Source organism: Gossypium hirsutum, chromosome A02 (genome assembly GCF_007990345.1).
Source record: "Gossypium hirsutum isolate 1008001.06 chromosome A02, Gossypium_hirsutum_v2.1, whole genome shotgun sequence".
Classification (NCBI taxonomy): Eukaryota; Viridiplantae; Streptophyta; class Magnoliopsida; order Malvales; family Malvaceae; genus Gossypium; species Gossypium hirsutum.
In genome coordinates, this window is record NC_053425.1 from 13,323,314 (window position 1) to 13,395,402 (window position 72,089).

General features: G+C 33.5%; 2 protein-coding genes across 6 annotated transcripts; one reads left to right on the plus strand and one right to left on the minus strand.

Moving 5' to 3' along the window:
• The first annotated feature begins 15,317 nt into the window (after positions 1–15,317).
• LOC107951496 (uncharacterized) lies at positions 15,318–18,356 on the plus strand. Of its 3 annotated transcripts, none has more exons than XM_041091330.1 (5): positions 15,318–15,552; positions 15,901–16,858; positions 17,063–17,288; positions 17,574–17,656; positions 18,014–18,356. In XM_041091330.1, exons 2-5 carry the CDS (start codon positions 16,028–16,030, stop codon positions 18,092–18,094), a joined length of 1,221 nt encoding a protein of 406 aa, XP_040947264.1. In that variant the 5' UTR covers positions 15,318–15,552; positions 15,901–16,027; the 3' UTR covers positions 18,095–18,356. The 3 variants fall into 3 exon arrangements, with proteins under 3 accessions (XP_040947264.1, XP_040947260.1, XP_040947267.1); XM_041091326.1 differs by having other exon boundaries at positions 15,934–16,858; XM_041091333.1 differs by having other exon boundaries at positions 15,940–16,858.
• Positions 18,357–20,477: 2,121 nt separating this feature from the next.
• LOC107951494 (histone-lysine N-methyltransferase ASHH2) lies at positions 20,478–34,869 on the minus strand. 3 transcript variants are annotated; one of them, XM_041091341.1, is made up of 19 exons: positions 34,700–34,869; positions 34,496–34,550; positions 30,562–34,315; positions 30,164–30,368; positions 28,927–29,096; positions 28,726–28,805; positions 27,626–27,757; positions 27,379–27,495; positions 26,526–26,618; positions 25,950–26,027; positions 25,460–25,516; positions 23,859–24,636; positions 23,725–23,780; positions 23,431–23,510; positions 23,249–23,331; positions 23,066–23,145; positions 22,117–22,196; positions 21,979–22,024; positions 20,478–21,862 (listed from the first exon to the last, which is right to left on the minus strand). In XM_041091341.1, exons 3-19 carry the CDS (start codon positions 34,259–34,261, stop codon positions 20,705–20,707), a joined length of 6,993 nt encoding a protein of 2,330 aa, XP_040947275.1. In that variant the 5' UTR covers positions 34,262–34,315; positions 34,496–34,550; positions 34,700–34,869; the 3' UTR covers positions 20,478–20,704. The 3 variants fall into 3 exon arrangements, 2 of the variants coding, with proteins under 2 accessions (XP_040947275.1, XP_040947274.1); XM_041091340.1 differs by having other exon boundaries at positions 30,164–30,380; positions 34,700–34,853; XR_005912147.1 differs by having other exon boundaries at positions 21,690–21,862; positions 22,117–22,216; positions 30,164–30,380; positions 34,700–34,855.
• Positions 34,870–72,089: the final 37,220 nt, after the last annotated feature.

Genomic DNA, 72,089 nt, shown 5'->3' on the forward strand with positions numbered 1-72,089 from the left:
TGCTAATTCACTTAACCAAAGTCTAAATAACCACACTACTAGCTTCGTAAATATTTCTAATAAATATTTATGAATTTATTTTGTGAAAATAATGACCCTAAAATTTAATTTTTTGATACCCTTAAACTTTGGATCGTTACATTTTATATTTTTGGAATCTCGGTACTTTGAACTACACGACCCATGTTGTAATTTTTAGTATTATTCAAGATTTTAAATGTTGACATTGTTGAATAGTTTAAGTATTAGGGATTAAATAGATAGATTTTAATATTGTTGAATTGACTGTATATGATACTGTGTATATATGTGAAATTAAGACATTAGTTGTATTGAAAAGTGAAATGAAACCCTATTAACTATTCGGGCTGAGTCGGATATAGATGGCATGCCATAGGATAGGAAAAGTTCAATGATTACTTCGACCTTGAGTCGACGAGACACTGGGTGCCAATTTACTTCGGTTTAATCGATGAGACACTGAGTGTCAATTTATATAGCACTGGGTGCAGTTATTACTTCGGATTTATCCGATGAGGCACTGGGTGCCAAACTGGTGTGTTGGCTGGATAGGGGAAAATTAAATAATAATTTATGTGATTGATATTGAAATGGCAAAGATGAGAATTGAATATGAGATGAGAAATGAAATATGAAATGAGATGTGAAACTTGAAATGAATTCAAGTATTGATCAAAGAGATGAATCATGCCATTACATGAGTTGTAATATGCAAATGCTATATGAAATGCCATTAATATGTGCATGAACATGTGGAAATTTTAGTAGATGTGAATAAGGAATAAGCAAAATTATATTATTGATTTGAAACACATGTACATAGCTTCACTTGTTGCATTTTGCATTTTAATTACTTATATCAAGTTTATATTATTTGGATTATAGAAATACCACTGAGTTATACTCAGCGTGCGGTTTTGTTTTCCTTGCGCAGGCTAGGTACTGTTCGACTTATCGTCGACTCAACATCAAATAACAAATCCCAAGTTCAAGTATGGCGATATCTTATTTTGTAATGGCATGCACCCAGGGAGTCTTTGTTGATATGTTTATGATGATGATATTTTGGTTTTTTAGTTAAATGATAGATAATTGTATATATATGTGGTTATAGTTGAGCCTAGTGCTTGGTATGTGTTTAGCTTCAAATTTGGTAACTTTAGGAGTTTAAAGTTAGTTCAATTATGGTAAATGTGATATGAACAAAAGTCTTGAATGGTTCATGTGTTATTGATGTGTTTGAAGATATAAAATGTGATACCAATAAGGGTACATTGGTTAGGCATATTGGATGATTGTTTTGACATATTTTGATGTTTAATTGTGTTTTGGATAGGTTAAGTGGTTGGTTAGTGCTCAAGCAAGTAGAAAATGGTAAACTTGAGTTTTAAGGTACTTTAGGTGCATACAGTCGTGTGTCACACACCGTCAACACACACGGGAATGTAACCCAAGTCAGTGAGTTAATGGGTAAAGACACAGCCGTGTGTCTCAAGTCAGTAAGTTTCACAGGTAAGGACACGGGTTGGGACATGACCGTGTGTCTTAACTCCGAGAGTCACACGGCCGTGTGTCCCCTATTTTTAAAATTTTTTGGAAATGACCCTAAACTTTCAAAACTGTTCCAAATTAGTCCTTGCCTGTATTTAAACTATTTTTAGGATCTCATAAACTTGAAATAGGGGTTGTAAGAGTAATTTTTACTCTGAATTGGAATGGATTAGTAAACCTAAATTAAGTGCATTCTACTTGTAACACCCCTAACCCGTATCTATCACTGGAACAGGGTTACAGAATATTACTGAGAATAACTAAGTATGTATAATCAATTCGAGTCAAATTTACTATTCACAAATGAAAACATTCAAACTGTCTCTTAAATGCACCCTCGAGGCCCAATATGAACATTAGAATCGAGTCAGGACTTATTCGGAGTCTCAGAGAAATTTTCACGAAACTACTAAATTTTTCGGACATACATAGCTCACACGCCCGTGTGGCTTAGGGACACACCTGTGTGGACAGGACGTGTGGTTACACATGCCCATGTCCTGACCCTGTGTAACTCTCTAACTTACATTCTATGAACAAATTGAAGTCACACGACCAAGTCACGTGCCCGTGTGCCAGGCTGTATGGTTATTTTAAATTATAATTTTAAGTGCAGGCTTCACACGGCCAAATCACATGGCCGTGTCTAAGAACATGTTACCCACATGGTTGAGACACACGCTCGTGTCTTAGCCTCTGTGCCTAATTTAGAACATTCTGCTTCTAAATTTTAAGATGCAGGGACACACGGCGACAACACATGCCCATGGGGCAAACCATGTATCACACACTGCCTAGACACACGTCTGTGTGTCTACTCGTGTAGACGAAAATAGTCCATTTTAAGACCACACTTCTCACCCTTTATATAACCTACCTGCACACAACCTTCAAATACACAAATATGTCCAAACCAATCAACCAAATCAACCAAAACACAAGTTTTTCATCTACCAACATACCATAATACTACTTTATCCTAATTTTTCAAAATGGTTTCATTCATTACCTTACCAAAATAACTTCAAAACATAGATATTCAAACATACAAATATCAATATTTCAAAACTAAATCTTTCAACCTTGTCCTATACATGCCATATAAATCAAAAGTTGTATTCAAAATCTACCGGTGTAACTCTGGATAATATTTCCTGATGTGTTGATCCGATCCACCAATATCACGCAAATCTATAGGAACCATTAACACACACAGTAACCTTTGGGAGCTTAGTAAGTTCATAGGTTCATAATAACAATCTTACCAAGCATTTAAAACTAATTCAATAAATAATATTAAACATTCAATTTCCTGCCAAATAAAATTTCAGACGATGAGTTCACTCAATTGAGCTCAACACCCAAATATCAATTCATAGTTCAATACTTAGCCTCAACTATCACTTACCCACACATGTCAAATTAAGGAATGACTTACAGATTTGAGTACGTCATTTGCTTAGTGCCATGATTCACAACTCAATATGGTTAATACCATACCTACGTTTCACAACTCAGTATGGGAAATACCATACCTATGTTTTATAGCTCAGTATGGATAATACCATACCTACGTATCATAACTCAGTATGGAAAATACCATACCTACGTATTATAGCTCAGTATGGATAATACCATACCTACGTATCATAAGTTTTCCATAGATTAACCTTGGTCTTATTCGTCAATTCATCATTTGACACAACACGAACGTACTCAATCCTACGTTTTCCCTAATTTGAACTTCCAATCCAATCTTTATATTGTTTCACATTATTAACAATTCAATAGTAACATGTAGATGACATCACATAATTTCTAATTTAACAAATAATTGCACAATTCAACCATATGAACTTACCGTGGCCAATTTGTAAAAGCTGTACTATTTTAGGGATAATCGATAATTTTTCTTTTCCTCGTTAATCTTCAGATTCTTGATCTAAAATATAAAATTATTTACTCATCAGCATCTACTTCATTTCCAATTCAATTCATGCTTTATGCCCTTTAATTTTTAAAATTACACATTTACCCCAAACTTTACAATTTTTACAATTTAGTCCCTACTTAATTAACCTCTCAATTGAACTGATTTTTCTCAATTAACACTTTATTCTATCACTTTAAACTACTTCATAACATTTGGAAATAAGAATTTCAACAACAAACCCTAATTTCAATATTTTTCACAATTAGGTCCTAAACATCAATTTCTATTGAAATTACTTAAATAAATCATCTCACAACCAAATTAAAGCTTCAATTTCATGCCAATTCATCGTAAAATTTTAGCACTCATCCATGGAAACTTCCAAAATCATCCATAGAATCAAAAACTAATGAATTAGATAGTAGTACCTAGTTGTAAAAGTCACAAAATATGAAAAATTACCAAGAAAAAGCAAGAATTGAACTTGCATGATGAAAAATATGAAAAAAAAACTTTTAGAGCTCTCTAATGGCTGTTTTTGGCTGGAGAAAGATGAATAATTGTCTAGATTTCTTTTTAGTCCATACTTTATTTAGTTAATTTTGTAAAATTTCCAATTTTACCCTTATTTCACATTGTTTTATTGCTGATTTCCTTGTCCATGCCGTCCAGCCACTCTACATTTAGGCTTATTTTCCTTTTAAATCCCTCCTATTTAGTCACTTGACCTATTTAATCACTATTTAGCAAATTTTGCACCTTTTACAATTTAGCCCTTTTCAATTAATGAATCATCAAAACGTTAAAATTTTCTAATGAGATTTTAATACCTTACTAACACTCCATAAATATTTATAAAAATATTTTTGACTTGATTTTATGAACTCGAGATCTCAGTACCCCGTTTTCAACTTAATTTATTTAATAATTTTTCCTTAAATTTTAATTTCACCTATTTAAAATTATTTCTAATATCTCACTCACTTCTAAATATTATTTTTATTTAATTTTATAATCTTATTTGTCAGATTTAGTGATCTCGAATCACTGTTCCGACACCACTAAAATTTTAGGCTATTACACTACTAACATCATCGAAGATAAAGAAAATAAATAGTCGGAGTATAGACCAATTCTCTGATGCTAATAATTGGAATAGTCTTGTATGTACCCAACTTCTAACATTCAAGAAGGGATAGATAGTGATACGAGTGTAGACAATGGAAGACCAAGTTTAGCATTGCATAGCACGATTCATCATTTGGTTTTATAAGATTCTAGTATGAAAGTATTAGATTGTCGTGACCACCCCTGTATATTATAATGTTAATGGTTAGTTTACATGTTGATTATGATTGATCATTTGTTTTGATTTGTTTGTAATGATCGTGACCCTAATCTGACGACGGAGAAAGCTTAGAAGTGTTACAAGATTTCATTTGGAAATCACACCAACAAGTTCTAATATGATTTCTATCCTTCCTCTATTCTTTTAATATTATTAGATAGTTCTATAAAGAATTATTGCAGAATTTCTTTGTAGAAATTTAGCTTCTTGTTATAAATTGCTCAGTGCTTAGTGGACTATTCTTTTTAGTGCAAAATGCAAATAGTCATTAGCTTCATTGTATCCTCAATGTTAATTTGCTTGAAACTCTTTTGCACACCAAAAATAGGTGGGGGCAAATATAACCTTAAAATAGTGGCTTGATGCACCCGTTGGAGCCTTGTCCCATTTCTTCTTTTTTTGTTTGAGTTTCATTTATATGTTCGAGATTTTCCTCACCAGAGATTTGTACTAAGAGTAATTTCCTAGTATGAATTGTAATTCCACAAGTATATAATTTTAAATTCTAAAAAAAAATTAATCATATAAATTTATCAATAATATTTGAGAAAAGATTATCTAAACAAATAACAAAACCTTAAATCAGAAAGTATTCAACAATACAATTACTAATAATATTAACAAGAAAAATAAATATCCTATAAATTTTTATCTAATTATTCTAACATTCCATATTTGTTATACTCTTTATAATCTTCTATTAGTCATTTGACCAAATATAAATAATTAATAATAAATATTATAATTTAGTTAGTATAGATAATTTACAGTATATGCTATGTAATTTAGTAGTCAAAACGAAATTATCTCTCATCAATAAATTTTTTAAATTATATAAATAAGATTAATAAAATAACATATAATTATATTTGAAAAATAAAATATATATAGTAAAAGGGAGAGTTTCACTTACATGGTGTAAAAATTTACACCATTACATATATTGTTATATGATTAATATTTTAATTATCTAATTGTTGAATATATCAAAATAATTATGCTTGTCATGCATGTAAATTTTCGAACTTATCAAATATATATATCATATCGATCTAAAATATTGTATATATTAATATTTATTGAATGATTAAATTTTTTTACATAAGTCAAATAGTTAGAAATTTTAAATTTACGTTAAATTTGACATGCATGATCTAAATGTAATATGAAATATAACTGTTGGATTGCTACAATATTAATCGTACAAAAATATATGGAAGGATAAGTGAATCCCTCCATACCTTAAAATTAAAAATACTATTATTTTTGTATAAAAATAATTTCAAAACTTAAATCATTTATATGCATGTTTGGAAAGCCATGAGGTAATCGGATTTGAGTGTAATTGTTTGTAATTACTCGTGTAATTACTTTAATTCTCACTCTCACACTCAATTTAGTGGGATCTCCTAATTACAATGGTTGCCTAAAAATGTCAGAGATATGTAATTACAAGCAATTTATACTCAAATCTAATTACTAAGTGGCTTTCCAAACAGGTCCTAAATGGAATGCTTGATTGAATTTGGTATCATGAGTAAATTGACACCAACTCAGTAATTAGGGGTGTAAATGAACTGAGCTCAAACGAACAAAACTTTAGTTTTATTTATGTTCGTTTGTTTATTTTTTAAGTTGTTCATATTTAGTTCGTGTTTGTTTCAATTTTCAACATCGCCAAAATTTGATAAGGGTTAAAACCACCAATATAAATTTCTACGACAAAATAATAGTAATAGCAGTATAGAGCAGTAAGGTTGAATCCACAGGGATTGGCTATCTGATTTCGCCTTTTTCCGTGACCAGAATCGTTGTCGCGGTCAAAGTCGTGCTCACGACCTGTGCGTAACAATATTGAAAAAATAAAAATAGGGGATTTAAATTACTAAAGCTAATAAAATAAGGAAATACGAAGTGTGATAAAATAAAATAAAAATAGATTCGAAATTTCAAAAATAAATTTAAGAAAATAAAATAAATGAGTAAATAAAATATTTTTAAGCTTAGTCTTAGCCTCGGTGTGCTCCAATCTTGAATCGATCCTTGAAATAGATTTTCCCTTCCAAGCGATAAGCTGGTTATAGTAATTGAAGATCCCTCAAATTGCCAACTCTTCCTCTAGTAGTCAATCCCGATATCACCTGCAAATCGACCATTGTCAAATTTCCAACCACGTGGTATGTACCTGTAATTTAAGACTTCGACAGCCAACTTGAATTAATGACCTCAACCGTGTGGGTCGTTTAAATCCAATCACTATCTCCCTTGACAGAATCAAACTAACTTTTACCAATTTAGCCCATTTTTGTAAGAGTTCGAATTCAGCACACAAACTTCATTCCTGATAAGAGAAATCCAAATTTAATAGTATTTTATCCGATAAATAGACTATCAAATTTCCCCTACTTAGTTGATGATTGTTCTCAAACATGATAGCCACTAAAAATAATTTGTCAATCCCTTCCAAAATCAAAACCCTCTTTCCTAGTCAAGCATACTACAAACAATGAGGTGTATCAAAAATAAACAATTGCTAAACTCAATCAATAAGCATTTTATAAAATCTCGAACAGTATGTCAAGTTCAACTATTTTACTAAATTTAGGCTTAATCAAACATGCGAAACGATCATACCTAATATATACTTTTATTTATATTTATTTATTTATTATTTATTTTTATATTTTATATTTTATTATTATTTTTCCAAATGTAGTCAAGTCTTTTAATGTGAAGTGAGATGACAACCCAAACACCTCATCTCGATTACTCAATTTCATATGTCCCTAATCTATTTATTTCTCCTTTCTCAAGGCAACTCGGTTAGCAGAGTGTTACAAGCTTCGGCTCATCACCAAACCGTTTGACGCGAAATGAGATGACAACCCTAACACCTTACCCCGGTTATTCAACTTGGTCACATTTTCGAATCTTCACTCTTAACGAAGCTATTAGCAAATTTATTTAAAACGAGTACTTTAATTAGGCAAAAAAAACCAACAATTTTTTTAAAATATTGACTAAAGCATAACATTTTTAATTCTACAAAATATTCAATGATCAAGCAAGCAATAGTTGTTCATGATTCACCCACTTATTTAAGTAAACTAAACATAAAAATTAGAGGTTAATCTCCAAAATGAATTAAAAAAATTATTCTTAGCAAAACACATGCAAAGAAGAAAGTATGGCATGATCCCTCTACTTAGCCCACATTGCCTTCAATGTACAAAAAGAATAATAAAAGTTGAAGCAAAGTGTACTTCCCGTGTATATTCAATGGGTTGAAGGATGGTGGGAGAGACCGCTTTGTAGTATGTAGATGCTTGAGATGTTGGCTTCCATTTTTTCCAAGCGAGCTTCAATACAATGAAGTCATTCATTTACAGTAGAAGGTGGTTGCGCCTCTTATTCTCTAGTAGTCAGATCGTGTCTTCGTCGAAAGACTTTATTGCTTCGAGCGGTTCGTGTACTTGAAATATAACGCTAAAAAATTAATTAAACAATATTTTATTTAATTCTAAAATTAAACTAGAATTCAAAATTAAATTAATTAAATACAAATAAAAAATAAATGTGGGTTGCCTTCCAAAAAGTGCTTTTGTTTAACGTCGTTAGCTCGACGACCTGAGTGTTATTCGTTTGGTTCCTTGAGAATTAATTCTTCTACTATGTGCACTTGAAAGTTCTCGTAGAAAGATCTCAACCTTTTCTTATTGTCCTTAAAGTATTTCCTAGATTCCTACATTATTGGTGGATTTAAGCGTTTTTTATCTTTTTCGTTTGTGCTTGCCTTTTCTTCTATCGGAATACTTAAATTTATCGATAAGTGTTTGAGTTCTAGTTCTAGAGCCTGTAAAATAGAAAGCAAGAGTTTAGTTTTAGAATACGACAGTTCAAAATATTTACCTTGACTTCTAGGAACTTATGGAGTCTCCAATAGAACAACAGTTTCATGAATTGGTTCTCTGAACATCATTATCTCCTCCAATTTACCCATCATATTGAGGTCTAAACTCTTGCAAAGTACAATTTGTAGCCCATCCTCTTCATTATTCTCTAAATGAAATTTCATTAGTGGTTCAATAATATCAACACTAGAAATATTCGACATTGTGTTGGGTTGGCCTATCGCCTCATAAGCATTAAATTTTACCACTTCACTGTCGAATTTCATAGTGAGGGTTTCACTTCGAATATCAATCTTTGTACGTGCGGTACTTAAGAATGGTCTCTCGAGTAGAATATCAGAAGCATTTTTTGAGTAGTCGTCATCCATATCGATGATGTAAAAGTCTGCAGGAAAAATTAGTTCATTTACCTTAACGAGGACATCTTCCAACACCCCTTCTAGATGTACGCATGACTTGTCTGCCAATTGAATAATCACCCCTGTTTCTTTCAAAGGACTTGTGTTTAGCAATTTAAAAATAGATAAAGGTATTACATTAATAGACGCTCCCAAATCACACATGACCTTATTTATGTCAATATTACCTATTTTACAGGATATAGAAAATATACTTTGGTCCTTACAGTTATACGAGATTTTCTTTTGTAGCACTGCAGAAACATTTTCTCCCACATTCACCTATTTGTTTCCTTAAAGCTTCTTTTTTTCGATGCACAATTCTTTCAAAAAATTTGCATAGTGTGGAACCTATTTAATTGCACCAAGTAAAGGAATATTAATTTCTAACTTCCGGAATGTCTCAAGGATTTTTTTTTCCTCTCGTTCCTTTTTAACTTGGGCGAGCCTTCTAGGGTATGGGGGAGGTATTATGAGGCGCCGGCTCAATGGGAGCTACTAGTTCGACTTCTTGTTTAACGTGATGGTCACGACTCGTGCCAGGTACTATTTCTGACTATGTTTCATCTTTTACAGTCACTGCACTTGCATTCTGACGTAAGTTCAGCTCGATTTGAGATGATAATTTTCCTTGATTCTCCAAACGACTAGCCGTAAGTGCTAACTTACTTATTTATTGATCAATTTCTTGGAAGTGCACCTCAGACTCTTGTTGGAGCTATTCGTTACTAATGGCCAACCTCTCTACTATGGCTTCAAGAGATAACTTTGGAGGTTGATACTGTTGAGGTGAAGGTGGTCTTGGTTGATATGGTTGATTATATCAAGGATTCGATCCGTAGATCAAGTTTGGGTGAACCCTTCACCCTGCATTGTACGTGTTTGAATATGGACCGTAACGCTTTTGAGGTGGCCCTAGGAAGTTCCCAATGGCATCTACTTGTGCAGTTGTATCCTCAAGTAAAATCGGGCACGAGTCGATAGGATGATTAGACTTAGCACAAATCTCGCACAACCGAGCTGGGTTCGTCTGTCCTGCAAGTATATTTCTAACCACATTAGTAAGTTCATCAATCTTATTTACTATGGAAGGAGTACTTAACTCATGAACCCTTTTCATAGGTTTCATATGTGGTCGATACTGTTGAGAATTTGCAACCATAGTCGAAATTCATTATCTAGCTCTTTGGGGAGTCATGTTTACAATAGCCCCTCCACTAGCGACATAAATCATCTTTATTTCCATTGGAAGTAACCCATCGTAGAAATACTGTAAGAGCGACTATTTAGGAAGACCATGTTGTAGGCAACTTGTGCACAATTCTTGTATTGCTCACAATATTCATAGAGTAATTCTACTTCTTTTTGTTGTATTTCGACTATACTCCTCCTCAATTCGGCTGCTCGAGCTGCTATGAAAAACTTATCAAGAAACAATCGAGACATATCGGTCCAAGTATTAACAGATCCCGGAGGTAAATAGAATAGCTATTCTCTAGCAGAGTCAACTAATGAAAAAGGAAAAGCTCGTAGTTTTATTTAATCCTCAGTTACTCCTTCTAGTTTCATGTTTAGACAAACCATGTGGAACTCTTTCAGATGAGTATAGGGGTTCTCATTTTTCAAATCGTGGAAAGTAGGTAATAAATTTATTAATCCTGACTTTAACTCGAACGATGTTTCGCTCGCTGGATAAGTTATGCATAGCAGTTGTTGTTCATTTGGTGCAGCTGCAATTTGGCGTATAGTTTGATCTGTCATTTCGTCTGAATCTTCGAAGTAAATATCTTCGTGTAAGATCCTTCTTCAAAGTTGGGTTGTGGTTGTTTACCACGCTGAATAGCTTCTCTTTGAAGTGTTCAAGCCAACTTTTCTATTTTCGATTCAAATGCTAAAGTCCCCGATCTTGACCTGGTCATAAAGAAAACAAATAAAAATTAGAAATTTTCACCAATCCAGGCAACAGTGCCAAAATTTAATGGCATCAAAACCACCAAATATAAATTCCTACAACAAAATAACAGTAATAGCAGTATAGAGCAGTACAGTTGAATCCACAGGGATTGGCTATCTATTTTTGCCTTTTTCCGTAACCAAAATCGCTGTCGCGGTCATAGTCGTGCCCACGACTTGTGTGTAGCAAAGTTGAAAAATAAAAATAAAAGCGGGGGGTTTAAATTAATAAATATAATAAAATAAGAAAATACAAAGTGTAGTAAAATAAAATAAAATAAAAGCATATTCGAAATTGCAAAAAAAAATTAAGTAAATAAAGTAAATTGGTAAATAGAATATTATTAAGCTTAGCCTTAGCCTCGGTGTACTCCAATCTTGAATCGATCCTTAAAACAGATTTTCCCTTCCAAGCGATAAGCTGGTTATAGCAATCGAGGATCCTTTAAACCGCCAACTCTTCCTCTCGTAGTTGATCCCAGTATCACTTGTAAATCGACCCTTGTCGAATTTCCAATCATGTGGCACGTGTCCGTAATTTAAGACTTTGACAACCTTGCGATCTAAAAAGCCCAGCTCCTGATCACTATCTCCCTTGACGAAATCCAACTAGCTTTTTCCAATTGAACACGCCAAAATACAGCATCGCCGACTCAACTTCCCAACTGTACGCCAAATGAGTCCAACCCAACGTTCATTTTTCGAATTGAAATCGAATCAACTTTAAGGGACAAATTTGCACTATCTCATATATCGGAGAGATAGCGAATACTGAATTGCAAAGTATTTAGTGTGGGTTTATATCTCATGATTACTTTGTCGAAATGTTTACCAGGCTAAGGCTAAAAAGGGTTTAGTTAATCATGGAAAGAATCATCCTTGAAAATAAATGATTCAAATGGAATTATGGAAAGTGGAAAAGGAAAGGGCCTTGGAATATAATTAAACCAAAAAGTTGAAAGTAAAAAAATAAAAAAGAATGAAATAGCATAATAAAAAAAGTGATGCAAGAAGGGAAAGAAAATAAGGAATTTTATTGATTCCAAAGCGAAGTGTGTGTTTAATTGGCTGTAGCCATTAGATATTTATACACTCTTCTATTGCTAAAATTTAGTTAGATTTTTCCTAAATATTATCACTAAATAATCCTAAATATTATCACTAAATAATTTAAAATTTAAAAATCAAATTTAAACTAATTACAGAGTTGTAACAATATAAAAAATCCTTCAATTTTTATCTAGCCACTTTTAAAAAAATCTTTAACCCTTCAATCTTTATCTAGTTATCTTTGTATCTTCAATCTTTCAATCAAGTCCTCCTCTTTGTTTTTTGTTCCAATTTAGCTCATTTTTGTAAGAGTTTGGATTCAGTACACCAACTTCATTCCTGATAAGAAAAATCCAAATTTAATAACATTTTATCCGATAATTAGTCAAGAATAAATATATTAAAAATACAAAATTAAAAATATAAATTTATATTGTTATCATTGATTTATTTATTATTTGATATTTTTAGATTCAATTCATTTAAGTTAACATTCACAAAATGTTCATCTATATGTTCGTGAACAATAAATAAACATATTCACAAAGAATAAACTAAACAAACAAAAAAAATTCAATAAACAAACCAACAAAATTAAACTAACATTAGTTGAGGGAAGCATTTGTAATACCATAAAAAATCTAGTAAAGCAAAGCATGTAGAGTGTAATGATTGCAAATATATTATTTATCTTGGATAAAGAATCTAATTTTAAATATGAAAATAGAAAGAAAGATATTATTAAACTATTTTTTATTAAAAAATATCATATTTAAATAAACAAACAAATAAATAAATAAATTTATTTTTAAACATAAACGAACAATCTTTATTTAAATTTATTTACTTAATAAATGAATTTGAATCTTTTGTTCGTACTTATTTAGTTTAATAAATAAACATTATACAAATAGTTTACTAGTATTTCATTAAATACTCTATTAATTTACAACACTGTCAATAATTAGATATACCAAAAATACTTCTCTTTAAAAAATAAATATCCATTTTCTAAAAAGAACTTCCACCCTTAAAAAATCTCTTAAAATAAAATATTATTTTCTTTAAAAAGAAGTTAATAATATATATCCATATTTTTAAAATATTTATTTAAGATTTTCTTTTTCACCTATATAATGAGTGTTGTTTATTTAGTTAATAATTTACAATTTATTTAGCAATGATTATAAGTAGAGTGATAAAAACGTAATAAATTTTATTAAACATATGTTCAATCCCTAAATATGTGATTTTTAATTATTTTATTTAAAGATTACATAAAAGTATGAAAAGATAAAAGCACTATCATAATAATATTAATTATCATGAAAGGGTATACTATTCTTTTTTTCCAACTGAATTGGTACCCTATTAGCTCGTGACACCAATTTGATTATGTATTTTATAATAAGTATAGATACATTTGTAATAGTTGAAAATTTAAATTCCACATATATTTTTCTTAAAAGAGTTTTTAGTACAATTATAGATACAAATCATGAATAATACATATTCGATCGATTAAACCTGAAATTAACTTCATGCAAAATTAGAACATGGGCACAGTCTACGAGGAGTGCTCACTGGGAGTGTCACTACAACAAAAGCAAAGAACACAAATAAGTTGTTTAGGTAGTTTGGTTTCCTTACATCATAAGGTATTGTCTAGATTGATAATCTACTATCTTAAACCTCGTACAAAGAGTGATTTAGGTCCTATCACATCGGTATAAAAAACTCACTTTTATATTTAAAATTTATATCTCTCTCCACTAAATTTCCCTGCAGACAATATGGTTCGTAAACTAAGTAACTCATTTGTTTACTTACAAATGCACTCACAATAATAAATTCCCAACAAACATATTAAGTACTCAACTCTCCTCCCTTTAACTCACACAAGCCTTCAATATATATATAAGAGTTTAAGGCTTGCAACGATAAAGATTAATTACAATCAAGATCCCACTAAAATAGCTTAATAAAAATGTTTTACAAATGTCTTCATAAAGTTCCGGATAAGTCAAAGATCTTTGAGATAAGTTTTTAAATCAACAAATTCAATCTCCATGAGACAAGAGATTCAATTTACTTTATCTTAATCGATTAAATCTTCAAAGATTTGTTACTCCACAAGACCGATCTTTAAATATGGGTCAACACACGTTCATAATATCACCTAAATCATGGCCCCAATTGGTTTGGTACAAAGAATTTTCAATTCTAAATAAGGTATGCTTAAATAATTCCCTCAATCAATTACCTCTTTCAAGGTTAAACAAGACTTTTATATTAAGACCACAAATACAACTTTACAAGTTAACTTTTAATTTATCATGATTTGCCACAAAACTCATTAAATCGGCCAAAATCATAAGGTAAGTAGATCACATTAGATGCTTGAAAATAATTGCACTTAATCCAATATTTTTCTCTAATTATAATCACAAGATCGTTTACATAAAATTTTCAAAAAATGCAAGTAAATAATCAAAATATTTTTATCAAATATCGTAATAAATAAAAAGAAGTTAAGAGCAGTCAATAGTGTCGGAGACTAGGGGTGAAAATATTAAATTTTGAGTTGATCGAATCGAGTTAATAATTTTTTCGAGTCAACTCAAATTAGTAATTCAAGTTTCGAGTTTGAGTCGAGTTAAACTTTAATTCAAATAACAGATTGGTGTAAATCTCTGTCAATTTTAAAAATAAACAAATTGGTCTCTCTAAAAAAAACTTTAAAAAAATTCAAACTAATTTTTAAAATTCAAAATATTAATAAAAATTCCAAAATTTATAATTTTAAAATTTTATAAAAAAATTTAATTTTTTTAAAGAATATATAAAGAAAGTTAAAATTTTAAAAATTTTCTAAAATAATAAGTTGGGGACTTTATTAAGGATCAAGTTTATCATACTAAAATTTTTTACTTCAAATTAGTTATAATGTAACAATATTTTAATTTGAGATGTTTATTTTTTTAATTTAATTTTAATAATTTCATATTCGACTTGAATATCCAACTAAATTAATATAATAAAATAAAAGTTATTAATTGAATAAAAATTTTCTCTCAATTCAATCCAACTCCCCGATACGCTACTACTATAGCTCGCCTTAATCAATTCACACCGAACGAAATTTACGTAAGCCAAGATACACAAATCGACGCCAACAGCAAATCCAAGTATTTTTCCCTTACTTAAATGGGCCAACTAAAATTGTTTCAAGCCTTTTCTAATTAGAAAAGAAAGACAAAGTGTCATTCAATTCCCTGTTTAAATTCCATGTTTTTGTGTCTCTCTTCCGCCGAGTTTTAAGCTGTTGGTTACTTCAACTCAACAAAAGCCACCAACAGTAAACTAAGCAACACTCCAGACTTTCCGGTATGCTCTGCTCTACTGCTTTACTCTTTTCTGTTTATTTCCTGAGAAAGCTTAACAAAACATAATCAAGCCACTGTGCGATTTCTGTTTTCGCATTATTTTTCCTTTTTCTTTTTGGTTCTTTTAACTAAAAGTAGCCTCGATTAACTCGTAGCAGTTTTATGAAGGGAGAAAGATGGTTTCTTTTTTATGTTTGGAAATAAAAATCTTCATTCTTTGGTTGCTATAGTATAAAGCACGGGCTTTTTATTTTTGTAATTGCATGCACAATGTGATCGACTGGTAGAGAACTGAGAGTAAAAATGAGAGGTTTTTTTTATTCTTTATGTATTTGTTTTATTATTATAGGGAAACTGAAGAATGTTACATGTTATGATGAAGTTGCAGAGATGTTGAAGGATTCAAGGCTTATAGTCTATTGAAGAAAAAACACCGGCATTTTTTTTAAACTCGTAAGGATTTTGAAAAGGAAATTATGGATCAGTATAACGAAATTGACATGGAAGATTCTGAGTATGGACAATTTTTTAACAATCTTGAGCAGTTTGGTTTTCATCCTGACGGCAATGATGATGGTGATGATGATGATGATGATGTTGCTGCTGCTGCTTCTGCTGATGTTGGTGGTGGTGGTGGTGGTGGTGGTGACGATGACAAAGATGACGATGATGAGGAAGAAGAGCTGGAGAAGAATCCTGAATATAATTGTTTTTTGGAGAATTTAAAACTAGATGAGAATGGGGAATCATACACGGTCCAAATTCCATTTAGTTCTGATGTCTCACTTGTACTTAAGTATGAGGGAAAGGAAGAAGAGTCCTTTGAGAATGTGGATAGGCAGACAAATTCCAAGAGTAATTTGAAAAGAGAAAAGGCTAAGGTTTCTGACATTTTGGGTGGTTTTTCAAGGAAAGCAAGGCCTGATACTGTGAATAGACCTTTGGAGATCAGAGATGAAAGGAGTAAGAAAAAATTAAGAAATTCTCCTGGCCAGGAAAGACAAAGTGGAGATAATGAAAACAAACTAGAAGAGGAAGTTGAGGCTGATCCAGTTGCTTGTAAATCAAGTGGAGAACCATCGAAGATGATGAATTATGCTATTAAAGATGAACACTGCACTCAGTTTCTGGTTTCACTTGATAAGTCTGGCACCAAAACTGAACCGAGCTATGAAAAAGGTCATCAAAGTACACATCAGAAATATGATGGCAGTTGTCCTGATGTAGAAGTATTTACATTGGATAATATGCCTTTATGCAAAGGAGATTATACACCATTTATGCCATCAAAATGCTATCAATCATTGGTATATATATATCTTTGCTTTGTAACTCTCTATATTGCTTTTGTTCTTATTTTCCTTTATCTTTGCTTTGTAACTCTCTAATCTCATCTGGATGTTCAAGAAAGGGATTTCTAGTATATTTGGTTCCTTAAGTTTTGTATGTTGTTGATTCATTTACCTTCTTTTTTTCCTGGTTCCATGGTGCTTGTTGCTGGAAAAAAAAAGCCTGGTGAAGAGTGTGGAGATGGCATCAGAAGTTCTAGTCCGTCTCAGTTCAGGGAGCAGCTTATGGATCTTCTTAAAACTCCCTATAACCGAGAGGAGTTTCAAAATCTTTGGCGAGATGTATCTCAAAGAAAACCAGTGCAGGGTGTTAAAGACTTGCGGCATGGAAGAATGAAATCATATTCAACCAAAACCGTTGGAAAATCATACCTTGATTGGTACAAAGGTACATTTGGTTTCTCCGAGTTTATTGATTGTTACTGAACAAGAAACGTTTCTTGAAAGCAAAAGACCGACGAACAAGATATTGTTTTTGCAAGTGATTTTAGTGGTCCTTCATTCTATTGCACTTCCAGATTTTGCGTTGATTCCATAGTTTTTGGTTAAGCAGAACATATTGAGCTTGATAATTGTTTCCTTCTTTAGTTTCAGTATTTATTCAGCCATTATACAAGTTAAGTGAAATTCTCAAACAATGTTAGCTTTAACAACCATTTTGTTCCTCTTGCAGATCTAAGAACGACAGTTGATGAATTCAGGCCTGATACACGTAAAGTTTTATGTCTCTTACGTGGATTTTTCTTTTGGTTGAAGGTGAGTGTTTTATCATTGGTACATCATCTCATGCTAATATATTTGAAACAGGGAAAAGCATCGGCTTTTGTGTTACCGATCAACCCGTTTTAAAGGTATAACCATTCAGTGAATGGGACAAACTGGCTTAGTAAACAACTTGAATGAGGTTAGCTAGTAGATTCAAATGTAATGATGCTGAAATAATAGAAGATATAATGCTTATATAAGGCAAAAAGCTGTTTTTATAGTTTGTATATGAATAATGAAACTCTAATGACGTAAACAATGAGAGGCATTTTTGTGCATTTCAATAGCTTGTAGTTTCCTAAGCAGCTTATTATGTACGAAGTTAAGCTTTTACGAGTATTTTGTCAGAATACGGCTCATGAAGGTGCATTTAAACCATGGACGGACCGGTCGTATTTGAAAGCTTTGACTGAGCAGAGAAATATCTGAACTGAATCAATATTATAAAGCAAAGGATGGAAGCAGCTGTAGCATTGGGCAGGCATGCATACTGGTGAGGATTTTGATAATTAATGAATGGTATGGCATTCAGGCTTATTAAAGTAAGTTTTTGTGTTTGGTGCAACTTTGTAAATCATGGTGCTTTTGAAACCGACGCTTATTACATGTGGCTAGTCTGTCTGTGCTACCACAACTGACCATTGTTGTTGCATACTAGTTTCCTTTAATGTCTGAATTAATTGAATTTCAATATTTTTATTATTATTATAATATATGATGTAGTACACAGTTGCCTAGTTTTGATAGCTGACTTGGTCAAAGAGGGAATTGAAAATTTGGACCTAACCACAGAGATGTGTAGTGATTTGACATTTGCCTGTCACAACCTCTACAGTGTGGTGCGATCCTGTGATCTAAAATCATCTCAGCCATTGCACTAATGAAAATAATTTAGGTCATTGAAATGTCAACTCAAGACTCAACTAGTTACCACATCTTAAACTTTCCTTTTTTACGTTGGAAAATGAGTTTTTGAATCATTAAATATACATCAAATGCTAAGTATGTCGGAATCTAAATTAAGTCAGAGTCCTATTTACCTCTTTTTAAACTCTTAAAAATTAAGTTAAATCTATTTCATTATTTTAAAAATATAACATGGTTAGCTTATTGAGTATTAGTTCGAATAATATTGATATTGTTATTATGGATTCGAGTGTATTGAAACGTGTTATTCTCTTATTTAAGAGTTGAGAAAAAGTTCTATACAATTTTAGTTATTATATAAAAAAAACATATATAATAACAATCTATAATGAAAAAAAACTAACATAATTAACTTGTAATACTTTTTATTTTAAAATAAAATTATTTAACACACTTGATTTTATATAATAAATTAATTCATTTATAATTTTTATGCTAACAAGTAACAATAACAAATGTTAATTTGAATAAAATTATTTCATTACAATAATAATTTACTTAATTATAATAAACTAATAATTTATATCGAAATTAATTTCTTTTAACAATTATTATGAATTATTAAAAATTATAAAAAAAACAAAATAATTATTTTTCAATTGATCTATACCAATTCACGATCAATCAATTTTTACCTTGTTTTGAATTGGTGTACCAGTTGATTGTCAGTCCAATTGATTTGATTGGTTGATCTAGTCTAATTTTGAAAACATCGACTGAGATATAAACATTTACATTGTATAGATATATTATTACATCAAATATAAAATAAACTTGGACTCGAGATCAAACTCAAAATAACCTGAACAAAAAAAGATCCAAACCTGAAATAACCCGGCTTGAATTCACCTAAACTTGACTGTTTGCCACTTCTACTAATAATCATACAATCATTAATTATTCGAACTTAAACTAATGAATCATAATTAGTCGTACATTCAATGATCTAATTGAATTATTTCTATACCAGTTTTATAACATTTCGTGCATTTACATTTATCTAATTATGTATGTAATCAAATAAAATATAATCATTGATCTAATGAAATTGGTGTATAAATGTAATTGAATGAATTTTACTATTAATCATACAATCATTAATTATATAAATATAATCAAATGAATTACATAACAACCACACATTCAATGATGTAATTGAATCGTTTTATGTACCAGAATATCCACATTATATGCATGCATATTTTCCTGAATCTAATTGAATGAATTATGCAATTGATTGTACAATTATTAATTCAACTGAATTAATCTATTTATGAATGTAATTTGTCTGCATTCTATCAACTCTCCAAATGTAAATAGATTTGAGTAGAATGCAAAATTGCAAATAGGGTTGGGTTTTTCTCTGCCCTGATTTCCACTCATAAATATTTGACTTCGCCATGTGCTGAATTTTATTTAGTATGTTTTCAATCACAATTTTTTTGAAAAAAGAGTTGATTTAATTTGAAATTTTACAAAATATTTTATATCATTTTTATAGATTAAATAAAAAAACATTTATAAAATTAAATATATTTAGAATTTAGACATTAGAAATAACTTCCAGCAGTACAATAACACTGTCCCCTAATCCAAATTGGGATCAAAGGCAAGATTTAAATTGTTACTAGGAATGGGTTTTTGGTTGCATTACATTTAAAACTATTATAAATTTAATATCAATTGAAACAGTAGGGGAGGAAAATGCGAAGCTTGATGAAATGATCCACCGATCATTCAAGCAATGCCATATAGAAACAGATTGTCCAATGCTGCTGATGGATAGTGAATGCAAAACTAAGCTGGCAAACACCATACCCTTTCTTGACAAGCCAAAACATAATAAGATGAACACAAAATGCCACCTCCAAGAAGGCAAACACCATTAATCACAAAGAACCTGAGATTAATTACCTTCACAAGTTGGTAATCGAATAATGTTACACATTTCCACTGGAACTTAAACCCAGGAAACAAAGAATTGAGGGAAAATACATCAAATGTATGAAATGAAAGAAAATCCAGTTCTCAGAAAATTTTTCTATAAATCAATAATGTTGATTTGGATGGGCACTGATTCCAGATAAAAAGATCTTTGGGACCTTTCCAGTTCTACTGGTTTATATCATCCGAGTAATATGAATTCCGGGGCTCATTGTTTATATTTCCTACATCTATGCAGCATATCTCGCCTGTATGGTTGTTTCCCAAGCTTTCAGATTTATCCCATGGCGATCCTTTTCGTTTCTGTTGTCTAAAGTACTTCCTACCCAAATCATATGAGGATTCTCTCGTTCTTTTCAATGTCTGTTGGATGTCAGTACCTGGAATGTCTGAATCTGGGTGGTTTCCACCAGCTGTGCTTGCAACGCTCTCATCAGGACAACTAGTGGAAGGTCGACGGCTCTCCTGTAGCCCTTCTTTTGAGTCAGTATTAATTCCGGTGGAGAGAGCAGCAGAAACTGGTTGAGTGTGTTTCTTATCGGGGGGACATGGAGGTAAGGGTGGAAACGGGTGGAAAGGAATGCCAGGGGCTATTGCCCAACTTTCTAGACTTTCACCTTCTGGTAATCCGGTCTGCTGCAAAATGGGCAGTGGGATTCCGTATGAAACAGGCAAACGTGAAATGAATCTCTTCTGTGGATGAGCAAGAACCACATCAGGGCACTTCAACTGGCCAACTTTAGGTGTAGGGAAACCTGTAGCAGTTGATGATAAAGTAGACGACACCAAAGATGCATTGAGAGGAGATGAGAACCCTGGTGGAGCATCCTGCTGAAAGCTTTGGTTTCCATTCTCAATGTTAATAGCTTCACCTTTGGAAAAACTGTCTTGGCATTTGTTATCCCCACTGTTCATCTTCTCTATCTGATCTGGTGTTGCTTGACCTAAAGCAGATAACGAGCTACATGCAAGTTTCTTTGGTGACTGAGAATCAATTTTATCTGTATCCGCTGGCTGATCCCAGCGGCTTTTCCGCTTGCGAATTCTGGTACCGTTGGTTTGGGAAACACAAACTGATGATGAGGAACCACCCTCTCGGGTGGAAGTATCTGCTGAAGTTGATCCAACCACAGATTGCATGATGCAATTAATTGCTTCAGTAGATCGTATGGCCTGGTCACGCCAATGATTGTGAGATGCTGAAACCCTGTTACAGTCCAAACCCCTAAAAAACTCCATCCTGCTCTCATCCTTGTCCCTGTAGCCAAGCTTTCTAACAGGTTTTCGAATCCACTTATCTCGAAAATTTCGGGCTATTTGATGGACCTGTAAGACAGGTATGAACAATTAGATCTGAAATACATCCAAGGAAAGAAGACTAGTCCATAGATTACAGAAGCTATACTAACAAACAATAAAAGAGAATGTTTGTCGGTCAATACCTGTTTGTCATCATGCTCTGTGAATGACAGAATCGACTCCCTAAAGCTGTGCATCAGAAAGCATGGCTTTCATGTAAAGATACAGAAAAGACAGAAAAGCATGTTCAATCAAAACAAAACTCAGTTATATTCTCTAACCTCTCCCTTCCAGCACAGTGAGGACCTCCATTAATATGCTCCTGTGTAAGAATTCCCCGGCCTGCCAAATACTCTAAAACCTGCAGAAGTAAGTTGCAAACTGTAGTCTTGTCATATTTTCCACAGAATTTTGTTATTTAATTTCAAGTTCGCATGACACTATTAGCTTGAAACTTCTGGGTTACCAGCTTAAGAATGACAATTCAGTGGACCTAACTGCAAGCTTTTTGTATTGTCCAAAAAAGTGAGATATTCAGATAAACCATCCTTACACGCACACAAATGCACAGATATACTAAATGAATCTTATGCGAAATTTTCTGCCACGGTAGTGGCAGACTAGGCAAAAGGCATCCATATTGCTCTTTTTTTTTCTTTTTTTTTTTATTTAAATTTTCCTCCTACATAAAGGAACCTTACCCTTGGGATGCACCATTTACTGTGTCCTAAAAGAGCTGCTTAAGTAAATATCCTTGTACTTCAAATGAAGGTGAAGATTATCAAAAAAAGACAATTATGCAAAAGAGGTGTGGAAAACTAAAAACATGATCTGTCTGCACTATCACAGACTTAACCAGGCACAGCAGCAGATCATCATTTAATTTAGAATTACAGGTGAATCGTATGCTGCCAAACTGTTTTTCCTTTCAAAGCAAACTACTTAAGCATTGAGGCCATTTCATTCAGCGGTAAAATGCAAATACTACTGTTGAAAATAACCATTAAAGGAAAGCACTTAACCCATGATAATGAATGCTTTCCTCGATATTTTTTTCCCTGAAATTAGGAAAGGGGAGTACATCCTTTTTACTACCATTCAATTCAAATACTATGATGCACCTTAAATTCCAAGAAGCAATACTAGAAATGGCATGCATAGCATATTCACAAATATCATTATATAATCACCACAAAATAATAATGCAACACCACAGTTTCCACACCGCACCTTTAGAAGCTTCCGAAGAATAGGTATCTTTTTAAAGTCCTTTCTGTATTTCTTCATTATGTTGTGTAGCATCTGCAAACCTGAAAACCAAAGCAACAGCCATTATTTGCAGGCCAACAGAGACACAACTGCAGCGAAGTACCCATAATTGGATGCCGTGCGGCAAAAGTTAGGAAAGAATACCATTCTTGTTAATTATATCAGTCAGCACATGTCCGGATTTTGTTTTTAAAAGTGCATCAAGAATCATTGAAAGCTCTCGATTGCTGCACAAGGAGAAAGCTAGAATCAGGCTGGAAACTTACATAGTGGTGCACAAAGTATGATGTTATTAAGGTATCTAAAATAAGAGAGACTAAATTGACCTTTGAATTGCTTCACCACTGCCACTATCACCGGAAGTAGCTGTGAGAAGCAGAAGCTTCAAGTAGCCTTTAGAAGCATCCTGTCAGAAATCAAAATGTCCAATGAAATTATCAGGTATAAAATTCAGAAATAAAGAAGCATGATGCAATACAAGAAAATCCACATAATTTCCTTATTAAAATAAGTATCATCTTAGAATGACTAGAAGAGATGCCAAAGCAGAGAGCAAGCTAGTAAAAATGATAAAAGAAAAGGAAAAGAAAAAATGCTAATTTAAAAACTTAACCACTAACCTTTCGTTTTGTTATTCCCCCCTCAGAATCCAGCAACTCATTAAGTTTCTCCTCCACTGCAAGAATCCAATTGTATGTATCAGTAAAATGAAAATTTACAAACATCTCATTCTAAAGATAAGAGGTTTCTTAACCTGCTTCAAAACGGCAAGTACTAGAATTTTCCGAGAATTTTCTGGGCTTGACAGTTGATACTTGAAACTTGTTGGATGTTGTCTGAACCTTATTTCCACTCAGAGAATTACTACTAATCTTCCCCTTCTTAATAGAACTGGATGAACGAGAAGTCTTCATCAGGGGGTGTGATTTTGCAGAAACCTGTTTGTCTTCTGCAGCATCAGACTTTGACTTCTTATTAGCATCAATAACATCAGAAGATAATCTATTATCTGACATATCTTGAGAAGCATCTAATTTCTGAATGGAACATGAGGTTTTGTTCATAGCCTTCTGTTCCTCAGTACCATCTGGCTGAACAGATTCACTGGCAATTGTCACAGGCAAAACTTCTTCTGGCTGAATGACTAATTGGAGATTTCCCTTCAAATCTTCAGTTTCAACTGTCTTCAATTCTGATGTGGCAGAAGCAGAACGGTTCACAGAGTCCTCAGCTTCTGGCATATTCTCAGGCTTCAGTACACCATCAGTTATTACACTCTCCACAGATTGCATTGCTGCACCATCAGAGGAACTTGATCTAGATATAACATATTTAAAACCAGTCCAGGTTTCACCATCTTCAAGCATCGTCGGTTCAGGAGATTCTTCATCTGAATCATCATGAACAATGACTTCAGCACTAAGTGGATCACCACCTATATAACCCCGACAATGAGGTGAACCACAGTGACATTTTTTTGCAGCAGCTCCAAATACCCTCACATAGTTGTAGTCAAATGTAACCTCTTCACCCTAACAAATATACCAAGCTCGTCACACATATATACGAAGATGACTTCTCATGCAACAGAAAGACAAGACACAGACATATACACACACGTGTATATATGCGTATGTATCTGTGAAATGCCATAACAATTTCTTCAAGTTCAGTCCATGTACCCTATACCCTCCAAATATTCTCTGCCTAAACATCAGATTCTGCTTGCTCCAGTTTAGCCTTAAGCTATTATCTTGACTATTGAGGTTTTCCCCTCTGTTTTTTGGTTTATTTAAATCTTCAGCAGAAAGGACAGCAACTGCATTAAATTTTCTGACACTGGGGATTCATGAATCATGCGTGGCTACTATGAAGTTACTGATCAACTTAATGTTTCTCAACTCGCTAATTAAGTATTTTGTCTTATTATGAGGAAGTTCCTCTAGAATAGGCATTTTATCATTAATCTTTTTATTCTGCTAGCCACTCAACATGGTAGCAGGAATTAGTCATTAGCCTCAATAAAAGGCTAACCAGCTAATATATGGCAGAAATCTACTAACAGGGCTTGTTGGGAACTTAGGAGTCACGCTGAACAAACTAAATTTTTGGGGTTTATGTTTGGAAAAAGAAAAAAGTTCAAACTTTTAAGACTTGAGCAAGCAACTTGGAATAGGAGCTCAAAATCTCAACTATCTCAACTTAAAGGAATTCGGTAGATCAGTTATGTGAAATTCAAGTTGTATGTATGAGCCAAACCAGAAAAAAGAAAAGTAAATGCAATCCGGAAAAAAGAAAAGTAAATGCAATATCCCATATTATGCTTGGCATCAATAACATACTCTGCAAACTTACCTTTTTTATATCTCTCAATGCAAACAGTCCAATACAAATTTCACCATTCACCATCCACTGCTCATGAGAAAGATAAAGACAAAGGAAAAAAGGTTAGCCATATTTATATTCAGGAAACATAAACAAGGAAAACATCAAAATATGATTGACCAAACGATATACAGAGACAAACCCCAAAGACAGAGAAAGGTACAGAGGTCACCAAGGGAGAAAGGCAAAACAAGAAGCTAATTTTATTACACCCTTATAATCTAAGTCTGACTTAACATATTGATATATTATTAATATAAAAAAATAGTTTAAAGCCATGGTCAGTTCATGAACAAAGCTTAAAAAGGCAAAGATGACTGTCATACTAGTAGATTTGGCAAATCAAATTCCAAAAGAAAAGTTCGTAACAGAAATCCCCAAAATAAATTTATCAATCTAGCTTTTAAAGGTTCCATATAGTGGAGATATCCTCGCATTATAAAAGGAGGTGGAAAATCACCTTTTCAGTACGACAATTGGGATCACAGCTATGGTTAATGAAGCGCCCCAGATTTCCTTTTACATACGCATCTATTACCTGGAAGAAGGGAAAACTATCCTTGAGACCAAACTATCGAAGTAATAAATTGACCAAAAAAATATACAACATAGTAGATTTTATTGATAAACAAAATAAACTGAGAAAACTAAGGAAAATATCATTCAGGACAAATGGATAATTACAATTATGAGCAAACATGGGGCTGCAACGGCATATAAAGCATTAATTTTAAAAGGCAAGGCTAAAGCTGCAAGGAAGCATCCTCTGTTTCTCGAGAGTACTTTAAGTGATAAAAGGGTTTATCATGAAGAATAAATAAAAGCTACTTTTCAAATAAGTTCACAAAACTATGTTTCTAGCTATGTACACATACATGTCCTAAGCGTTTAATAATCAAATTAACAATACCAAATACAGGCAGGAGATGGTTAAACTTTCTTCACTTGCTACTGTCTTCTTACTATCAGTGTTGTATGCAAGTTGATGGTCATATTATGTTTGTAAAATATGAATGGAAAAGGATATCATCCAAACCTCACTGCCATTCAATGTCATGAAATAGAAATGCCTCTGACCCCTAGAAGCATACTCCTTTTGCCGAGCCTCATAAGCTTGCATATCAAGCACCTGATGAACCAAATAATTCAAATGCCACCCATAATTATACATATATATAGTGACTACAAAAGTAAAGTCAGCATAATATACATCCCCACTCTACTCCAAGTACCTGGACAATCAGAATTATTTCATGCGTGAATTATGGATCAGACAACAACAGGCCTTCAACAATTATGACTTTCTTTCTTGTACAACAAAAAATGTAGCTTTTGAATACATAAAAAATAAGAGAAAGTTTCAGTTGAGTACAACAGGAATTGGTTAACTTGCTATCGGATTTGGAAAATGGTTTGCACAAAAAACCCACAGTCAACATGATATCATATGACACAATAATTGAGAGATCATAATAATAACTAGATACACTGAACTTTGTCCTTCCGCTAGGATATGAATCCTTACTTCCCATTGAAGAAAGTTGAAAAGAAACAGACTTTACTGCACTTTACTGCATCAGACAGTGCATAGATTATATAAACTAGATAATGAAGCTTACCCATGACACGGCAGAACAATGCCTTAAGCATGCTTACTCAGCAAATCCATTTGACAATACATTAGGTGCTTTTACCTAAAAGTCTAGTAAGGGGTGGAAGCCTCAACTACAGTGTTCATTATGGATGTGGTTTACTTAAAGGTAACATCTACTTAAACAATTACAAAAATGAAATATAAAAAAGCCATAACTTGAATTTGACTATAAGTTCAACAAGTCTGTCAAGATCAACAAGCATAAAAGTACTATAAAACAAAATCATGGGTTTACCTCTCCAACGTATTCAATAAGGAAATGACCAGCAGATATATTCTCTAGCATCCTCAGCCCAAAACCTTTCTTACCAAATCTGTCCCACTTCATCATCGCATATTTGCGATTCTGGAACTGCAAAATAGAGGTTTGGAAGAAAATAATACTCTTAAAAAGAAGTCTTCTTAGAAGTTAGAAACAAAGACAACCAAATATATACTGCAAAAAGATTGTATATTGTCATCTACTAAAAACAGTGAAGAACCTGCTGATTTGAACAGAGGTCCCCGCAAGGACAAGTTCCTTGAACACATTCAATATTCAACATCCGATTTAGGCATTCATCCCCACAACCAAGCTTACCGTCTGGAGGTCGTTTGCACTGGCAAACCATTATCTGCTTAAAATTTAACTGAAATGTTAATTACAGAAAAAGAAACACAAAAGCAAACAATATAGCCACAAAAGTATCAATCTGACAATGAAAGTATGGATCAGAGAGAAAAGTTGTTCTTTTCTCCAATTCAGTTAAAGTTTATATTATATGCCAATATTTGTGATGCACTGAAAGAAAATTAAAACAAGGAAAGAGAGGAGTTAGAGAGCTTAACTTATAAAGTTATTTATCCAAGACATGGGATCAAATTCTAACACCAAGGCCTTACTTGTGGAGATTAAGTAATTCAAAAATCTAACCTTAGTAGTGTAGCCTAGACCTAGAGCCCTAGACATTAAACAAGAATAAGTGAAGAAGGTGATGAAGTAGTTAAAACATAGGAAATACTTCCCGCCACAACCCCCTCCCCTCCCCTCCCCTCCCCTTAAAGTAAGAAGCAATACAGGATCCCATCCATTAGTTCTTATGCTAACGTAGTGAGCTCATGTGATACTTTAATGTAGTTTCAAAAAATAAAAACTACATTGTATTATCACATGAATCACTATGTCAGCATAAAATCTATAGGAAGGAAAAGGTGGAAATAAATAAGAATCAAAAGACCTAAAAAGATTTATAAGCTTCCCCTCCAAGATAAAGTCATACTGCCTTTGATAACCAAGCAAGATGTATTTTTTCTATTATCTCCCTGTTTGTAGCATTTACTTTGAACCATGACTAACAGATCCCCTAACTGATGTTGGTTAATAATCTTTAGAGGCACCATCCATATGTTAGAACTTAAGACTGAAATGTTGCATCTTACAGTAATACCTATATTTTCACATTGAGTTATTAGAGGAAGCCCCTCCGATCATTATTAGCATCACAACAAAATGGAATGAATATACTGACAAAATGAAAAATCCAACTGCAGACTCAGTAGTATGTAAACATATAACGGAATCAAATTAGGCTCAGAGTTGGACCTCATCAATGGTTTGAGTTTTCCGGCCACGGTGCAAAAATTGGTTACTATCAATACGCCAAAAATGTGAAGGTGGCGACACTGCAATAAATTGGAAAGTGAGTATGAAAGGATGATCAAAAAGGAAAATAATCATTATACTAAAACAGCATCTATCTACAATTCATTCATGCAGTTTGGCTATCAATAGAAAACATTATACCTGTCATACGTTTAGTTTCAAATCCCTTGTCCAATTCCTTATAATTGAAACCATCACAACCATCTTCCTCAGCATCAGATATGCCCAACTCAGCATTAATATCTGCATTGGACTTCTCTTGTGGGATTGAACAATCAGCAAATGCTTTATCCACGTTGTCCCCACAGACCCTTCCAAGTAAATGACAAAATAGAAATATTCTAAGACATCAGACTGCTTTACTCGGTACAACAAGACAAAAGTCACCAATGTCTTAAAAACTTGAGGAAAGTAAAGAGATTACGTTTTGTATGTATCTAAGCTTATGAAAAGATACAAAATGCGAACACACTTGGAATGGAGAACATATTATGCAACACAAGCCTAATCAGAAGATAAAACATTCAATCAGATAGTAAGATGCCATGGTCTATGAAGACTGCAATCATTAGAAGAACAATTAAGTTTCCACAAGTTGATAACGTATCACCTCAGGCTCAAGAGAAACACAACAAACAATTAGCAATAGAGGTCAGTAAGTCTTGCACATCTCTCCTGAAAGCTAAGGAATCCTGAAATCATAAAGAAGACTTCCATGGATAAAAAGTGGACTTAACAGAGATAGGATAAACAGCATCCTTCTCATACAGATTCCACAATTAAAATCTTAAAAGGAAGTGAAAAATCCAGTGAGACGGCAATTTCTTCCCAATAAAATGGCTCAAAGTAAATTCTGAATTGAATAGAGACCAGATCTCAAAACCATGCACAGTAATTGTTCATATATTTCCTTTTACTTCAAAAATAATAATAATGCATCAGCCATATATGCTAAAACCATCCTGATTTAGCTCAATTAAAATGTGACTTTTCTGTCTTTTGTCTTACATATAAGCAGTAACACGCAACAATTAGAATCTTCTGTGAAAGAAATTAAGGTGGTCAGGCAATTTCCATAAATTCACAACTGTGGAAGCAACACAGCCCCCAAAATCTATTCAGAACCTGGATGGAAGCGACATTCAAGTCCAAATTGCATAGATATCATCATACCAGAATCAGGCTGAGAAAAGCATAAATTAACTGACTATTCAAGCAATCCTTCCTAAATCAAATTTGTGATGTGCTTGGACAAGTGGTTGACTGTTCTCAAACATTTAAGAGCTAACAAAACAAAAATGGAACCACCAGCATTTGATAAAATTTTCACATAAATTGCATTCTAAGATAATAAAGAGGTGTATGAAATGATAGATACCAATGGTATGCCTCATCAATTGACTTTACAAGTGAAACTGGTATTCGCCGCCATTTATGACAATCATCGCAACGCACCCAAGCATTATCAGGCTGTGTATGCTGCTCCATGACACCATCTGGTACCAAGCCAACATTAACCATGTTTGCAGATTCAATACTGTTTCCAGTATTTAAGTGCTCATTATCATCTGAAATCTGATTTCCTGCAGCACCAACTATTGCAAAAATAGTTAAAACAGTCTCCAACTTCTATTCCGAATCAATTTATCCCAATGGAAAGGAAGAAGAATGACAACTGATATGTGAAAATTATTAGAGATTAATTATAACAATAAGATGAGAAGAACAGAGGAGGAGGGAAGAAATAGTTAACACAAATCCTTAAAGTTCCAGTACCTGTTACTGGGCTCTTTCCTCCTCTGGCTACAATCTCCTCATTAGAGCATTTCTCCTTTACTTTGCTCTTACTTACTGACTTCGACTCATCTCCCCTCCGCTTAGAACCATTTCCTTTCCTGCTCTTGACAGAATCAGAGACTCTGGACTTTCCCTTGTTCGCTCCATGAGATCTTGAACTTTTCGAAAGTTGATTACGCTTGCTCTTAGAGGAAGAGAAATGCTTAGTGTTCTTTGTATCTGGAACATCAGGACTGCAACAATCGTTAATATCCATACTATTTTCCATTTCTGTTGCCTCTTTGGGGACTCCAATCCAATTCTCTCTTGAAGAATTTGCAGCAGAGGATGAAGTAAGAGCCTCGCTGGAGACAAGTCCATTACCTGTTGTTTTTTCTCTACTTCGGCGACTCTTAGATGATTTAGCTTTCCTAGTGCTGGCTGCACCAGGAGATCTATGATTATCCTTCTTTCCCCTATTGCTACCCTTGCTAGTCTTAGCACCTCTAGGAGAAGCTAAAGCCCCAGAAGTATTCAAAACAGTATCAAGCGACTCTTCTTGGTGTGTTAACCCAATTTGTGCATCAGGAATTGTATTGATTACTTCTGAATCTGGTGAAGTTCCAGGGTCCATACACTTGTTCTCTATTGCTTCTTGAGATGCTTCAGCAACTGCATCAGACTGACTTATAAGGGAACTATCTGTAGCATCTTCAGACATCCTCTCAAGATTTTCAGAACACCTGACAGCCTTATTTGCTAGTTTTACTTCCGTAAGAAAAACATCAGAGCATGTTTTCACCATTTCTTGATCCTCCTTGGACTGAAACTGCATTTCACTACCCGCTTCTACTTTATCTTCAACAATATTTGCTACTGTTGGATATTGTAAATCGGTTTCCTTCCCATAATTACTAAAGGAAGTACCAATAAGAACTGATGGACCAACCACTTCTGCAACCAAAGTATTCACATTACTTGGAGCAACTTCCTTGCCCACTTTAATCTTCAGACGCAGGCAACTGGTTAAAGTGTTACTTAGCCCACTTGATTCTTTTCTGTTTTGACCAGCTCGGTTTTTGCTTCGTTTCCCACTTCCTCGGCCACCCCTAGCTTTAGAAGGTTTTCGATTCTGCACTCCATTACATGAAGGATCAGGACATGGCTCAATAAATTTGGCAATGTTACTGAGCAATCCCCAAATGGAAGAACGAGCTGGTTTTGATGAACAGCTTCTCTTCCTTCTTGTAGCTTTGAAAAGGAATTCAATACTTCCGTGTGGGCGACGCAGCTTCGTGCTACTGCAGTTCCTAGTACCCCTTTTGGCAGGAGTCTTTCGGCTTGATTTACTTTTCTGTCTGCCCTTTCGAGAAGAGGAAGATGTGGTTGGACAATTTTTAGTTTCTAAAACACAATCAGCCTTGACGATATCCTTCCCTTCATTTTCTCTTTGTCCAGAACAGTCAATTGAACTGCTAGAACTAATTGCAGCACACACATCCTTTGCCAAAAGATCTTGTGGATCCAGCCTACCAGACAAACCATTGTCAACAACATCAACGGGCTGACATGACAAAGAAGTTGATTTATCACAAAGACAGTTTGCACCTTGCTCAAAAGAATCCCTGTTCGAGTTGCAGGCCTTTCCTTTGGCATTTATTATTATTTCACAGGAAGTCTCAGCCTTTGTATATGCAAGAAAATCAGTCCTCCCCTCAGAAACCTCTGTAACACCATCTCCTGATGAATCACTAATATCATTACCAACAGTTTGTGCATTCTTCCGTGTGTCAGATAATCTCCTTGAAGCTAGCAACTCAATGCATAAATCATCATTACTTTTAGTTTCCACAGGTTTAGTAAAACTTTCCAATGAGAGACCACTGCTACTGGGATCATCTTTCTGGTTATGCCCGTCACAACTACCCACTGAATCACCTGTTTGTTGTAAGTTGGAAATTGTCTCAACACAACATGAAGTAGATATCTTGCCACACGTTTCAGATTCTATCATGGGTGAAGCACCACTTTCCCCATCTAGAGAAGGACCCACGATAGCCTTACCATCCTTCAGGTCAATTTGTCGGGGACAATCACTCCTGCAATCACCAATGCCTATTGATGTTGAAGCCAAGTGACTACCCTGAATAAATGACATTTGGTTGCAAATATTAGCCTCAACCTCAGTTAAAACCTCTTGTTTTTCTTCCATAGCTACTTCTGAAGAGGAACAATAGGTACTCGTACCATCCTTACTCTTGTGTTCACCAGTTGCGTCTATTAACTCAAAGGGCCATTTAAAGTTCTCTGAAAGCAATATTTGGTTCAGAACGTCAGTCCCTTTCCTCTCTACTGCATCGTTTTTCTCTTCAAACTTCTTTTCCCCATATTCCACAATCCTTTGAAGAATGGAACCATTGACCCTCTCATCGTCATCCTGCTTATCCAGTTTAACAGAACTTCTAGGTGAAGTAGAAATTGTGTTCAGTTCTATTGGCATTTCCCCATCCCGTGAAACATTATTTTCTGAGTCGAGATGACCATCTATACCCATATTCTCAGTCAAACAAATCCTACCTTGGTTATTGCCCATACATTCTTTTAACATCAAACCAACCACATTTTCATTGTCACCCTTCATCTGATCTTTACAGTTAGTAGAAATCTCCATGCCACTGCTCAAAGATGCACTGTTTTTGTCCTGAGACAAGCCTAGTGATCCTTTAGTAGCATTTGTACCATCCTCTCCAGAAGATCCACTTTTTTCCAAGCACACATCAGTTACTGAATCATGAATGTCAACATCATCCTGATTTTCATTCAAACCAACCCCATGATCACCGATCCTATCACCCTTCAGTTCATTCAAACAAGAATCTACATTTTCACACTGAATTTCATTTGAATAACCTGTATTATCAACATAACCCATTAATTCCTCTGGCCCAGAGCAATCTGGATTTTCACCTTGATTACCATTTAAACAAACTATAGCATCACCGCATATATCACCCATCAATTCCTTCGAGCCAGCACCATCTACATTCTCACCCAGATTTCCAATGGAGCAAACTGTACTATCACGATATGTATCACTCCTCAAGTCAAGTGGAAAAGAACCATCCACTTTTTCACCTTGATTTTCAATTGAGTAAACTATACAATCCCTGCACCTATCATCTGTCAATTCCTTTGAATCAGAATCATTCATACTTTCACCCTGATCTTTCAAACAAACCACAGTATCATCATTCGCATTGCCCATCAATTCCTTCAAACCAGAATCACCCATAAGTTCACCCTGATTATTTTCCAAACAAACCACACTATCACCGCACATATCACCCACCAATGCTTTTGAACAAGAAGCATCAGCAATTTCACCACCATTTTTCTTCAAACAAACTGAGTTTTCACAACATTCACCACCCATCAAGCCCTTCATACCAGAACCAACAATTTGGGCCTCACCCTTTATTCCAACTTTGCAATCAATATCCCCAGACCTTTTGCAAACACTGTTTTCATCTTCACCCGGTTCACTAGCACAATCCCCATTAGAATCAATCACAACGCAATCCCGTTGCTCAGAGACAAGTTTCCCCATTGACTCAGAGCACAAATGTTGCTCGGCAGCAGCAGCAGCAGCAACTTCACGCGAAGGTTCGTTTACAAAAGTCATATTCCCACACGAACCCATCTCAGTTGTTTCCAAACAAATTATCAACAATGCTGCAAACTCATTACTCCAAACCTACATAAGAAGTGAAAAGAAAGGAGAAAAAAAAAGTTTGACCCAACAATCAAAATCAAGCACATCCCCTTCACCAATACAATGCAACCTCAAATTCACCGCCAACGAATCCCTAGCTCCCTTTTAATCATATCGTTCCCAATAAAACCTTAATAAAAAAATAACAAATAAAAACATTACCTTATCAAAGCTCTCTCTGAGAAGAACCTCGGAGAAAACCCTAGAATCCCTTTCTCTGCACAATCGAAAAACCCTTCATCTCAGAATCTAAACACTAATGCATATATCCCAAAAAATAATAATAATAAAAGGATAATGCATTGAAATAATTAACCACGAAGAAAAAATTAAATTCAACAAAAAAAGTAAAAAGAGAAATAATACTTTGTTAGAGAGAAGAGGAACGAGGCCGTTGAAGAAGGAAGAAAAAGGTCGTTTTTATATCTTTTTATTTTTATTTAAAAAAAAGAATAATTTTTTTATAAACCTGTTTGGGAGAAAGGAATATGAGAGAGAAAAATTTTAGAAGAAAAAAAAAGGGAAAAAAAAAGAAAGAAGGAAAGGAAGATGAGATACTAAAATATCAATTTTGACCTTTCCTTCTTTAATTTGTAAGCCGAGTTTGATTAGGACACCGATACTTTACGCTCTCACATTTGACACGTGTATTTTTCATGGGTGTTGTTGCCATTTCCTATTAGAATTTTTTTTGTTTTTTTTTTCTGAGTATATATCTGTTTTTGTTGGAAAATGTGTTCAGACGATTTTTTTTTTCTTTTTGGGTGTGAATAAGAATATTAATAAAGGTTTGGTGATCAAAGTACAAATTTTGATATTTTATTTACTACTTGTAGTATTTTATTTTTATATTAAAAATACTCAAATTTATTTCACAGTAAAAGAATTCGAGTTTCTTTCCCCTTTACATTAGCTTAAGCAAAGGAACAAGTAATGGTTAGGGCAAGTATAATTGATGGGTAGAAAATTGATTTATAAATTTTAGTTCATTTCACATTTAATTTAGCTTGTTTTAAATAATTTTAGGATATTAGGGGTTAGTGATGCATTTTAGTGTTTTAAGCGAATTTTAAATGCTTTTATACTTAATTGTGAATAAACTAGAGTAGATGTAAATATAAAGTAGTCAAGAATCCCACTCGACAATATCTTTTTTGGTGTTGAGTTTGCATTATGGTATATACAGTATTTGACTTAAAAGAGTTATAAAAGTGAATTTCATCCCTTGAACTAGTAGATAATTATGCTAGATTATATACATTGATAGTTATGATTTGATGATGTTTTTGTTGTGTTTATATGTGTTAAAATGATGATCTTGCATTGATGTAAAGTTTAGGTACATTTAATGTATATTTTGTAAGGTTTAAACTCTTGAAAATGTGCATTTTGGTCATTTTACCAGTGAATCTCAAAACAACATGAATATGTCTCGAGACCGTAAAAACAAAATTCACCTTATTGTCTAGTTATATGTTTAATGTTTTAAGACTTTGTCTAAATAGTCTCGAGACAAAGTGGTCTTTGTCTTTGTCTCGAGACAAGAAAACATCGAAGCCAAATAAGTTTTGTCCTATTACAGGTCTTAAGGCAAGAACCTTTTGTCTCGAGACATTTAAATATTGAAGCTAAAATAAGAAAACAGGGGAGGTTGGTCTTAAAACCTAGCCCTGAGACATAAGGGACATACCTCAAGACACAATTTATAATGTCTTGAGTCAAATTAAATTTGAAAGTAAAATACCTAAAAAAAATGAAGCATATCTCGAGACAAGAAGTCATCTATCTCGAGACATAACATAGAAATTTGATAGTTGAGTTTGGAATCAAGTCCTAACTTTAAACTTGACCTTACATAACCCCATAACATGATAAATTGAATCTTTAACATTGTGAATGTATATATGTGAGTATGATTGATGATTAAATTGATTTTAATGATAAGTATGATTTAAATTTTATGATTATATAATGAGATAGCCTGAGTTGCTTCGACAACATAATGTGACATTGTAACAGCCCGTTTTTAGTTAAATCAGAATAGTGGTTTCAGGATCACGAATCCAAAGTTAAAATAATTATTTTATTAATATTTTAATGTTTACAGCATGATAGTATAGTTGTGTGAAATTTTTGTTAAGAAATTTTAACGTTTGAATATTTAATTTGATAAAAAAGACTAAATTGCGTAAAATGTAAAACTTATGTTCTATTAGCTAAAGGTGTCTAATAGCTACGGAATATTAAATTGGAGGTCCTTATGTGGTAATTAGACCATTTTTAAGGTTATTGGACATTTATGTACATGGTTTATGTGATTTATTAATGTTTTATTAAAGGTTACAATGGTAATTGATTAATAAAGATTTAATAAGTTTAATAAACCAAATATTTTAGTTTGTCTTCTTCCTTCTAGCTGAAATTAAGAAAATAAAAACATCCATGGATGCTATTTAGGGTTTGACAACTTCATGGTTAAATTGGTGAGTGATTTTGACTCGGTTTTTAGTGATTTCTATGTTTTTGAGATCGTTGCAGCTTAACCTAGCTAGTCTAGGGGCTATTTTGTAAAATTTTTAAAGGTTTAGGGTTTTTCCATTGATGAATGTTGATGTATTTTGATGTTTAATGGTATAAAATTCATGCTTGTTGTTAGATAAACAATATTTGTTAAGTGATTTTTAGTAAAATGTCTAATTAGGGATTAATTTGTGAAATATTGAAATTTGGTGGTTAAATTGTGAAATAAATGAAAAATATGGACTGCTAAGGACCTAATTGAAATTTTTCTAGCATGGGTTTTGGTTAAATTGCATGAATTTGTGATTTTATGAAATAAGGACTAAATTGTAAAAATGTTAAAATGTTAGGGGGAAAATGTAAAAGTGCCTTAATATGTGTTTTGGACTAAATTGAAGATTATTAAATAAGTTGATTTTGATTACAATTAAATCAAGAAAGGCAAAATACGGATTTAGATCAGGGAAAGAACAAAGTTTCAGATTAATCGACTTGTTTCGATGTTTCTGCATTCGAGGTAAGTTCATATGTAATAAGCTTTGTTTTAATTGTATTTTAAATGCTTTAATATTTCATAAATTGTGAATATGACATTGCGGACTTATTCGATGAAGATTCGGCATTAGAAATTTCGGTTGAACCTTAGGAATAGATTAGGACACGAATGACATGTCATTAAGGGTTTATTATTGTTTTGGGTACTAGTCTGTATGTCCTACCGGTGGCTGAGTTATCCAGCATGTGTTGCGAATTCCTGTCAGCCTGTATGAGCAGCACCATGTAGTTACGTCATGACCATCATCTTGTGTGAGCAGACCCGTTGATAGCTCGAGAGTGAGCATTATTTGAGATATGATATTGAGATAACTTCGACTATGTATTGGCACTTTGATGCAAGATTTATTGAGATAGCTTAGGCTATATATATATTGGCACTTAGGGTGCGAGATTCCCGAGTATCTTGTATTATTCCAAATGGTTCAACGGGTATATGGAAGATATGAAATGGTGAGAATATATATGTATCAATACAGGTATGTATGTAAATTGAGTATGCATCGAATATATGAAAGAATTGAGTTCATGATTAAATAGATGATGGAATACATGGTAACATTGTGATTAAATGTTTTGTAGTATGTTATATGTATATTTTGAATGGTAAATAAATGGTGAGTTTTACTTATTATTTTCATATGAGCTTACTAAGCTTTATAACTTATATCGTTTATTTTTCTGTGTTTTATAGTGAAATCAAAGCTAGCTCGGATTTGGGAATCATTGGAGACTTCATCACACTATCCTGCTATCACTTTGGTACTTTTGAACTTAAGTATTTTGAGTATATGGCATGTATAGGAGTTTGGTCATCTTGGTATATATGTGTTAACTATGAATTTAGCCATTTGAATTGGCTTATAAATGTTTAATATTTGGTTTTGTATATAGCCATGAGAGTTGGCTTATTCTAGTTAATTTGGTTGTGTAAATAGTTCTTGTTAGGTGCTTGATTATGTATATGTTATGCTTATTGATATTTGGTAACTATAACAATTAAATGATTGAGAAGTGAATTTAGTATACTAGTGAATCTAGGCAAATAATGCATATTCGGAATTGGTTATTTTGATGTATTGTAAAAGTGAGTTTGGTATGAAATTGGTTGGTGTGTTGTGGTAATTGGATGATTTGTAATGGTTAGTCTTGAAATGGTATGAATTGAGTTTGTTTGGAGTTGATTTATATGCCTAGTTATACCATGTTTTGTGCCATTTGAGTTGATGTAGGTACATGCAAGTTGGGTGGCAAATTGGCTTGGTAAATAGCCTATTTTTGTCCACACGGGCATGTGTCTCAGCCGTGTGTGACACACGGTCAAGTTGCATGGCCGTGTGTCCCCTGGTGTTGAAATTGAAATCAAGTCAGTATGCTTTACAAGGCCCAGCACATAGGCGTGTGCCTTGGCCTTGTGGCATAAGTCAGTATACCCTACAGGTTTGACAGGGCCTAACATATGGGCGTGTGTGGCCATTTTTTTAGGGCACACGGGCTAGCCACACAGGCGTGTGTGTTGGCCGTGTGACCCAAGTCAGAGAGTTATACGAGGTCAGACACAAGCTGTGACACGGCCATGTGATCGCATTTCAAACATCCACACGGTCTGCGACACGGTTATAACTTTTGTCGTGTAAGCACACGGTCGGGCCACACCGGCATGTGTCCCTTGTATATTGGAAAATTTTTTAAGTTTTCTAAAAGTTTCATAAGCTAACAGTTTAGTCTCGAACCACCTCGAATGCATATTTTGGACCTCGTAGGCTCGTAATAGGGACAATATGATTGATGTTGAATGATGATTACATGATATTGGAATATTTATGTGAAATGTAGGTTTATTTGTGTTATAAATTCGGTAATGCTCCGTAGCCTATTCTGACATTGAATACGAGTGAGGGGTGTTACATTTATGTGTATCAGAGCTAGGTTTAGTCTATTCTTGGACTAAAGTAGCGTATGTGAGAGTCTAGCTATACATGCTATATATAACCTGTGATAGTGTGATATCTCCTGACAATTTTAAATCGTGTTTTCATATAGTAAATGAATCCCAATTGAGCTATAGTTGATGATGTTAAAAGTAATGCGCCAGCCTTCATTTACGGAGTAGCGCAATCTGAGTCGAAACACTTATCAGGTAGCCAGGGAGGAGATGCTAAAGAAGTCTTCTTCCAGATGATGAATTAGTGGTTTATGGAGTTTGTTCGAACAAATCCGGCTGCTCAACAACCTCCACCCCACCTAATCCCCAACTGGCTCTCGTAGCTCCTCACGGTGTGGAACTTCTTAGACTGAATAAGCCGCCAGTTGATAAGATTCGGAAACACGGAGCATAAGAGTTTAAAGCTAATGTTGATTATGATCCTGAGAGAGCCGAGTTTTGGCTTGAAAGTACGATTCGGGTATTTGATGAACTTTCTTGCACACCTGTTGAGTTTAAAATATGTTGTTTCACTTCTGAGGGACACCGCGTATCAACGGTGGAATACTCTAGTGTCAGTAGTACCGAAAGAAAGAGTTACTTGGGAATTTTTCCAAGCTGAGTTCAGAAAGAAATATATTAGTCAACAATTCATTGATCAAAAGTGAAAAGAGTTTCTTAAACTGAAACAGGGTCATATGTCTGTGACCGAATACGAGCGAGATTTTGTTAGACTTAGTAAGTATGCACGAGAATGTATTTCAACCGAAACAATTATGTGTAAAAGGTTCGAAGATGGATTGAACGAAAACTTCAGGCTGTTGGTCGGGATTCTAGAATTGAAAGAACTTGTTATTTTAGTTGACCGAGCTTGCAAAGTTGAAGAACTTGGCAAAGAAAAGAGAAAGGCAGATTTCAAGGTTAGAGATTCAAAAAAAAAGATCGATGAATAAACCATATCAATCTTTGTCAAAGAAATCAAGAGATTCGTATACGGGTGAGGGGTGTTACAGACATCATGCATTCGGATCCAATGATCGAGTCGGGGTGGGATGCTACATTTAGTGATATCAAAGCTAGAGTTTAGTCAATTTACGGACTAAACTAGACCCTGTAATTGAGTCTAGAGGTACATACCATTATTGGTGCCGATACCAAGCTAAGTTTGGATGCTGAGTCTATTTTAAATTGTTTATATAGATTGAGATGTTAATATAAGTATCATGTTTATTAATACCTTGTGGGTGAGATATAATTTATAATTGTCCCTTGAGGATGAGAAGTAATTGATGTAAATCACGAAAACACTGTTCCCTAGTGTTTTATAAAGATATGATGTTAGAGATATGTAAAAGTAATGGATACTCAAGAAAGGATAATGGTATCGAGCTCTTGATGACTTGGCACTGAAAAATGCATGATTAGACTATTTGTCATATGAATAAGTACTATAATTATGAATAAATGGGGTGTATAATGTTAAGTGGGTTATGTTATATGCTTGTTGAACGTGTACATACTTAATAAGTGTTAGTTTGAAAGTTAAAAGTGTTGTGTATATTATGCAAACCGAGATTATAAATAGTAACAAATGAACAGTGACATGAGTTAATGGTTCTAATTATTAAAATTGGATAAAAATAAAAATATAATAAGCTTAGGTGATTCTCATGATATTGTTATGTTGAGATATTATGCTACATTATTGATAGTTGATAACAAGGTGTGAATTATGTCTAATAGAATTACAAATTTAAAAGTTAAATGCCTAAGTAAGAGTATAAATATCTAGATATAAAGTTTTAAATGATATATATTAGATAACTTGAAATGAACTTCATTGAGTTGTGTTAATTTGTTAAATAAGACTATCATGAAGTTCAGTATAATGAATATACCTTTGAATAGATTGTTAGATCTAATGCCCTAACTGTAGCATTGTCAGATTTCAGTTTCCTAATTAAGGAATATTTGAATGTATCAAATAGGATTCTGTAAATATTTTATCCCTAACTTTAAGGCTGTTTTTAGGTACAGCATCCCTAGAATTAGTATGTTTCCTAGTGTAAAGTTTCCTAAGTTAGGCTCACTATGTCTATAAATGTTTATGTAATTTCTTGTGAAAAATATAATTGAAATAGCCTATTTTTAACATGGTATCAGAGCTTTTTTAGCCCGATTTCTGGGATTTTTTTCTTTGTCTGGCGATTTTTTTCCTGATTCTAACAAGCCCTCAAGCCTGTAAAATTTGTTCAAACGAAAGATGACTGAAACTGTCAAGATTAGTAACGCTGGGGATGTCTCAGAAGTTTCTGTGAATAAATCAAACCCAACAAGTGAGTTTCAGAACATCCAAGTAGCCTACAGGCTAAATGGGAAAAATTACCTGAAGTGGTCTCAACTGGTTCGTACGTTCTTGAAGGGAAGAGGAAAACTGAGTCACTTACTCGGAACTGGACCTAAAGAAGGAGATCCTAAGTTTGATGCTTGGGATGAACAAGACTCTATGGTAATGTCTTGGTTATGGAACTCTATGATGCCAGAAATCAATGATACATGCATGTTTCTTAACACATCCAAAGAAATATTGGAAGCTATGAAACAGACTTATTCTAAAGTTCGAGATGCTGCTCAAATCTATGAAATCAAGACTAAGATTTCATCTACCAAGCAAGGAAGTCGATCAATCATGGAGTATTCCAATCTGTTGCAAAGTTTATGGCAAGAGATGGATCATTACCAGTGTATTCAGATGAAGTGCAGTGAATATGCAGCACTCCTGAAAAGGTTCGTTGAAAAGGATCGAATTTATGATTTTCTTGCTGGACTAAATGTTGAGTTTGATGCAGTAAGAGTTCAAGTACTTGGAAAAGATGAACTACCATCACTAAATGAGACAATTGCAATTGTTCGTGCTGAGGAAGGGAGAAGAGGAGTTATGGTTGAGAACAGTCAAGTAGATAGTTCAGCCTTGGTTACAAAAGCTGTAAGTGAGAGGAGATTTGGCCTAGCAGCCAAATAGTAAAGATAATAGACAGACAGAATGTACAAAGCCTATTAACAGCGATTCCGTATGGTGCACCTACTGTAAAAAGGCCCGTCACACTAAAGAAAGATACTGGAAACTCTATGGGAAGCCACAAACAACAAATAAAAATTTTTCAGAAAAAGGTGGACAACCAAAGGGATAAGGACGAGCATATACAGCAAGACAGCTGAATGGAAAAAATAATTCTCAGGAATCACCTGTTGAATTCAATAAAGAAGAAATTGAGAAGTTAAAAAATTTACTGGGATCATTGGAAAAAATATCTTCAACAGGTACTTGTAGTTTGGCTTTTTCAGGTATATCCTCTTCTCAAGATTCTAAAGTTTCAGATACAGTCACCAAAAGTTCTTAGGTCATTGAATCAGGAGCTACAGACCACATGACCCACTCCTCACAAAAATTTGTTTCATATACACCTTGCCCTAGTAGTAGAAAAATAACAGTAGCCGATGGTTCTGTGATCACAGTGGCTGGTCAGGTTGATATTGTTATAAATAAAACCCTTAATCTTAAAAATGTCCTTCATGTTCCAAAACTATTTACCAATCTTTTATCCATTCAAAGAATTACCAAAGACTCTAACTGTAAAGTGGTTTTCTATCACAATCGATGTCTTTTTCAGGAACAGAATACGAGGAGGATGATTGGACATGCTAAGAAAGTAAATGGCCTATACTATCTTGAAGAATCCAGTGGAGAAGTTAGTGCTCTGAATTCCTCACCTTCATCTTTCATAATCGAATCTATTAAAACCAATCAAGACTAAATTTGGCTCTATCACCTTCGCCTTGGTCATCCATCGTTTAGAGTCCTTAAAATTATGTTTCCTTCATTGTTCAAAGGATTGGCTGTTGAAAAATTTCATTGTGATATCTGTGAACTTGCAAAACATAAACATACCTCTTTTCCAATAAGCAATAAAAGAACTTTCACTCTTTTTACTCTTATTCATAGTGATGTTTGGGGGCCATCCACTATTTCAAATATTTCTGGGGCTCGGTGGTTTGTATCCTTTATTGATGATTGTACTCATGTGTCTTGGATATTTCTTTTAAAACAAAAATCTGATGTAAGATCTGTCTTTCCAACCTTTTACAACATGATCTAAACACAATTTGAAGTTGAAATAAAAAGGTTTAGGTCAGACAATGCCAAGGATTATTTCAATCAATTTCTCTCAACATATTTCTAGGAAAGAGGCATTATACATGAGTCATCTTGTGTTAGTACACCCCAACAAAATGGTGTTGCAGAAAGAAAGAATGGTCACATTTTAACTATTACAAGAGCCCTTTTGTTCCAAAAAAATGTCCTTAAACAATATTGGGGGGGAGGCTGTTTTAACTGCTACTCATTTGATAAATAGATTGCCTACAAAAGTCCTTGAATCTCAAAGTCCTATGCAAGTTCTAGCAAAATTCTTTCCTGATTTCAATACTTCAAGTAACCTTACTCTCAAAATATTTGGCTGTATTGCTTTTGTACATGTTCATTCTCAAAATAGAGGAAAATTTGACCCACGAGCTATCAAGTGTGTCTTTCTTGGTTATTCTTCCACTTAAAAGGGGTACAAATGCTATCATCCAGCCACAAAATTTTTTTTTGTAACAGCAGATGTTACTTTTGCAGAACAAGAGAATTTCTTTACTCATCCTTATCTTCAGGGGTGATCTTATTCACAAAAAATAAGGACAAAGAATTCTTTCTTCTTGACATTCCAGCTCCTGTCCAGCAGCAAAACTCTCACATTCCAACTCCTGTCCAGCAACCAAACACTCCCACTCAGTTCTTGCCTACTAACCAACCTGCCCGACTTGAAACAATGGCCCCTATACAACCTGAAACAGAGCCTAATACACCCAAATCACCAAGAGGAATTTAGGACACTACTCGTCATTTACTGGTTTACTTAAGAAAGAAGGCACCGGTGCAAGTTCAATCATCTTCTTCTCCTATACGACCTGAGGTAATTGCTGAACCTATTTTGAATTTTAATACTGCAAATTTAGATGATTTTCCCATTGCTATTAGAAAGGGGACTAGCACCTGTACAAAATATCCCTTGTACCTATTCATGTCTTACAAAAACTTGTCCTACAACCACAAAACCTTTCTTACCAGCCTAAATTCTATCTCCATTCCCAAAACTGTATCTGAGGCATTAGAAGATGAGAATTGGAAAAATGCCATGAAAGTTGAAATGGAAGCTCTTGAAAAAAATAAGACATGGGACTTAGTGTAATTACCGAGAGGAAAGAAACCAGTGGGATGTCGCTGGGTGTACACAGTGAAATATAAGTCAGATGGTTCTTTGGAGAGGTAAAAAGCAAGATTGGTTGCTAAAGGGTACACTCAAATATATGGAATAGACTACCTTGAGACATTTGCCCCTGTAGCAAAGATGAACACTGTAAGAGTGTTGTTGTCACTAGCTGCCAACCGAGGCTAAAAATTACAGCAATTTGACATCAAAAATGCCTTTTTACACGATCATCTTGAGGAGGAAGTCTATATGGATGTTCCTCCAAGATTCGGTCCAAATACAGGACAGGTAGTTTGCAGACTAAAAAAGCTTTTTACAGACTAAAACAGTCCCCGAGGGCTTGGTTTGGAAGATTTACCAAAGTAATGCTCAAGTTGGGGTATAAACAGAGTCAATGAGATCACACCCTATTTGTAAAACACTCATCTTCAGGGGGAGTGACTGCTTTATTAGTCTATGTTGATGACATTATAGTGACTGGTGATGATCTAGAAGGAATGGAGAATTTAAATAAATGCCTACTAAAGGAATTTGAAGTCAAAGAGCTCGGTAAGTTAAAATATTTCCTTTGTATTGAAGTGGCACACTCTCGGGAAGGAATATTCATATCTCAACAAAAATACATAGTTGATTTGTTGACAGAGACTGGCAAGTTGGGCTGTAAACCAGCAGAGACACCCATAGAGGTGAACCACAGACTTGGAAATGCATTAGAAGATGTAGCAGTTGATAAAAGGTCATATCAAAGACTTGTGGGGAAGCTCATTTACTTGTCTCATACCAGACCAGATATTGCCTATGCAGTAGGTGTTGTAAGTCAGTTTATGCACAATCTCAAAGAATCACATCTTAGAGCCGTATATCAGATTCTATAGTACTTAAAGGGCACACCAGGTAAAGGAATCCTTTTTAAAAAGGGGCAGAATTTAACCCTTGAAGCCTATACTGATGCAGATTATGCAGGATCTATGGTTGATAGAAGATCAACCTTGGGCTATTGTACTTTCCTAGGAGGCAACCTTGTGACTTGGAGGAGTAAAAAACAAAATGTTGTGGCAGATCTAGTGCAGAATCTGAATTTAGGGCGATGGCTCTTGGAGTTCGTGAGTTGTTATGGCTAAAAATTATTTTGGAAGATTTGAAGATCGAGTGGGAAGGTCCAGTAAAGTTGTATTGCGATAATAAGTCTGCTATCAATATTTTACATAATCCAGTTCAACATGATCGAACGAAACACGTTGAGGTTGACAGACATTTTATAAAGGAAAAACTGGACAGTGGCTTAATTTGCACTCTATTTGTGTCCACTGATGGTCAACTAGCAGACATACTTACCAAAGAATTGTCTGAGAAGTTGTTTCAAAAATTAGTAAGCAAGTTGAGAATGGATGATATCCACTTCCCAGCTTGAGGGGGAGTGTCAGATTTCAGTTTCCTAATTAAGGAATATTTGAGTGTATCAAATAGGATTCTGTAAATATTTTATCCCTAACTTTAAGGCTGTCTTTAGGTACAGCATCCCTAGAATTAGTATGTTTCCTAGTGTAAAGTTTCCTAAGTTAGGCTCACTATGTCTATAAATATTTATGCAATTTCTTGTGAAAAATATAATTGAAATAGCCTGTTTTTAACAAGTATATTCGTTTGTATAATTTTATTTTTTCGAACAAATTAGTTTAATAAAATTATCCATAAATTACATTAATACCCTTTATATATTATCCTCAATGGTTTTTGCACGCAAAGCAAAATGAAATCAAATATTAGCTCATTGGTTATCTAATGTTTAACTAATACTAAGTGGTATTATGTGATCGAATCATAATACAGAAAGATAGCTTGTATTAGTAGATGAATAGAAATATATCCTTAGTTTAATTGGAAATGAACGAACTAATTGAAAGACTAATATGTCATTTATTAAGTCCAATTAGGGAGATACTTGGTCTTGAGCATCGGAGCAGATGATTCTCAGAAGATAGAGACATAAATATGACTGATTGAACTGATAGTACATTGGACATGACTTAAGTATAATAGACCTTAAATCCGTTTATAGATTTATTCACTTTTGATGTTCATAGTATGACATACCTTAGTCTTGAGTGGATAATGGACTATGTATGTGTGACTTATATACTTTGATGTAAGTAAAAGTCTGAGTTCAAAAAGATAAAGAACTGAAAGCTGGTGCCTTAGGTATACAACTTCTGCAATATGTAGCACTATTCACAATAGTGGAATTGTAACATCCCAAAAGTCTTAAGTTTTGGTTTGTTAATTTCTTTTATGATTAAGTGCTTGTTACAGTGGTTAAGTGATGTGGGAGTGTATTTGAGGTCCTAGGTTTGAGACTTGATGTGTGCGATGGGGTGTTATCTTTTTGTTAAGGAATTGTTGTGGCCTATCAAGATGTAGTTGGATTAAAGTGAAAATGGGTAAGCAAATCTGTTAATTAGGAATTTGAGGGGGGTTGGTTTTATCTTTTTATTTTATTATTTTTCCCAACATCCCTCTTTTCCCACATTTCTATTTTTTTCTCTTACGTCAGTTCTTTCTTCTTCATCGTCTTTTCCCTTTTCTTTTGATTGTTCTTCGTTCTTTGCTATCTCCTTCAGTTGGTGGTGTTTCTTGCCTCAGTTTGATTCCAATTGTGCTCTTGCATGGTATTGGGGATCTTCTTCATTTCTTTTACAACACAATTTATCTGGATAGTGTTAGTAAGTGTTGTAAGTGGATATTTTCTATAAATTTGGTAGGAATCTTTGTTAATGTTTTAGTATTCTGTTTGAAGCTTAAATTGACTCCATGTATCTTTGTTTCTAGGTGACATTCAAGGAGTTTGAGATTCTTCTGTTGTGAATTATAGATTAGGGGCTACCGTGGACGTGGGTAAGTTCTGAAACGGTTATGAGTGTAGTCTTTTAGCTGGAATTTTGTATGGTTGTGTTGTAGTCGAGTGGTTACTCGATAGAAATTGAAGAATTGAGATTGATTTTAGGCATTTTATTGTCAATTGTTAGGTACTGTTTACTCCGTGGGTGCTATTGTGACGAAATCAAATCAAGTGTGTAACGAGAAACTCAAAAAATAGAGAATGATGAAAGCCAAAATTGGGGCCTGTCGATGTCACACGGTCGTGTAACAAGCTGTGTGCGAGGCCATGTGTGACACACGGTCTAGGCAATTTTGGGCCATGTGGGCTACAAGGGCAAATGTATTTTGAGCGTATGGGCCTAAATTTTTGAATTTTTCTCTAGGGTCGTACATGTTGTCCCGATCAGCTGTGGGCGTTCCGTGGGGTCGGTTTGTGTTATATAAGCCTTAAAGCATGAAATTTGCTATTTTGTTAATATGAAATCGACGTAAATAATGCCTAAATGCATATAATGTGATGCGATATGTTTAATCTGTTTTGTATGAGCATGCATGATATATATTTTTTGGTGCCTATTAATCTGATATATCTGGTATTCTGTTTGTATTTGGCTATGGTACGAGTTATGTTTAATGTGGAGGAAGTGTTCTATGTGAGGCATTAACTCACCATTATACTAGCAGTACTACTGCGATTTTTTTAAAGTGTTGTAAAGAAACTAAGTGGTGTGTAAGGATGTGTGATCATTTTATACCCCACATGGTGTGTTGGGATAGTCGGAGATAGTGTGTAGCGGATGAGGATAGTATTGTAATTTGTATGTGACTCTGATTCTACATGAGACATTTGTTAGTAATTGTTCTTTTGTGTATTCAGTCAATGATTCTGTTTCTGTTAGTTACACACTGAGTTATAAAACTCACTCTCTATTTATTTGTCATATTCAGGTAACCTTCAGACTTAGGCGGGTCGGTTCGATAAGAGCTCGGTTATGTCTATTCTTCTATAAACTACTTTTACTTAAATTAAACTTAGTTAGAATTCTAGACTAAGAGTTTTGAAAATTTTGGACTCTCTGGACTTTAAGAGTTTTGTAAATTTTGGACTCTCTGGACTTTTGTGTTTTATTTTGGATTTGGATTTTAATTTGGGATTTCTAGCATGATGTTTGATAAAATAATTTTACGAAAACAATTGTTTTATGCAATCAGTCATTTTCAAGTAAACAAACTTGTTTTTCCAAAATATAATGTCTAAAGAATTTTCGCTGCAAACTATTTGATTTATTTTAAAAAAATATAAACAATTGACAGTTTTTAATAATAAGTATAATAACATAATTTTAAATAAAGTGGACTCTTTTAGTAACAAAGATATACGATGGCTTCATAGAGAAAAATTTAACTTTATAACTTTTCTTCATAACATTTCTAGATTCGGCCATAACGTCTAGGCCGGGTTAGAGTGTTACATTTAATGGTATCAGAGCTTGGTTACAAAACTCAAGCTGTGAAAATTTTGGGTTCAAAATTATATTTGTAAAAACTATTTTCCGAGTAAAGTTTATTTTTAAATTTGAAAAGTAAGTTCCTTGAACACTGAATTTCTAGTGTCGATCCTATAAGTACTTCCAACTTAGAAATACTTTAGTTAGAATACTCTAAAACGATTAAAACTACACTGAGTTAGTTAGAGATTGAAAATTCCTGAAATTTTTGAAACTACTTCTGATAAATATTTGAAGCATAAAATACTTGCTAATAAATACTGAAACAGATACATAAAACTTCGTAATATAGATTATCTGAGAATACGATGAGTGCTCATGCGCACGGTGAGCGTCGTGGAGGGATTTAAGTTGAGTCGTCCTCGATGGGCAGTATGCCTAATCTGGATATGAATGTGACACCGGCTACACTTACTGCTGAGACCGGGTCTCAAAGTCACTCGGTTAGGATGAAACATTGTCCCAAGCCATGCTTAAAGTATTGGAGAAGGTCGTTGGGCCCAATTTTGATTTTCAGAGCCGTGGGTCGGTAACTGAACAACTCCGTTCTAATAGTGCTGAGCCATTTAGGGGCGTCACTAGGGCCGCTTCGACTGTGGCTGAATACTGGTTGGAGCTACTGAGGGGATATTGAATGATATCAAATACAACCTTGAACAGAAATTGAAAGGTACAGTATCTCTGCTTCGCGATGAGGCGTATCAGTGGTGGTTAATGGTTGAGGAGGGTACTTAACCAAATCGAATTACTTAGGAATATTTTAAGACTACCTTCTAGAGTAAATATGTGGGGGCGAGTTATGTGGATGTTCATAGACACGAGTTTATGAATCCACTCAAGGGGATAGGACTGTGGCCAAGTATGAGGCTGAATTTTTTAGATTGAGCTGTGATGCTCGTAGGATGGTGGTGACTGATTATGAGAAATGTGCTAATTTTAAAGATAGTTTAAGGGATAATCTGAAAGACCTAATAGCTCTATAGAGGGAGCGAGAATTTGCTATCTTGGTAGACAATGTGAAGATTGCTAAGGAGGTTAAGCATGTTGAGCGCGAGAATAGGGACTAAGAGAGGGGTAAGAATAAGGGATTCAGAGCCCTCTAGTTCTGTTTAGAAGCTTAAGAAATGGGATAGATCTAATGGGCCTTCGAAAGTTGGGGTCCAGCTAGGGGTGGTAATGGTATGAGTAAGGGGCAGAGAGCATTAGGTAGAGGTGCTAATCAGACTGAGGCAAGACAGCCTGTGTTGGTTTATACTGCTACACATCGTAAGGATAGAGATGCTGTTGATGTGATTATGGGTATGTTCTTTATTTATGATGCCATTTATTTTGCATTGATAGACATAGGGTCAACACATTCATATGTAACTAGCTTTATTTCTATAAACTTAGGGGTTTCGATTGAGAGCACTTCAAGTGAGGTTACTGTACTCAACTCGTTGGGCCAATCTATTCAGGTTAATAGACTGTTCATAACCCAACAAAATCTTAGGTGAAAACAAACAATTTCAGAAAACTACTGATAAACACTTCTTTGACAGAGCAAAAGTGAGGTTATAAAGATGATGTAGTAACATAAATAAGTGTGTCACTCTTCCATCACATTTCTTCCTCCTTCGACGATCTCAACTTTCTCCTTCAATGGCGTGATTTTTGTCAAGAGGACCTCTGTAATGTACTGTTGGAGGTACAAGGGGTTGTATTTCCGGCTAATTTGATGGAACTACTGCTTGGAGAATTTGATCTGATTCTAGATATAGATTGGCTTGTGGAGTATCGAGTCAGTTCAGACTGTGCTACTAAGAGAGTGATTCTGATATTTGAGTATGATGTGGAGGTGAGTCAGTTTGGACTGTGCTACTAAGAGAGTGATTCTGATATTTGAGGATGATGTGGAGGTGATTGTGATCGGCAAGTGACGTGATTACTTATCCAATGTGATTTCTGCTCTTGTGGCTTAGAAACTTGTTCGGAAAGGGTGTGAAGCGTACTTGGCTTTTGTGAGTAATTTAACTTTTGTGGGTTCATCTATTGAAAACATCCGAACGATTAAGAAATTTCTGGATGTTTTTCTCAAGGAGTTATCGTAGGAAGTCGAGTTCGATATTGAGCTTCTACCAGGTACAGCTCTGGTGTCTATCGCTCCTTATCACATAGCACCCAAGCTTCAGGAACTCCTTGATCGTGGATTCATTTTTCCTAGTATGTCTTCGTAGGGGGAACCAGTTTTGTTCATAAAGAAAAAGGATGGTACTATGAGGATGTTATCGATTACTATCAGTTAAATAAGTTAACGGTGAAGAACAAGTACTTACTTCCGAGGATCGACGACTTGCTTGATCAGTTTCGTGGGGCTTCGGTATTTTCAAAGTTAGATATCTGTTCTAGGTACCATCAACTTAAGGTTAAGGATGTTAATGTTCATAAGAATGTTTTTAGAACTCATTATGGACATTACGAGTTCTTAGTAATGCCATTTGGTTTGACGAATGCTCCGGCTGCATTCATGGATCATATGAACTAGGTTTTCCAACCGTTTTTGGATCAGTTTATCCTGGTCTTTATCGATGACATTCTGATATACTCTAAGACCAAAAATGATCATAATGAACATCTTAGAGTAGTCTTTTAGATATTTTGAGAGAAACAACTCTATGCTAAGTTGAGCAAGTGTGAATTCTGGTAAAGGGAAGTAACTTTTCTAGGGTATGTGGTTTCTGCGAAGGGGATATGAGTTGATCTTAGAAAGATTGAGGTTTTGATTGATTGGAAATAGCTTAGGAATGTTTCTGAGATTCATAGTTTTCTAGGCATTGCGGACTATTATCAAAGATTTGTCGATGGGTTCTCGTTAATTGCAGCTCCTCTAACTAAGTTGTTGCGTAAGAACACCCCTTTTGTCTGGACTGATAAACAACAATCGAACTTTGAGAAGTTCAAATATGTTTTAACTCAGGCTCAAGTTTTGATACAACCTGAATCTGGTAAGGAGTTCGTGGTATACAGTGATGCATCACACGTCAGTTTGGGATGTGTTCTGATACAAGACTGTAAAGTAGTGGCTTATGCATCTTGACAACTTAAGTCATACAAGGGGAATTATCCGACGTATGATCTCGAGTTAGCTGTTGTTTTCTTTACCTTAAAGATTTGGATGCACTATTTATATGGTAAGAGGTGTATTATTTACACATATCACAAGAGCCTTAAGTATATCCTTACCTAGAAAGAGTTAAACCTTAGGTAGTATAGATGGATTGAACTGCTTAAGGATTACGACTGCACTATTGAGTATCATCTCAGTAATGCCAATGTAGTGGTCGATACTTTGAGCCATAGAGCAATATCTTATTTGAGGGCAATGTTTGCTCGCCTAAGTCTATTTGATGATGGGGGTTTGTTAACCAAGTTGTAAGTTAAGTTGACTTTGATCGATCAAATTTGGGATAAGTAGTTGGGGGATGATTCTCTGGTTCTGCGATTGTCATGTAGAGGAAGGAGGTACGTTTAATTTTGGGCTAAATAGTGATGGGGTTATGTGTTTTTGAAGATAGGTTTGTGTATCGAATGATTCTGGTTTGAGATAGTCCATTCTGGGGGAAGCACATAGTAGCCTTTATACTATACATCCTAGTGGAAACAAGATGTATCAGGATCTTCGTGAACTATACTGGTGGCCTAGTTTGAAACGGGAGGTGACAAATTTTGATTTTTGTTGCGTGACGTGCTGGCAAGTTAAGGTTGAACACCAGTTGCCTTCGGGTTTGCTTCAACCCATTAAGATTCCTATGTGGAAATGGGAGCGTATGACTATGGACTTCGTTAGTGGGTTACCTCTAACACCTAGTAAGAAGGATTTTGTGTGGGTTATCGTAGATCGGTTGACCAAGTCTACCCACTTTATTCTTGTTCGAGCAGATTATTTTCTTCAGAAGTTAGCCAAGTTGTATATTTCAGAGATCATGAGACTTTATGGGGTACCAGTCTCAATTATTTCTAATAGAGATCCTCACTTCACTTCTTAGTTTTGGAGAAAACTTTATGAGGTTGTAGGTTCAAGGTTGGGTTTCAGTACTGCGTTCTATCCTTAGACAGATGGTCAATCTGTGTTCCATTCTCAGATAGATACTGAAGGATATGATTCAGAGTTATGTGATCAATTTCTGAGGTAGTTGGGAGGATTTTCTGCCATTAGCCGAGTTCACCTACAATAACATTTTCCAGTCTAGTATTTAGATGGCACCTTACGAGGCTCTGTATGGTCATAAGTGTCGTAGTCCATTGTGTTGGATGGAGTTGGGTAAGCGACAGGTTTTGGATCCTAAGTTAGTTTCGAAGACTGAACACAAAGTTAGACTGATTCAGGATCGTCTTAAGGCGGCTTCTAATAGACAGAAGTCTTATATGGATCTGAAAAAGGGGGACATTGAGTATTCCGTGGGTGATTATGTGTTCCTTATGGTGTCTTCATAGAAGAAAGTCCTACGGTTTGGACGTAAGGGCAAGTTGAGCCCTAAATTTATTGGGCCGTATCGAATTTTGAAACGTGTGGTAACGATTTCTTATCAGTTAGAGCTACTTTCGGAGTTAGACCGTATTCATGATGTATTTCATGTTTTTATGTTAAGGCGATATCGGTTAGACCCATCTCATATTTTTCTATTGAGAAGATTGAAGTTAGACCAGATTTGACTTTTTAGGAGGAGCTGGTGCAGGTCCTGGATCGAGATGTTAAGGTCTTGGGGAGGGAAATTTTTTTTTAGTTAAGGTTCTATGGTGGAATCATGACACTGAGGAAGCTACGTAGGAACCTGAAGACTCAATTCATCAACAATATTTGCATTTGTTTGAATCAAGTAAATTTTGAGGTCGAAATTTCTTTAGGGGGTAGAGTTGTAACATCCCAACAATCTTAAGTTCTGGTTTGTTAATTTCTTTCATGATTAAGTGCTTGTTACAATGGTTAAGTGATATGAGGTGTGTTTGAGGTCTTGGGTTCGAGACTTGATGTGTACGAGAGGGTATTGTCTTTTTGTTAAGGAATTGTTGTGGCATGTCAAAAGGTAGTTGGATTAGAGTGAAATTGGGTAAGAAAATATGTTAGTCGGGAATTTGAGGAGGGTTGGTTTTATCTTTTTATTTTGTTTTATTATTTTTCTAAAAATCCCTCTTTTACCATATTTCTACTTTTTTCTCTCACGTCAGTTCTCTTTTCTTCAACGTCTTCTCCCTTTTCTTTTGGTTGCTTTTCGTTCTTTGCTATCTCCTTCAATTGGTGGTGTTTCTTACCTCTGTTTGATTCCAATTGTGCTCTTGCATGGTGTTGGGGATCTTCTTCATTTTTTTTGCAATTTAATTTATCAGGATAGTGTTAGTAAGTGTTGTAAGTAAAGATTTTCTGTGGATTCGGTAGGAACCTTTGTTAATGTTTTAGTACTCTATTTGAAGCGTAAGCTGACTCTGTGTATCATTGTTGCTAGGTGACATTCAAGGAGTCTGAGATTCTCCTGTTGCGATTTAGAGATTAGGGGCTGTCGTGGATGTGGGTAAGTTTTTGAATGGTTACGAGTGCAATCTTTTAGCTAGAATTGTGTATGGTTGCATTATAGTCGAGTGGTTACTCAATAGAAATTGAGGAATTGAGATTGATTCTGGGTGTTTTATTGTCGATTGTTAGGTATTGTTTGCTCCATGGGTACTGTTGTGATGAAATCGAATTAGGCGTGTAATGAGAAACTCGAAAAATAACGAACGAATAAAGCCAAAATTAGGGCCTTTCAACGCCTAACGACCATGTGTGACACACGGTTTAGGCTATTTTGGGCTGTGTGACCCATATAGGCAAGGCTATTTTAGATTGTGTAGGCCATATGGCCAAGGCTATTTTGGGCTGTATAGGCCACATTAGCAAAGGTTTGATCTGTTTTGTATGAGCATGTTCAATATCTATTAATTGAGCATACGTGATATATATATTCCAGTGTCTGTTAATCTGATAGATCTAGTATTCTGTATGTACCTGGCTATGGGGCGGGTTATGTTTTATATGGAGGAAGTGTTCTGTGTGAGGCGTTAACTCACCATTATATTGGCAGCACTGCTACGATTTTTTCTTAAAAGTGTCGTAAGGACACTAAATAGTGTGTAAGGATGTGTAATCATTTTATACCCCACATGGTGTGTTGGGATTGTCGGAGATGGTGTGTAGCGGATGGGGGTAGGATTTTAATTCGTATGTGACTCTGATTCTGTATGAGACATTTGTCAGTAACTGTTCTGTTTTGTATTCAGTCTATGATTATGTTTCTTTTAGTTACCCACTCAGTTATAAAACTCACTCTGTATTTGTCTGTCACATTCGGGTAACCCTCAGACTTAGGTGGGTCGGTGCGATAGGAGCTCAGTTACGTCCATTCTTCCATAAACTACTTTTACTTAAATTAAACTTAGTTAGAATTCTGGGCTAAGAGTTTTGTAAATTTTGGACTCTCTGGAATTTTGGGTTTTATTTTGGATTTGGATTTTAATTTGGAATTTCTAGCATGACGTTGGATAAAATGATTTCACAAAAACAATTGTTTTATACAATCAACCGTTTTCAAGAAAGCAAATTCAGTTTTCCAAAATATAACGTCTTAAGAACTTCCGCTGTAAATTATTCGATTTATTTTAAAAATTGTAAACAATTGACGATTTTAATTAATAAGTATAACAATACGATTTTAAATAAAGTGGACTCTTTTAGTAACAAAGATATATGATGACTATAGAGAAAAAGTCGGATTTATAACTTTTCTTTATGACATTTCCAGATTCAGCCATAACGTCTATGCCAGGTTTGGGGTGTTATAGGAATTCATAGCCAAAGAAATAGGTAAATGATATTTCTCTCATTGGCATTACATGATAGATGAAAAGTAAATGTGGTCACAGATTGCTTGTCTTTATAATAAATGACTTAATTACTATTTAATAGTGATTGGCTTTTTATGAAGGACGATGTAATGGTTACCACGAGATAAAATAGGATCACATTGGGAGAACGAATTTATGCCAAAGAGATTAAAGATATCCTATAAGGGGAACACACTTATGACAAAGTCATTAGACAAGCAGTGATTAAGTAACTTTCGTAATGGTATGTAATTGGGGAGAGATCAATCACGATACTATAATGGAATGACTTCGTGACTAAATGAGTTTATAATTAATAAGTGAAAAGCTAAAACTTAATTATAAATCATTTGAGCACTAATTATATATGTCAAATCGATCCCTCCATTAGCTTGTTGAAATCAGAAATGAATTGTATATAGAATTAAATGAACAAAAATTGATAGAAAGGATAAAGTTAAAGAATGAATTACATTCAGAAATGAATGTGATTTCTCACTAAATATGGAAATGACTTGAGAATTAATTTAAATTTTTTGAATTATTTTTTATCAAATAATTGAAGTTCAGAAATGGAATTAAATTAATTAGTCATTGTGAATCCGTTGAATATGGAAATTAAATATATATTTCTTATTGATTTTGTCATGACTTTAAAGAAATAAGAATTAGGTTGAGAAAATTATTTAATCATAAAATTATTTAATTTAATAAATAATATTTATTTTAGGAGATAGAAAAACATGTACTGGGTTGTATTAAATTATAAAGTGTTTGGTTAAAAGTCCAAGAAACACATACAATTAGACCTAATACAAGAGAGGCCGAAAACCCCTCATGATACATATAGGGGGTGACAATCCTAGTATATTTAACTAGGGTGTGCCACCCCTCACTCCTAGTTGAACTAGGAAACTAGTTTTTCTATCAGATAAGTAGTTATTTGTATTCTATTAAGTTAACCAAGATTTATGTAGCACCCCTTACTCGGTCCAGTCGTCGGATCGAGCTACGAGATGTTACTACTGTAATTAGAACTAAAAATATTAAAATAATTATGCAATAACCATTCATATCTCAATCGTGATCATATGATATCATTCAAATAGAAATCGAGACTAAATTAAGCTTAAGAAAGCTTTATTGATGACCCAACCATGAATTAGGACCAAATTGTAAAGTTTGAAAATTTTGGACTCCACGTCATGACGAGCCATTCCCATGTTGTGACATTTCTAGATAGTGAATCATGTAATGACATCGAACCACTTGACATCAGGGTGTCAAGGGCTGTTGGCCGATGTTGCGATGAGAAGAATTCCACATTGCGACGATGACTTTGTTTTTGGTAAAATAATACCATCTGGTACCTATTTCGTGCCAAGCCAAACCATATGCTCAAATGATGCATATTTGGCCATTCAAACTTGCATAAAACCAACTTAAATGCATACCAACATATCCATTTAACCAACCACAAGAGCAATCAAGCTATCCCATATGAAATGGACATTTTGCTAAGCTTATCAATCTATGTATTCATCAGCTACTCAAGTATAGCTTACCATTCATCTTTCACATTCCAATATTAACCAAATCATAATCAAATATATGATTTATTGTTCATCCATTGCCTAACAACACGGAAAAGTGTACATATTAATACACAACACATTTACCCTCAAAGTTAAGCACCATATAAAGTCCAAAACTAGCACCATTCAAGTTAACATCCAAACATAATAAGATATATACACAAGTATCACAAATTTAGGCATTCTCATATAGGTATGTAACTTCTAGCCATTTGAAAATTCAAGCCATATTCATGATTCAGAACTCCATGTCTTAGGTAGACATATGTACATAATATTTCCTATATACATGCCACATAATTGAGTCTAGGATGAATAAAAGACTACCAAATTGAAGATTGGATAGTGTGAGCATTGATTTGATCCGATCTTCATGTTCTGCAAAAGACAACTAGAAGACATGAAAACATAATAGGGTAAGCATTATATATGCTTAGTAAGCTCATAGGTGTTAAAACAGTAAACTTATCTCATTTTGTAACTAAACATATCAAAATAACAAGTTTAACTAAGTTTCCCGTCACAACATATCACGACCATAAGGTAAGTATTTCATATACAACCATATAATCTATCAATTTGCTCATGCAATTCAATTCAATTCAACGTCATTTCATTAGAACTATCAAATGAATACATCATTTGATCAATCAAAACATAGCAACACATATAACTATATAAACTTCCAACCACCATATTCAAATCAAACAATTCATTTCCTTTTAAAACTATTAGCCCGATGAATAATAACAATAGATACAGATACGCATGTGACTACACCACACTAGTAGGCACCGAAGTGCTTTAACAGTAGCACCAAAGTGCTGAGGAGTAGGCTTCGTAGTACAAATCAGTAGGCACCGTAGTGAAAATCCCGTACAAGTGCGCAACTAACCCTATTGGCATGCTAACTGCATCCTATCCTATGTTCATCTAGGCTGAATATGTATATCAGATTTACTATTTACAATTCAATATTTTCTCACCCTTTTTGTACCATATTGAATACATTTAAAAAAAATTATATAAAAAATCATGATTTAAGCACATTGAATACATTTATAAACATAATTACACAATATGAACCTACTAGGTACAAACAACAACAATAGAAGAGTCAAGGACCAATATGAAATTTTCTCTTTTTCTCGATTATCTATCGGTTGATTCAATTTTTAATTTATATGGTAATTCATTTCAAAATACCTATCCCAATTACCTTATAAGATCTTATTTAAGGCATATGACAACTTAATTTCATTTTACACAATTTTCCTAAAGTTTTTCATTTTATTCAATTTAGTCCCTAAAACCAAAACTATTATATCTTTTAAATTTAAGTCTCGTTTTACAATCCAATTTGAAATACATTCTTCTACAACCCTATAATTTCAAAAATTATAGAAATTTCATGTCAAATTTGAAATATTTTTATTTTAGTCCCCAAACTCAAAACTAACAAATTTCACTTTACAAATTAGCCCTTAATCATTTCTAAGCTTACAAGCAAGCTATTTAACATAAAAAATAAAAAATCATTAATGGAAAACTTTTGAATTTTTTTACGATTTGATACCCAGGTTAGCTAGATTAAACTATAACGATATCGAAAATATAAGATTTACAAAAAACAAGTTTGGATTGAAATTACATACATGGGCCGAATAGCTTGAATGGTTGAAAGCTTTTCTTTCTCTTAAAAAAGGTGAAAAATTGGTGGAAGGATAATGGGAAAGGATAATGACCTTTATTTTTTTTATGTTTTATCATAATTTATTATTAATTTAATATTATGGATTAAATATAAAATTAATACCCAAATTTATCCACTTCTCTCAGATTGATACTTATGGTTTTTTTTATTCTAGATTGGTACCCGAACTTTTTTTTCATCCACTATATTGGTACTTAGCCTAACGCCATTAGTTTTTTACTGATGTGGCAGTGCTGCCCAATCGCGTACCGCCACCTGGTGTCCTATTATACCTCTTTTTCTTTTCTCTTTCGTTTTCCCTTTTTATTTTTTTCTTCTTTTTTTTTTATTTTTCTTTTCCTTACCTCTATCTTCTTTATCTTTCTACTTCACTCTTCTTCATCTTTCTTGGTTTTTTTGGCAAAAACTCTTCATTTTCAATTTTCTCTACTTCTGTCTCGAGAACTAAACAAACTTTTTTATTTTATTTTTCCTAACAAAAATGTCGTTAGGGAAGAAAAGTTCAGGGAATCCAACCACCATCCTTTCTTCTCTCACAAACAAATGAGAAAAGCTTCAAGACAAACTTCACAATATTGAGAAACAGGTAATAGTTTTCCTACTTCCCCATGGAAAATTTTACTATTTCTTTTTCGTCTTTTATGTGTATATATATTGGTAAAGAAGCTACAAATTCGATGAATTTTGCAATAAAAATTAAATTTCTCAATCTAATTCATATTTTTGTTTAGGTTTTTGACTTGGAAACTAGTTATTTACGAGATTCGAGCCATTTCACACATGTTTTGAAAGGATTTGAAGGGTTTTTTTCTTCATCCATGAACTCAACAAAGTAATTATATTTTTTTATTAACCCATATTTTATCAATTATTGGTAATTTTATATATGAATTTATTTTTAATAATTTAAAATCCAAGAAAAAAACCCAAGAATCTGGCGTTGATTCTTAGTTGCAATTGGCCCTAAAACTAAGAGATGAAGAAGAGTGAAGAAGAAAGATGAAGAAGATAGAGGTAGGGAAAAGAAAAAGAAAAATATGTACCGAAGTTGAACTGCGGCGAAGTTCCTATTGAACAGAAGTGAACGATAATGAATGTTGAATGATAGTGAATAACATTGAATGGTGATGGAGATGATATTTTATAGTTTTAGGAAACACCACGGCAGTGAATGGTGAACGGTAGCAAACGACGATGATATTTTACGGTTTTAGAAAATTGGTATCGGTCATGGAGATGTTTTGGGTGAATTGGTAGAAAAAATGAAAAAGAAGAAGAAGAAGAAGAAGAAAAAGGAACAAAGGGAAGAAAATAAGGAAAAATGAAAAGGAAAGAAAAAGAGGTATAAGAAGACACCACATAGTGGCATGCGATTGATTAGCGCTACCACATCAGTGAAAAACTAACAAAATTAGGCTTAGGTACCAATATAATGGATGAAAAAGAAGTTTGGGTACCATTCTAGGACAAAAAAACCATAAGTACTAATCTGTGAGAATTGGAAAAGTTTGGGTACTAATTTTATATTTAACCCTAATATTATAAAAGCATGTTTTTTCCCTTTAAAAAAAGCACCAACCGTGTTCATATTGTCCTAATTACCATTTTTACCCTTTTAATAATACTATTTATCCCATTTAATTAATAAAATTCAATAATGATTAACTTTTACAACTTTTACAATTTAGTCCTTATACCTTAATTAGCCACTAATTTGATAAATTTACCTATCCAAAATTCAATTTCCCAATATAACAACTTCGTAAATATTAATAAAAATATTTACAAGCTCGATTTACGGAAACGGGGTCTTGATGCCTTATTTTTCAAAACCACTGACTTTAAGGCCTAACCACTTATACTTTAAATAACTACCCAATCACTAAAATTTCTTGATCAAAGTTCAATATAAAAAAAATAATAGACTAGTAAATAAATAATATATACTAACTTGATCATTGGAAAATGAGTTTCTGAAACCATAATTTTCGACACCATTAAAAACGAGTTGTTAAAATTCTCCTACCTTTTCCTATAAATAGATTACATTGGTAGCACTAAATATACACAATTTTGATTTTTTTTATTTTGCCTAAAAATGGTGAGAATTTATTTTCTAAGTATAAATTCTATTTTTTGGGAATAACAGTTTTATCAGTTTCTATTGAGAGAGATTTACTTTCCTACTAAAGTAAGAAATTGTTTTCGGTTCTGTGTTTGATTTGTGATTGTTTGAGCCCACACTCGAAGCGATTTGTGGTACAAGAATAGAGGATAAGGTGGTTTCATTGAATAGGATCTATCTCGCACAAAACATAGGTACTTTTTGGAAAAAAGTTTATTACTATAAATATCACAAATCGACTCGATTTTCAAAAAAATTAATTTTTCACCGTGACACAACTATTTTTAAAATCGAATTTTTCCCAACATAAAGAACATGTAGATATATGATTCTAGCGTTAAGACTTATCTTTCTGTGAGACTTAGGTAAGTATTAGCAGTGATTTTTGTATGATTTGATTAGAAGTTGACGCTAAAGGTTAATAATATGATTGATTGAAGTACCATATACTTCCATATGTATATAAATGAATATAAGCATATGAACTATTCCCTGTGTTTTGGAAATTTAGAATGAATAAAAGAATAGTAATGTTTAAAGTATGCTCTCGTGATAATATTGAATTCGTATAGAAATAGTATTGATTGATTTGTGCATACGTACTCCGAGTTCAACTTAAGTTTAAAATTCTAAGCTTGGAAGAAAATGGGATGGAATGTTATAAATGGATTATTAGTTTTGCATGTGTGTATATATATATGCATCTCAAATATGATTTGAAAGCTAATCTCGAACTTGTAAAGTATGATAGGGCCTTGTGATTTAATGATTAGTGAACTCTTAGGGGTTATGACTGGACCGGAAATTTGATTTCTTAATATGTTTATAAGATGATAAATGTAAATGGCATGTCATTGTAAGGTTGAGAAAATGTAGAATCGCGAATGGTTAAAAGAAGATGAACTTAGGTTACCAATGATAATCGAGATTTCACTGGTGCTGTCAAATCAATCAAATTTCCAAAGAAGATTTTGAAGACATCACTCCAATTTGAACTGAATAAAAATATGAGAGTTCTTCTAAAGTATCCATTAAACATCACACCTTCGAAAATTCAACATTAATTCCAAAAAAAATTGTTGAGACAATAATAAAAAATAAAAGTGTAAGTGCCCAAATTGGTGATTGTGACAAGTTTTGAATATAGTTCTAATCATAAAGTAAGGTATGAAAATATGAGTAAAAATTGATACTGTCTGAAAGTAGAGATTGTGAAAACAAAAATAGTAAGAACTAACAGTATACAAAAGAAAACTTTGAGGATTCTACAACTCACTTGAACTGATAGATGGATTACTCCCTTGACATTAAGGAAATGGAGTACATATATGTATATTCATATATTAAAGTGAATCTGATGAATCTGACATGGATAAGTATGACTGAAACATGAGCTTTTGATAATGTCTAGAGGTGATAAGAACATGAAAATTTGGTATGATTCATGGTTGGATGTAGGATAGAATGTAAGAATTCAATATAACTATGGATTCTTACGGATGTAGTTAAAGAAAGTTTTGAAAGGATTTTCAAATATTAATGGATTAGTTATGAGATTGACGAGCGTGAATTGACGTGCGTTTACATTTGACATCTAAAACTGAATATGAGTTGTATAGTAAACGACCAAGTGAAGTAGTAAAAGAATGATAATTATGAAGTAATAACCAAAATGGATTATAAAGGTGCTTAACCAAACCATAAATAAATGAAACAAAAACATTATAGTAACTCTTATAATATTCAGATAAAGAGTAATAATACGAGTACCCAGATTCAAAAAAGATTTAGAAAGTATTCAGGTGTGTTACTAAAATTAAGTGAAGTTCGGAATGTCAAGTATGAACATAAATTAAGAAGCAACTGAATAAGTGGGAACAAGAATAAGAACTGATCATATTATGAGGTAGTGATTCAAAGATGTTGAATAATTAAATTATATGTGAAAGCATCAATAATTGGAAACTTTCAAGAATTTTGTTTTAGGCAGCATGATAAGTATGCCAATCTTGAAAGTTAGTAGTAGGTCTAAATCTATAAAACTCATGAGAATGCACCATCAACTATAGGAAATTTCATAGTGTTGAATTCAAGGTATAATCAACGATATGAGATTCAATATTAAAAGGGATGTAACTTTGGATATTAGTTATCATATAAGTAGATTGAAGTTGGTTCTGAAAATTTTGATGATTTGATAGTTAATCAAAATTTAATTGGGTGGTTTTAGAATGTAAATTTAGTCGTTTTTAATAATGGTGGACGATTTTGGGATGTTCTTTTTAAAAGAAATTTTTTTAATAAAATTAAAATTATATGTTAAATAATGTAATAAACAAAAGCCACCACTATCATCATCTTTTTGGCTTTCTTCACCGAAAATGCAAGGAAGAAGAAGAAGAAAACCATCGTTTAAGTTTCAATCTTTTGGCCCTAGCACGGTAAGCCAAATCGAGTCTATTTTTCGTAAATTTCATTTTTTTATGATTGTTGCAGCTTAATCTAGTTAACATGTACCTTTGTTTTCAAAACTTATAAAATTTTAAAATATTTTCATTGATGAATGCTTGAAGTTTTGATGTTAAATGGTTGTATTTGAAGCTTGGATTTGAGATATGACTATTTTATGAAGTTGAATTTTGTTAATTTTGTTTATAGGGACTAAAATGTGAATATGTTAAAATTGATATGAAATTTATGTAATTATTGATAATAGAGGGCTATTGAAGGATGAATTTGAAATGTTCAAAAATCAGAGCTTAAACATGAAAGTTATGTTAGTTTCAATATTAGGGACTAAATTGAACAAAATGCAAATCTTTAGGGCAATTTGAAAAATGAAAAATGAATTAATTTATGATTACTATAGGTTGTTTTGAGATGTTTGTAATTGATTAATTTAATTAAATCATGTTATAGATCGAGATTTAAAACAACTGGAAGATAAACATGGAAAAAGGAAAATTTGCCTAAAGGTCCTTGGTGCCGCATTCGTTGCTGATTTTGATTAGGTAAGTTTTGTATAAGGTTTAATTTTTTAATGATTGTTTATTATTATATTATTTAATTATTTAATAGTTAATTTTTTTAATACAATAATTGTTGGCATCGAAAGAACTATAGTGCAAAGTACAACATATGTGGCTAATACGAATAGTTATATGATATGGAATGGTTATGAAATGTTAATTAGTTTAAGTTATAAGTATATGGTTATTTGATACATTAATGGAAATGAGTAAGTGTATGTTTACTTGATATATGTATGAAAATGTTCAAAAGAATGGAAAGATTAAATACGTGATAAAGGGCCCATGTGAATTCAGTGAATAACTAGGATACAAATGATATGTCATTATGGTCTTTTATAGTAGGTACTATGTACCGGTGGTGGATACCTTACCGATGGCTAAGACCCTTCATATATTACGGATTCTTCATAGCTCGTGTGAACAGCATCGTGTAACTGTTAATGTCCCAACTTACTGGATACCTTATCGATGGCTAAGATTCTGTATGTGTAGCAGATTCTTCACAGCTTGTGAGCAGCATCATGTAATGGTTAATGTCTGATTCATAGCTCATGTGAATATTATTATCTGGTGGATCCGAGTATATTCATTATAGTTCTCCAGGCAATGAAAATAAACATGATATGAAATTGTTTAAATAATGTGAATACTAAATCTAAAATGGATACATGAGAATGGATGATTTAAATTTTGTACTTACTGAACGTTTTTTATATAGATTAAATGGTACCGTTGGAAATGTTATTTGATTTATGTGTGATAATCTCACCTGTTGCTATTAAACTATGATAACAGAAAACTGTATAGTAGCTCGTCCATTTAATTAAATGCGAACAGAGGTGAATTATATTATTTTTAGTTGTGATTGATAAATAAGAAAAAATGAATTGAGATATAATTGGTCAAATGTGTTTTGGATCATATTAAAGATTAATTGTTATATTATAATACTGTGTGATCTAACATATTAACCTCTAGAAGTGTTAAGTGATGTACTAGTGAATGTAACAAGATGCCAAATGATATTTGTACTTGTTACATTATGTTTTTCATAATTTAATTGTAAACTTATCGAGGTAGGTTAAATGAATTTCATACAAGCTTACTAAGCATTTGTAATGCTTATCTTGTTTGCTTTCCTGTCTTTGAATAGGTTATTTTGCGAAACGCGTCGTTCGGATCAACTTGGAGCTCACATTATTAACCTCTGATACGGTAATCTTTATTTACTCCATATTCAATTATGTGACTTGTATATAGGGTTGCATTTGTGTTTAAGTTATTTTGGATGTTTATGATCTTGGTCTAATGACGTTGATGATGTTGGATGATTTGGTATTATTATGAGAAATGAAGTGGCAAGTGAATAACCTATTTGAAATATGATTTACTTAAGCTAATGGATATGTACATGTAAATAGGTGTTACGGTTTATATGAAAATTATGTTTTGAAATTGTACATGTTTGCTCAAATGGTATTTTGGTTATGTTGGTAAGCTTGTGAATATGAATGTCTATGTATATATGTAATGTTTTGGTCTTGTTTTATAAGTTACATTTTAATGAATTAAAGAATGGATAAGTATGGCATATGTGTGCAATGGGTGTTGTATATTTGAGCTTGTATGAAATACTTAGGATGAAGTAGAGTTTGAATTGGTAAGATATGTCTATTTGGTCTTTATACTTGAAAATGCTTTGTTGGTACATGAAATGATTATTATATGGAAGTGTTTAGGTGATAGAGTTTATGGATGAAAGGTATTGAATGTTAGCTTGCTAAAGTTTGAATTGAGGCGCCAATTGTGGCATATTGGTTGGGCACTTAAGATATATGAAATAAGTGTTGTTTTGAGTATGTTTTGATGATTATTTGAACAAGTTTGAATGCTGGTTTGATGTAGCTTGTAACCTAAGTGAACTAGGTTTAGATGACTTGTTGAAAAAGGGTCCTTTAGGTGCACACGGGCTGAGCCTAACACACGGTTGTGTACTATACACGGGTACATGGCACGATAGTGTGTTATGTGTGATTTAGGTTTCAATTGGCATACACAACCATAGTTTGTTACATGGTCTAGAGACACGACCATATGACTCCACCTACACGATTTTTGCCCTTGCACGCGGTTGAACAACACGACCATGTTCCATAGCTTCGCATGGCTTCAGCCTGTCACACAGTCTATCCACATGACCGTGTGACCCCTACTGTTTTGTATTTTTTCCTTATTTTTTTGAAACATTTCAAATGAGTCCTTTATTCATTTTAAACTATTTTAGAGCTTCCGTGTGTTCGTTTTAACCTCGATAATATATGAATATCATGTTTTTGATTATAAGTTTGATGATCACTGTTTGTTTCGAGAAATTTTACATTGATATAGCATGATTCTGTTATGTTATGTGTGGTAGCATCCTGTAACCCTAATCCAGTGATAGAGATAGGTAAAGGTTATTACATTAAGGATATCCTATCAGGGTAAAACACTTATGACAAGGTCATTGGACAAGCACAGATCATGTTGCTTTCATAATGGTACCTTGTTGGGGAGAACTGAATCACGATACTATAGTGGAATGACTTTGTGACTAAATGAGTTTATAATTAATAGGCGAAAAGTTGGAACTTAATTATGGATCATTTGAGACTCAATTTCAAATGTCTAATCGATCAATTCAATAGCTTGTTGAAACAAAAAATGAACTGCAGGATTAATCAATTGAATAGAAATTGATAGAAATGATAAAGTTAGAGAAATGATTTACCTTTGGAAATGAATGTAGTTTTCTCACTAAGTATGAAATTGACTTGAGCATTAATTTATGGTTTTTCAAATTATTAATTAATTAATTAATTGAAGTTCAAAAATTAATTTAAATTAATTGATCATTGTGAATCCAATTGAATGTAGAAAATTTAAATATATTTTCTTATAGATTTTTTTACAATAAAGTCGTCATGATTTTAACAAAATTAGAATTGGGTTGAGAAAATTATTTAATTAGAAATTAGTTTATTTAAATTAATTGAGAAATAATATTTAATTTGAGAAATAGAAAAAAGGCATGTACCAAGTTGGAATAAATTTTAAAGTGTTAGGTTAAAGTTTAGGAAGTGCATATAATTGGACCCAATACAGGAGAGGTCCAACTCCCCTTATATGGAATACATGAGACGACAAACCCTAGTATTCCAATCAAGGGTTGTCGCCCCTCTCCCTTAATAATAGCGAGTTAGAGATTTTTTGTATCAAAATAATATTCTTTGTATTCTACCACTTCAACTAGGATTCCACCAACTCTCCCTATAAATAGATGGCACTGATAGGCTTAAAATCATACCAACTGAAAGAGAAAAACATAAGTTTCTCTGAAGTTTTTAACATTGCTATTGTCACTGAAAGAAGTGAATATTTATTTTAAGAATAAATTCTATTTTTGGAGAATTGCAATTCTACTGGTTTCTATTTAAGAGAGATTTACATTTCCACTGAAAGTAAAAAAAAATCTAGTTTTGTATTTGATTTGATTTGTTTGGTCCCACACTTGAAACAGTTTGTCATACTAGAATAGCTGTGAAGGTCGTTAGGTTGAAAGCCAAGAATGACAAGGATTCGCCTACCAAAAAACACAGGTACAAATTTAGTCTAGGGTTTATTGCTATAAATATCATAAATCGGGTCGATTTTCAAAATTTAAAGTTTCCGTTGTGCAAGAAAACCATTTTTGAACCAGTTTTTCTCCAACATCTATTTGAGAAGAGAATTTTTGTTTTCACACTAAAAGTTAATAAAACTATTTCTAGTTCTGTATTTTGATTGGAATCATTCGAGCCCACACTTGAAGCAGTTTGTGGTACGAGAATAGCGGAGAAGATCGTTTGGTTGAAAATTGGGAGCGACAAGGATCCGCCTATTCAAAAAAACAAGTGCAAATTCAGTTTAAGGTTTATTGCTATAAATATCACAAATTGAGTTAGTGTTCAAAATTTTTATTTTTCACTATACAAGAATGTAACAACCTATTTTCAATGAGTCGAAAACAGTGGTTTCGGGACCATAATTCCGACGAGTAAAATTTTTATTTTATTATTTATTATAGGTCTATGAGATTATATTGAGGTTGTATTGGTTAAAAAGGTCCAATGGCTATGAAATCTTAAACTAAAGGACTTGAATGATAAATAGACCATTTAAGGTGTTAGTGGATGTGTATGGGCAAGGTTTTAATGAAATTCTAATAATTTTTAAAGGTGAAAATCTTAATTGATTAATTAAAAGAAAATTTAAATAAAGAAAAGATGAAAAAAGTATAATGTTTCTCATTCTTTCATTCTAACAACCTAAAACACCTTTAAAGGAGCTTGGAGCATTTGACTAGCCTTGTTCTTGTGCATGATATGTATAATTGTCCCGTTTTTTATGATTTTTATGTTTTTGGGATCGTTTTAGCTTAACCTAGCTAGCCCCGAGGGTTAATTTGAAAAGTTGTTGAAGATTGAGGGGATTGCCATGGATTTTTTTGAATGTGTTTTGATGTTAAATTATAGATTATTAAACTTTGTTGTAAAACAAACATGTTTTGTTAAATGATTTTTGATGAAGTTTGGAATTAGGGATTAAATTGTTAAAGGTGCAAATCTATAGGTTTTATTGTGAAATGTTGGTAAATATGGGTTGTTTCAAGGTTCCTTGCATCATGGGTAAAGTTAAATTTAGGTTAAAATGGTTAGATTCTAAGTTATGAGCTTAGGGACTAAATTGTGAAAAGTTAAAATATTAGGGGAAAATTGGTAATTTTATATAAGTATGAACTGTGGATTAAATTAAATACTAGAAGTACATAAGTGATTGAAATTATCTATTTAGATCAAGATAAACCACGTTCGGACTTAGTTTGAGGAAAAGCTAAAGCTTCAGACTAGTTCAACTATATTACTACGCCCTAACTATCGAGGTAAGTTCGTGTGAAAAATATTCATTTTAATGTTGTCTAAATTGAATGTTTACCATGTTATTTTAATTCAAATTCAACAATATATGAATGTATTCATACTATGTTGAATTGACAGATATCTAGTCCCGGTTGAGCATTAAGAATTCTTAAGATACAAATGATATGTCATTAGGGAATTCATGTTTCAGGTGTTGGTCTTGAATGTCCTATCGATGGATGAGGTCTTGCATTTGTTGCGGATTCTCCACAGCTCATGTGAGCAGCATCGTGTAGCTTACATTCCGACCCACAGCTCAGATGAGCAAGCCTATTTTACAGCTAGTGTGAGCTATGATGTAAAGGAAAGGTTACGATTACATGTAAAGGTATATTATGTGTAAGCTTTCCTAAGTATCTGATGTAATTCTAGATGGTTTAACAGGTAAGAAAAGGAAATGAAATAGTAAGTATGTAAATAGATTGAATCATGACTTATGAAAAAGACTTATGAGCTAAATGATGCATCTACTTATGGAATTTACATATCTTATGGTTGATTTCATTGTATCATAGACAAGTATACTAGTGAGTTGGTGATGTTGTATAGGCTTTTACTAAGTTTATTACATTGGTGATGATTTATGTTTAACCTTTGAATTGTTAAAATGAGATAGTAAGTTAAGTTAAGGTTTGTATGAGCTTACTAAGCACTCGTTGCTTACATAGTTGGTTTCCTTTTTTTTTTAGATTATCGGAAGCTCGATCGAATGGAAGCTCGTCAGAGACCTATCACATTATCCAACAATCAATTTGGTAGTTTTTGAGTATTTTGGCCAAGGTTAATAATGACATGTATATGATGTTATGTAATGGTGATTTGGTATGTTATGCTTTGAAGATTATGTTTGGTTGATGGACTTGTAATGCTTGTTAAGCTATACCATTTTGGAACTTTAAAGTGCTTGTGAACAAGGTTCTTTTGGTAAGTTGATGATGGCTTACAAATGGTCAATTTGTGACATGCTATGGCACATATTTGAACTAGTTCTTTATGCATGAATTGAGAAAATGTTAACATGTTTAGGTAAATGATGTTTTGATGCTATTGTGGTGCCTTTGAATGGCAGATTGGTTAGGTGAATTAGGTTGCTTGAAATGGTGTAATTGTGTGTATTTGAATTATGCTTAGGTGTTTTGAAAGTGTGCACAAATGAATTGGTTTGTTATGCATGAATTGGTTGTGAAATGACTTGATTTTAGGTACATTTTTGGGTTCTCATAGCCTGGGACACGGGCTGTGACACGGCTATGTGACATACATGGCCTGGTGACACAACCGTATGTCATTTGTGAGTTTCTTGATAGTTCAAGTCAATGAATTACACGGTTTGGCACACGGGCGTGTGTGGCAACTCAGAGAGTTATACGGTCTGGCATATAGTCGTGTGACATTGGCGTGTGACCTTACTCAATAAGTTACAAGGGTGAGGCCATGGGCTGGGACACGGTCGTGTGTCCCTTGTTCAAGTTATTTTTAAGGCTTCGAAGGCTCGTTTTAGGGACAAAATACATGTGAATGAATGACTTATGATATGTTTAAGATATTTAATGTTATGATGATGTATGATTTTTAGTTGATTGGTAATACTTCGTAACCCTAATCCGGTGACAGATACGGGTTAGGGGTGTTACAGAGAAAACCATTTTTGAATAGAATTTTTTCCAACGTTTCTCCATGGTAATTTCACCCTCTTGCGACTAAAGCTGCAACTTGCAATGTAATACTCTTTTTAGCATTGCCTTTGTTCTTTTGTATCTTATCAAGGTTCATCTCAAAGGTTTACAATGAACCAATGAATCACTATCTGACTTCGAATTTTTGAACCATAAGAAGAAATTATGAGAGGAAGTGAAAGAAAGATTGGAACTCGGAAAGAATTTAGGTTTACGTGTAATGGGTATGAAGACAAGGTGATAAAAGAACTAATGCGGATTGAAGAAAATATATTTAATTTGGACGTTTGAATAGGTGCTTACTCTAGGTTCAATTGAACTTCAACATTTCTTTAATGGTCCTATGATTTAAAATGTAGTTATTTCATTATCGGTTTTTGGTTGGTGTTTGGATAAGATCTTCTTTTGTTGGTGTGCCAGTTGAGTGGTGTCAACGGGAGTTGTTGTCTCTTATTTGTTGGGCTTTGACCGGAGTTTCTTGTATGTTGATATTGGAGTTTTGTGTGATATTTTCTTTGTGTGGGTTCTGTTATTAGGAGTTGTGTTTTGTATGCCTGTGGTTATGTTCGATAGTGTTCTATGGGTGTTGCTTTTCTTGTCATTTTTGTATGATTGACCTGTTGGTTAAGATCCCTTTTAGGGTTAATAAAATGGTTTTTGACTGAGTAAAAAACTAAAGTTGAGTACTAAGTTTTTTCGTCATGGAGTTGATAAAAGCCCTCATTCTTGTCTTTCAGTAAGCTCAATTCATGTCATCCAACATAAGAGGGTCTTGATATTGATGTTCACTCTATCTCAACAGCAAATCAACAATAGGATCTCCACTCAGCACGTCAAGTGCTTTGCTTTGATACTAATTGAGAATTCATTGATTTTGCCACTCAAATGTTCATTCAATTGCAACTAAACTAACTAATAAATAATTATAAACTAGGAGATGAATACTAAAGTTTGGTTACGCAAGTCATAAACCTCCTACGTTTGTGGGGCTTTGTCTAGATATTAATCCACTATAAACCAATAGGTA

Excerpts from the sequence above, each read along its gene's own strand:
- LOC107951496 (XM_041091330.1), top strand. The coding sequence starts at position 16,028 with ATGGATCAGTATAACGAAATTGACATGGAAGATTCTGAGTATGGACAA. Across the intron at positions 17,289-17,573 it reads ATACCTTGATTGGTACAAAG|ATCTAAGAACGACAGTTGAT; the intron begins GTACATTTGGTT and ends TTCCTCTTGCAG. Across the intron at positions 17,657-18,013 it reads GATTTTTCTTTTGGTTGAAG|AATACGGCTCATGAAGGTGC; the intron begins GTGAGTGTTTTA and ends GTATTTTGTCAG.
- LOC107951494 (XM_041091340.1), bottom strand. The coding sequence starts at position 34,261 with ATGGGTTCGTGTGGGAATATGACTTTTGTAAACGAACCTTCGCGTGAA. Across the intron at positions 28,806-28,926 it reads TGAAACTAAACGTATGACAG|TGTCGCCACCTTCACATTTT; the intron begins GTATAATGTTTT and ends AATTTATTGCAG. Across the intron at positions 23,332-23,430 it reads AGTGGTGAAGCAATTCAAAG|CAATCGAGAGCTTTCAATGA; the intron begins GTCAATTTAGTC and ends CTCCTTGTGCAG.